This window comes from Bos javanicus, chromosome 2 (genome assembly GCF_032452875.1).
Source record: "Bos javanicus breed banteng chromosome 2, ARS-OSU_banteng_1.0, whole genome shotgun sequence".
Classification (NCBI taxonomy): domain Eukaryota; kingdom Metazoa; phylum Chordata; class Mammalia; order Artiodactyla; family Bovidae; genus Bos; species Bos javanicus.
In genome coordinates, this window is record NC_083869.1 from 25,579,354 (window position 1) to 25,651,442 (window position 72,089).

General features: G+C 41.4%; 2 protein-coding genes across 3 annotated transcripts; both read right to left on the reverse strand.

The window, feature by feature from the left end:
• Positions 1-12,067: 12,067 nt before the first annotated feature.
• On the reverse strand, positions 12,068-45,347 carry GORASP2 (golgi reassembly stacking protein 2). 2 transcript variants are annotated; one of them, XM_061435508.1, is made up of 10 exons: positions 45,073-45,347; positions 31,225-31,305; positions 29,568-29,771; positions 28,795-28,881; positions 27,787-27,917; positions 23,229-23,361; positions 21,441-21,564; positions 18,004-18,090; positions 14,784-14,894; positions 12,068-13,219 (listed from the first exon to the last, which is right to left on the reverse strand). In XM_061435508.1, the coding sequence occupies exons 1-10, from the start codon at positions 45,133-45,135 to the stop codon at positions 12,873-12,875; spliced, it is 1,368 nt and encodes a 455-aa protein (XP_061291492.1). In that variant the 5' UTR covers positions 45,136-45,347; the 3' UTR covers positions 12,068-12,872. The 2 variants fall into 2 exon arrangements, with proteins under 2 accessions (XP_061291492.1, XP_061291487.1); XM_061435503.1 differs by lacking the exon at positions 45,073-45,347 and adding an exon at positions 44,534-44,963.
• Positions 16,233-17,976, reverse strand: LOC133258799 (small integral membrane protein 10-like protein 1). Its single transcript, XM_061435520.1, has one exon. It carries the CDS (start codon positions 17,177-17,179, stop codon positions 16,973-16,975), a length of 207 nt encoding a protein of 68 aa, XP_061291504.1. The 5' UTR covers positions 17,180-17,976; the 3' UTR covers positions 16,233-16,972.
• Positions 45,348-72,089: the final 26,742 nt, after the last annotated feature.

Here is a 72,089-nt window from a genome sequence, read left to right on the forward strand (position 1 = left end):
GGAATTATGGTTAACAAACTATTAATTGGAGAAGGAAATGGCAACCCACTCCAGTGTTCTTGGCTGGCAAATCCCATGGACAGAGGAGCCTGGTAGGCTGCAGTCCACGGGGTCGCTAGGAGTTGGACACGACTGAGCGACTTCACTTTCACTTTTCACTTTCATGCATTGGAGAAGGAAATGGCAACCCACTCCAATGTTCTTGCCTGGAGAATCCCAGGGACAGGGGAGCCTGGTGGGCTGCCGTCTATGGAGTCACACAGAGTCGGACACGACTGAAGCAACTTAGCAGCAGCATCGGCAGAACTATTAATAAGGCAGACAGAGAAAGACAAACACTGTATGACTTCATTTATGTGCAGAATCTAAACCAATGAAGAAAAAACCATGCTCATAGATACTGAGAACTGGTGGTTGCCAAAGGTGTCTGGGTAAGGAGTGAATGAAGGTGTGAAGAGTGTCGAAAGGTATAAGTTTCAGTTTTTAAAAAAAATAAGGGGAGGTGACACCACAGCATGATGATTACAGCTGATACTATTGCATATCTGAAAGCTGCTAAGAGAGTACCTCTTGAAAGTTCTCATCAGAAGAAAAAAATTTCTAACTATGGTGTCAGATGTTAGCTAGACACTGGTGGTCACTCTGCAATATGTACAAATATGGAATCATTGTATTGTACATTTGTAACTAATATATCAACTGAATCTTACATATTACCTTGCCCCAATTTTCATCTTCATATAAAGTCAAAGTGTCATATATTCTTTTCTTTAAGGCAAAAATGTTGCTTGGAAAAATCAGACAAGTTAACATATCTAGTTGGTTTCAGTCATGAGTGAATTCAAGTAAGTCAAACAAGGATTTGCAGCTTGTATCATTTACAAGGTATTTTAAATAAGTTATTTTTCTCTTTTATTTGTTAAATTGTGGAAGTATGGTAACACATTTACAGGAGACTTGGAAAATACAGAACAAAGTTACATATAGTTCCACTACAATTATTTTAATAAAGTTTAGTTGGACTTTCATTATCCAACTCTCAAAAATTAATAGAATGATAGAAAAACAGGAAGATACAGTGGATACAGCAGAAGACCTAAAAGGCACAATGAACAAATTTAACACAATTAAGATTTATACAATCTTTACATAACAGCAGGATACAAATTCAAGTTCCCACAGACTTAAGCAAGGTGACACTGTAAACATAAAATAAAGTGAAACATTTAAAAAATATGTTTGATATTAATTTCTCATTTAAATGCTTTCTTCTCTGCAATTACCCTTTGTTTTTTCAGTCTTAACATTGGTGAGGCTTTCAATGGCTAAGCCAAAGATCTCTCTTGCTAAAAGTCACATTGCACTTGAAAATATGTGGGTTATTTTCAAATATCTTTTTATATTGATTAAGAACATAATTCCACAGTGATAAGAGAACAGACTCTGTATGATTTCAAAACCTTTAGACCATAAAAATTTTATACCATGAAAAGATATCTCTCAAATGATATAAACCACTACATGAGAATCCCATCCTTTACAAATGCTTTTTGAGTATTTAGAAAATAACACAGTTCAGTTCAGTTGATCAGTTGTGTCTGACTCTTTGTGACCTCATGAATCGCAGCATGCCAGGCCTCCCTGTCCATCATCAACTCCCGGAGTTTACTCAGACTCACGTCCATCGAGTCGGTGATGCCATCCAGGCATCTCATCCTCTGTCGTCCCCTTCTCCTCCTGCCCCCAATCCCTCCCAGCATCAGAGTCTTCTCCAGTGAGTCAACTCTTCGCATGAGGTGGCCAAAGTACTGGAGTTTCAGCTTTAGCATCATTCCTTCCAAAGAAATCCCAGGACTGATCTCCTTTAGGATGGACTGGTTGGATCTCCTTGCAGTCCAAGGGACTCTCAGGAGTCTTCTCCAACACCACAGTTCAGAAGCATCAGGGATGCTGCAAAATGGGTTCTTATCTAGCCTAGTCTAGAAATTCCTCAAAGACCTTTCTAATTCATTCAATAAGAATTTACAGAGCATACAGTGCATGTCAGACACTCTGGAGTCTGACAATACGGAAGAAAGCAAAGTGTCCTTCTGGAGCACAGAATCCAACAGAGGAAACACACTAGATCACACACACAAAAGTGCAACTCCATTGTGGTAAGATAATGTGATAAATGCTACTGAAAAAAATAAAAAGAAGTATGTAAAAAAGTCAAAGTCTATGCTACTCTAGTATAAAATAACTAAAATAACACTTTAAAAACTCTTCACTTTGGAGATGAAATACTGTGACAGAGTCATACCCCCCAAATTATCAAATGTACCAAAGCATACTTTGAGCTGAAAGCCGAGAATATTGACAATAATAGCTGGCAATACTCTGGGTGTTTAGGGAATTCTAATCTGAAGCAGCTCATAGATATAATGATATCCATTCTCCCTGACTCTTCACAAGAGAAACTTCTAAACAAATCTTAGTTGTGAAAAATTGGAAATCACTTAAGACAAAAATCTTTCCTGGTAATTCTCCAAAAAGGTACTCAAATAATTTGAGTCATTTTTATTACAAGTATGAACTTAAATCCCTCCATGATTATGTTATTGATACTTTTGCCAATATTCATCTGCTGCTGCTGCTGCTAAGTTGCTTCAGTCGTGTCTGACTCTGTGTGACCCCATAGATGGCAGCCCATCAGGCTCCACCATCCCTGGGATTCTCCAGGCAAGAACACTGGAGTGGGTTGCCATTTCCTTCTCCAGTGCATGAAAGTGAAAAGTGAAAGTGAAGTCGCTCAGTCACGTCCGACTCTTAGCGACCCCATGGACTGCAGCCTACCAGGCTCCTCCGTCCATGGGATTTTCCAGGCAAGAGTACTGGAGTGGGGTGCCATTGCCATCTAACGCATTTCTTTCCAGACACCACTCCATTCTCCTAAGCTAACAAAGAGCTACCAGTTTCTCACATGTACAGATACTTCAAGGTTTTTATTTTTCTCAGTGTTAAGACGTTTTATGAATTCTCCCAACCTGTTATAAGCAAAAGAATAAACCTATGCGTATCACCTTCTGAAAGTGAGAATCCCATCAGACTTTCTTTAGATTTAATTCCTTCCCATAACTTACTGTTTCCTCTTGAGCAAAGAGCGAAGTCCCCTATTTTTCAGACAAGAATACTGGAGTGGGTTGCCATTTCCTTCTCCAGGGGATCTTCCTGACCCAGGAATCAAACCTGCGTCTCCTGCAGCTCCTGCATGGGCAGGTGGACTCTTTACAACTGAGCCACCTGGGAAGCCCCAATCATAAATCAAAACCAACCCACTGTTTTGAACTCTGCACCCCGCCCCCCATTAGACAGGAAATGAGAGACCACAGAACCTGTGACCTGGGTGTCAGGGCAGTGGAGAGCAGCTTCGCCCTTCTGTCGCCCTCGGCCACTAGAATAGCACACCTCCACCAGACCCTCCGCTCGTCCCCACTGGCAGCTCTCCCCCCGGAAGCAGGGAGGACTGTGGTCTTCACTGTAACCCCCATTCTGTTATTCCTCCAGGAAGGCGTGCCCTCACCTCACATTCCTGTTGAGGGTACCGGCCTGGGGTGGGTGCCCTCTGCTGCTCGTCCTGCTCTAATGTTCACCGCATGGACTCGCTCTCATCTGGGACCCGCAGCCAGACTCCGAGCTACATGAGGACACATCTTGATGGTAGCTCATTCAGCAGAGGTCAGGTGCCTGCTGTGAGCCAGTGATGTGCTAGGTGTTCCAGAGGCGATTGAACCAGATAGGGCGATTAAACCCTGCCACCAGTGTGCGACAACAGGTGGTACAACCTCAGAGGCGGCCTCCCCGCCTCAAATGTCACACTGCTGCAGCACTTTCTCACAGGAATCATCCCCTCCACGTGCATTCACCCTCCAGTCTGCAGGGGTGGAAAGATGCCAGGACCCAGAGAGAGCAGCTGCCCAGGCATGTGGCTCCCCTCTAGTCCCAGAAGCTCCTCCAGGAGCCCGGGGTTAAATGGCCACCGATTGACTAGGCTGCTTCTAACTGGGTTCTTATCTCAACTAAGAGCCCTGATGACTACACTGTCTCATTGTTGACAAAATCACTGGCATTTTAAATTTGGATAAAAATGAGGGTACCGTTAGCTCTGGTGTGAGCTAAGAGCATCCCCTCTGTGCCAGCAGGGACCTTGAGTTTGCCCCCTCTACCCCAGCTCCCCTGCTGCCTCAAAAGGCTGGGAGCTGCCCCACCCACTCCATCCCCTCACCGCATAGATTGTGGCCCAGCTGGAAGAACAAATGAAAGATTCCTATTTTTGAGGCAGGAGGTAGATGCCCCCTGCCCCGACTCCAGAATAAGCAACTGGAGTTCATCTGTGGACAAACTCCAAAATATCAGTAGCATGACAATCAAGAGAGGATGTTGGGCCTTGCCCAGATAAGAAACCACATATTTTTCATTCTTGAAGTCCAGGAAACCTTCCCAACTAGAAAGCTCCTTGGAGGTCAGAAGGGGAATGGTGCGAAGTCTACCCGTAGGCCTTGAGATGCACACCCAGGCACCCATGGGAGGATCCTGAGATACACCAAATACCGGCTCAGAACCAGGCAAATCCGGATGACTGGCCAAAGGAAACCCAGAAGAAATGCCCCACAAAAGTGAATCAAACCACCAGAGGGAGCAGCTCTGAGTCCACCTGTGCATCTATCCACACATACTGTACTCTTTTTCCTTTTAATAAATACTGTCTTTGTAGGAATTGTTTTCTGCAAAGCGAAGGGGCTAGGACCTTATCACTGACCAGCGGTCTAGCGGTTAGGAGTCGGCTCTCACTGCCACGACTCAACCTCAGTCTCTGGCACGGAACTGAAGCCTTGCCTTTAGCCACTACAGGCCAAGACAACACAAGATTATTTCTACCTGGGTACCAGGCCCAGCTTTCTACCATCTCTACAACTGTGAGCCTGAGGGAGAGTCATTAACCTCTCCGGATTTCAGGCTTTATCTGTAACATGAGGAACTGAGGAAGACGATCTCTGAGCCTCCCTGCCCAGGCTCTGGGCCATAGGCATACTGGTATTTTGTTTTTTAGGCACGCAGGGCTGAAAAGCACTGGTGGGGAACTGCTTTTCTGTGCCCAGGTGTAGAGGGTTGCCTTGCCTGGAGAGGGACTACAGAAGATGAAGATGCCTCACCCCGCTGGGCTTTCACCAGACCTCCACAAACCAGGAGACAGTGAGGGGACGCCCCAGCCGCTGGAGAGCAGGCGCTGGGGGTGGGAATGGGGTGGACTGGGAGGCAGGAGGCCCGGGCAGCACAGCACTTCTCTGGGCTTGAGTCTCTCTGTGGATAAGACGAAGTCTTAGTTTCCCCCTAGGCGGTGCAGCTCTGGGGGAGTTGGGGACCCTTTCCTCAGAGATGCCACCCACACCTTTCTCTCCTGCTCAGAGGGCAGCAACCAGCAGTTCCATCCCAATTTTTCGTTTTTAACTCTATGTTCCGCATATTTCATTTTTAAAAAGCTTGCTAAAAGGTAAGATTTTTAAACCTCTGATCCTTGTTAAGGGGCAAACTGTTTACTTCCTTGCAAAAACAAAACAGCTTTTATCGACTCCCCAGTAATGTAGCCTGAACTCCTGGGTTCCCCAGGCCCTTTCTGCAGCCCCACCCGCACCTGCCGCCACTCCAGACATCGCCCTTCCCATTCCAGCCACCCGGCGCGACGTGCGGTTCCAGAACACCCTGAGTGCCACCTACCTTCACGTCACTGCGGGTGCTGCTGCCTCTGACGAAGCAGGCTTCCACTTGGCCCGGAGCTTCTCTCCTTCCTCCAAGGCGCAGAAGCACCTCCCCAGAAGCCAGCTCAGGCCTCGGTCTGCGGAGCTCCCGCCTGTGCGTGCTCCTTGTGCCTTATACACGCATCTCATTGCTCGTTGTCAGCAGCGTGGGGAGGGGGAGGCCTTTGAATTCAGACCACCTGGGCCCAACCTGGCTGCTCCACGAGGTGTGCCCGGGGCCTGTGAGGCAGGAACGTGTGCCTTCACAGAGTTCTGGGACGGATGAGCGGAGGCTTGTTGGACAAGGGGTTCACTCACTACCAGAGAGCCAGGCTCTAACCTCAGGGCGGGGAGCCTGGGGTTGGGGGTCGAGGGTAAGGGAGGATGTGTCTGGGAATGATGGAAGCAAGACCCGCCCCACCCCCTAATCAGGATCTCGACTTTATGATGTTTTTGGAAGTATGAGGGGTTCACAGTCACCTGTAGGGCTTTTCATTTCTATCTTAACAAGCCTCAGGCTGATGTATTTACTTTAAAATTGTGTTGCAAAGGGACTCCTTTTGGTGAATGCACCCAGGCTTTTCTGCATCCCTACCTAGCTACCTGTGCGGTGGAAGGGAAGTAAGGGACTAAGTCCCAGCTAGCCCTTTTCCAAAGGAAAAAAAACACGTCCCCACCCTCGCGGCCGCTCCTGCGACGTCCCAGCCCCGCCCAAGGGCCCTGCGAGGTTGGCCCGGAGACCCCGCGGTCTCCGACGGGGCGCGGCTTTCCCAGGCTCGCTGCGCCACCTGGTGGCCGCGGCGCGCGCTGCCGGCCGGGCTCCGGCTCCACGTGGCCTTGGAGACGACAGAAGTTGCTGGACGAAAGTCAGTTTTGGGTTCTACGGCTCCTAATCGGTGTGTGGTAACAGAACTGAGACGTGGGAGGAGACAGACCTACAGCAGTCAGCTCCTATCCTAAAGCTTCCACTGTGTGAACTGGAAGTTACTTATTTGGTAAATGGAGATATCAGTACCACCTACTGGGAGGCCAGGGAAGATTGAAGAAAAAATTGCCCTGCTTGACACCTGCTGTCAACTCAGTACTTCTCTTTAAGTTGATTCCTTTTTGTCAATAAAGTTGATAAAGGAAGCTACTTTAGCCTCATCCTACAAAGCAGATCTATTTTTTCAACACATGTTAAAATATAGGTAATAAAATTAGAAAACAAAAATGTCTTCCATGTACATTTGGCAACACCAGTCCATGGGATCAAGCCCAGAACCTGTGCTGCCCAGGGCCCCTCTTCTCTCTCTCTTCTGCCTCCTCCATGTCTACTGTCACCCCTCATCTGTCCTCTCCAGAAGACCCCCAGCTGGTGGGGTTTTCACCTCAGGTGACCCCATTTGCCTAGTAGAGATCTGAATTTGGAAAAATATATTTCACTATCTCTGAGGCTACATGCCCTTTTTATTTCTGGTCATTCCAGGAAAAGAAAAACAAAAACTTTGCAGAGACCAAGTTTGGCTTTGTTTATTAAAATCAGACTGAGCTCCGAGCCCCTCAATTTAGGCAATAGGAACCTGTTTCTCATTTTTATTCAGCTCCGCAACTAAAGACAGATGGAATTTGCTCTCACATTTATGTTCTCCACCACCCCAAAGCACACAGGTTGTTCAGTTGCTGATCTCAAATTAAACAATGTTAGAACTGCGAATAGTTCATGTACCTGACCGCTAACGTGATTTCCGGAGATCTAAATGCCAGAAGGGAGCCCTAGAGACGATGTGAACTCTTGCCATCGTGTCTGTGCTCAGTAGAGCTGTCTGAACCACAAAGGGACATTTCTGGCCAAACTGATTTACAAACACAAAATAATGTTGCAGATCATCAAAGTACAGGTCTACTAAAGCAAACATCACTAATAATTCTCACCTAGGGCCAGTGTTAGGGATTTCTTAGCAGGGAGCTTTTAAATGCCACTGGACAAGGCCAGCACCTTCCCCTCCCCCAGGCTAGGCAGTCCTGGCTCTTTTAAGTCCCATTTGTCCTTTACATGAAAAATAACCGTTGTTTTTGTTGACTGAAAAGTAATTCAAATACATTTTTAAAAATTATGCTGATATAAAAGTGCATAAGAAATGAGAAGTCCCCTCACCCGAGCCACTCTAATGCAGGCGTTCCCTGAAGATGCTTCCCCCACACACCCAACCTCAGGTGAACATTACTTGTTCCAGTCTCACACCGGGCCAGAGTGGCCAGAGCTGGACTCTAAGCGGCTTCCCTCTCACTGGGATTCGAGGCCACGGCATGGAGGGCAAGGAAGCCACTTGGGAATTCAGGCAGGGCCTCTCTTTACATACTCCTTGGTCCCTAAAAAAAGAGAACTGATGACATAATTCAATAGATTTGGTTGTCAAGGTAAATTCAACTAATGGGTTTTTGTCCCAGACTTGGCTTCCGGGAGAGGCTGGGGAAACCCAAATCCCTGTCATCATCTTGGTCACGGTCCAGAGACCTATTTCTCCCCAAGGTTTAGAGTTTAAGTGACTGCTTCAAATTCTGTCAACCTTAGCAACCATTTCACCATGATTCATGGGTCGAAAATAATGAAGTCCATGAAAATTCTTGTTTTCTGATCCTGGGTTCCCTACGTTCTGGACCCTCCAGCTTTTTGAAGCCCATGCTTCCCACCCATCTCCACCAGGACAATACTTGATACATTGTGACTTCAGATGCCTGTGGACCAGGCAAGTGGCAGAAACCAGCAGGCCAGGTGGCAACCTGGTGGTGACGGCTCAAGGGGGCTTGCTTCCTTGTGGGGCTGAGGACCTAGTGTTGCCAGATAATGGGCAAGAGAAACCAGACATCTGGACTTCTGTGAAATTTTCTGGTTTGGGAATGTTGGCAATTAATTCACATTTAAAAAGGTACAGGGTGGCTCAAGGGTGTCTGCGGGAACTCAGTTTGCTACCTCTTGTTCCCTGGGTAGACTACCCTACAGAGGGCTTGGGACAGGGCTGGCTCAGCTCCCCGTTACAGTATTCACCCCACACGCCGGGGCCTGTTCCCATCCAGGAGTGCCAGGAAACATGGTGCAACCTTAACTCTGATAACACGAAGTCCCCGGGCCCACACGACGGCATGTGCTCTTGTTGTTTGCGCTGGCAAAGACGGCTGGCCAGAGGGCACTGTGCTTGTGTAACTCCCCGACCAGGCAGCTTTTCCTACACTGGTCAGTCCTGAACTGCTCTTTAATGGACAAGAACTCTGTCCCCAGCCCCATCCCTGAGAACATCTCTCTGTCCCTCTCCAGCTCCCAGAGCGCTGCAAGCCAGGAAGCAGTTTCACCTACCATTCCGCTGGCCTGTGGCTTTGGTGTTATTTCCCCATTCTTGTAGTTATTGGCTCATATGCAAGGAGCTTATAGAGGAACACACCTGGTTAGCAAGACCAGAAACTGTTCTTCCAAGATCCACTGCAAATGGTATCATTGATAAAAGACCCCTTTTCCAACGTGTGCACTTTGCTAGGTGGTGAAAATGTCTCAGTAGACAACGGACTTTCTATTGCCTTATTTCCCTTGGACTGCGAGGAAATCCAACCAGTCCATCTTAAAGGAGATTGGTCCTGTGTGTTCACTGGAAGGACTAATGCTGAAGCTGAAACTCCAATACTTTGGCCACCTGATGCGAAGAGCTGACTCATTTGAAAAAACCCTGATGCTGGGAAACATTGAAGGCAGAAGGGAACGACAGAGGGTGAGATGGTTGGATGGCATCACCAACTTGATGGACATGGGTTTGGGTGGACTCCGGGAGTTGGTAATGGACAGGGAGGCCTGGTGTGCTGTGGTTCATGGGGTCGCAGAATCTGACACAACTGAGCGACTAAACTGAACTGATTGCCTTATTACTTCAGGTTACAGACCAGCCTGTCTCAATGATCACCTAGGATATGCTTCAGGGCCTGCTGCTAACTGGAGCTGGGCAGGGGCAGGTACAGTGAAGGAGACAAATGTCAGTGTGTAGTGATTCTCATCCCCTGGAAAGCTTTTCAGAACTCAGGGGCCCAGGAATCCATACTCTGAGAGGTGGTTCTAATTTGACCCCCTTGCTGGGTGGTCAGATAATTAAACAGGAGGCCTTTACCCTCAGGCCCAGGCAGAGCCATTTTACTTCAGCCTCACAAATGGGGAAGGTCTTTTTCAGTTTTTAGGAAATGATCTAAAGCTGACTGTTCTAAAGCAAGCAAATTTAGTAAGGGACTAAGCATAAAACAGGAACACAAGAAAGATACAGTCATCATCACAGCCTTACTGCCAGCTACCAACACGGCCTTCAGATGACACTGCCTCCTCAGTCTCCTCTGTCCGCTCATTTCAGGGCTGGCTGCCCCTCCATCCTCCACTACTAGAGAGGCTTCCTCAAATGCAGATGAGCTTGTCCTCAAGGAAATCCCCCAGTGACTCCTGTTTTTAAGACAAAGCCCCAACCCCCTAGGCTGGCACTCAGGACCCAGCCCCCGTGTGCTCCACTCCTCACCGTTCTTCTAGCCTCAAATGCTCTCTGCCCCTCCTTTGCCTGCACGGTTCTTCAAGTCACGTCCTCTCTCAGAAATCTCCCAGCTCCTGCCCAGCACCCTGGCAGAGTGCCTCCATCGAATCTTCAGCAAACGGTGGCACTGTGTGGGGGATGCGCATGGGGCCTCACTAGTCACTGCTTCCTCCTCAGTTCCTGCAGCACAGCCTTCACGCTTCAGCCTTTCAGCCATGTTACTCCACAATAGCCTGAAGAATGTAAGCCAAGGTGCTGCGTGAAATCTCTGAACTGTCCCCCAAAGAAGGGGGCTGGCCCTTTTCTTCTGGCTAGAAGGAGGAGGGGATGGCAGGGGTTCTGGCTGCCATCTGGGCCCATGTGATGACCGTGGAAATGAAAACCACGCTAAGCAGCACTACAGGACTGGAGCTGCAGTCTCTGACGTTACCAAAGGTCGGTCCTGCCTCAGCCTGACCATCTCCAACTCTGAACGAGAGCAATGGTCCTGGTGGTCCAGTGGTTAAGAATCTGCCTTCCAATGCAGGGGACATGGATTTGATCCCTGGTTGGGGAATTAAAATCCCACAGGGCAGCTAAGTCTCTGTGCCTCAACAGGAGACGCTTCCATGCTGCAACTGGAGAGAAGCACCCCGCTCACCCCCCTGCAACTAGAGAAAGACCATGCACCCTAACAAAGAACAACAAAAAAAACACCAACAAAACCAACCATGGAAGAGAAGACAGACTGTGCTTAAGCCACTGTATTTTGAGAGTTGTTCTGATAACCGAGCCTATTCGAACCAGCATTCTCTGTTCTCCCCATTTCTGCCTCATGCCTCACACCCTGAGTGACCCAGGGGTTCAAAGATGATTCGACTGTCATCCTCACTGAGGGCTCATCTCAAGTGCCCGAGGACTGACCGAGACACCATCCCCTCTAAAAGGTCACGGTGAGTGGTCTCATGGTAGCGACTCTCTTTCACATCTGTGTTTCTGGCCCCTGAAATAGAATACGCGGTGTAAAAAAAACACCCACAGCTGAAGGAAGAAGAGAATATCTAAAATAAGTGTTTTCCATCTCAGGAAGGCCCGATGAGCCTGTCTGGGCCAAGTCTGTGCCCATCTTCCAGGTGAACACTGAGAGTCCCCCTCTCCCCAAAGCTCAGTGTGCTTCCTGTGCTTAGAGACCCTGTCCTGGGAAGATGGTCCAGGGCTGCTGCCATCCTCAGACGACCTCACCCGAGTTCAGAATCGCTGCTCTGGAAAAACTACAGTTAAAAAATTTGTCTTTAAAGCTCAAAAATTACTTACTTGCTTCCCATTAAGGTAGCTCCTTAACATTTTTAAAACACAGGAATATCTTTTAAAAATAACAACTTGCTCAACTTTACCTGAGCTGGAGCCTTCTTTTGTCATTTACTGGAAATATAAACCTGGCCCTGGAGATGGATCTATCCTAAAAACTGGTGGTCACTGATAACTCTAGTTTCCAGGTGGGTTTTAGCAGCCCTGTTCTACTCGCTGCTCCTTGGCAACATTCATGCCAGTGCCAGGTCAATAACTGACGAATCGCTTTCATCTTATTTAAGAAGCAGAGACATAATATGCATTTAATTTCATTCAATAAATCAATGCCACATAACTTAACCATCTCTTAGAAAATTTAGGAGAAAGCAAAGGTCAGACATGGAATTACATGAATGCATTGTGATGCACTGGAGATTAATGACTGCGCCATGGCAATCAGGAGTTGTAATTTAAATGTACCACAAGAAGAAAAGCAAAAGTACTGTAATTTATTGCTGTGTCTATGCTTCCCAGTACAGCTGTAATATTGTAAGCAGCTACAAAGTGCCACCTTCTGGTTTAAAACTGTGTAACATCTCCTTTATTTCTTTTTAAATGCCATTTTTTAGTGGATGTATAAAGCAACAGCAGCAGTTATAAAATGTTGTCTGAGTACTTCTGAGAGCTCAAAACAAAGATCTGTGTATAGGCTGAATAAAAAGATGTTCAATTAATAGTGCACATTGTGTTAACTTTAATTAACATCTTCTGTTGGAATTTTCGTGTAAACCTTAATAGAGATGTGACTCACAGAGACCAAAAGTAAAATATCTTTTCGTTTCACGGCTTAGTGAGGTGGTCTGCATTCTTGCAAATGATTTACAAAATACAAGAAATGTTGCGAGTGGGTATTAGGCATAAAATATTACATTTCCTTACAGAAGGAGCAGCAGGAAGACAGGGAGCCTAGAGAACACCCTGTCACCACCTTTCCCAAAGAGCTACACCCCCAAGAATGGCAGTGGAAACCTGGCAGCAAGCCACCCTTACAATTCTTTTTGGTTGTTTTAAAATACAAGCACTTCCTGACGTTTCCCTCCCCGGCCCGTGAGCCGCACTCCCACTTGGCAGAATACAAGCCCACATCCTCTTGCTGAGTTTTCCCTTAGAATTATTTACAGGATGCCTACAGAAACGGTACAAACTAGTAAGAAATTAAAGAGAGTTTGCATTTCCAGACACGCTCCTGTGGTGAAACAAGCACACCACGCCAATTCTGAAGACCGGTCCAAAGCTAAGGTGACTCAGAAGCAGATGCATCTGTAACCGTAACCGCTGAGATGGGCTTCTCGCTGGCTGTGGTGGAGTCGCCGACTCTGTCCTCCACCGTGGCCGGGGCCTTGGGAGGGGGGGGTGTCACGTCCACAGTGAGTGCGGAGGCGGTGTCTGCCCGTGCAGTGGTCGGGACGGGGTCGGAGGGTGGGCTGCTGGCGGGTGGGACGGAGGACAGCAGGTCTGCGGAGCCTGCTGCGGGAGAGACCTCTGGAACCAGAGGGAATGACGGGAGGAACTCGGACGGCATGGGGAGAGGTGCAAGGCCTGGTAAATTTCGGGGAGGCAGGGAAGGAAGAGGTGGCAAACCTAGGACAAAAAGGCAGAGATCACACATCCTCCCGGCACAGAAGGGCAACAGCCACAGTCACACAATCATCTGCATTTGCCTTTCACTAAGGAAATGGAAGCTGAGGAGCAACAACACAAATCACCACCTCTGATTATCCTTGGCTGGAGGCTCGGACAGAGTTAAATATTCACCACAGGACCAGCTGGCCAGAGGAAAGGTTCCTTCATGTGACTCAGCCCAGCTCAGGGAAGAAATGATTCTCCCAGGCAGGATGGACAGGAACCCATCTGCCTGCAAGGCAACACATGGAGTGCTGAGCAGAACTCTGCTCTTCAAGCAAACTGTAGGTTGACTCTCAGCTGCACTCTGGACAGACAAGAGGAACAGGAGACACCGGGGCCAGGCCTGAAGCCTGAAGTACTCGGCCTTTTTTCAAGCCCTCTGATTGATAACTATTTATAGTATACTTGGTAGATTTAAGAATTTTAAAATGCAGAATGAAGGGAGACTATTATATCTTCAAGAAACAAAAGGAAGGCAGGTTGTAAAACAGGTTTTGGGCAACCTGTGGCCCAGTCTGTCAACCTGGGGAAAGGGCAAAGCCGAAAGTCTAAGAATACAGGGCTACCCCCCCAAAAAGACAAAGGGAATGCTAAGACAGTAACATTAGCCTGAATTTACTGACTTCATTTGTTTTTTAACCCATTGTGCCAAAAAGCAAAAAACAGGTTAATGAGGACAAGTAATGAATAAATACAGATGATAAGTGTTACAACAGGGGCTGTTATGATCTAAACAGAAACATGACAATGTATACCATGATGTAATAAGATCATTCACTGACATCACTGATGGGCCCAATTCTTGAGAACAGCAATGAAAAGTCAACCCTGATGTGTGGCCATCTCAAAGCTAAAACTACTCTGGGTAATCATTAACCAGAAAAGCAGACTCGTGGGGACACTCTGCCGCTTCAGTTTCATCAGTGCATAAAATCTGACTGTAAATACTTTGAATATCTGTGAACTTAACTACTTGTAGCTAAAACCTTGCAGTTTTTATTATAAAAACATTAATAATGAATATTTCTATAAAGCAATTATCCTTCAATTTAAAAAATGAAGAATATTTATCAAGTAGCAAGCGCAGCAAGCCCAGCCAGCCTGAGCCACGCAAAACACAGGAACCACCAGTCCCTGGATGGCAGCTGCCCAAAATACAGGGAGAATCACAGGGAGTTCATTCACTGCCACCCGGCGAACTGCACACCTCCCATCCCACTCAGCTCAGCGAGGCCATACCGCTGCTCTTTATTTCTACAACTGGCCTTTACAGAGCCTGAGCTGTCAGGGGCAGGAGGGAGAGGGAGGGAGGGACAGGCAGCCAGGCAGAGGAGCATCACAAAGACATTTCTCCTCTTCTTTTTCAACCCTTTTAAATAAAAAAGATTAATTTATACCTGAAGCAGCTGAAGTTTGTTAAAGAATCTGCCCTTGCAAGAAAAAGACTGAAATAGAGGACTGCCTTTCCTGGATAAAACTTTTTATTAGACAGAGTCCTATGGCAAGATGGGCAACATACCCGGGTTCACGAGTTCTGGTAAGCTGACGCCTGGCACGACAGGCGGGGTGGGTAGGTTGAGATTGGGGAGGACAGGCAGGCTCGGGAGACCGGCTGGTAAAGGCATCAGACCTGAAGAGAAGGCAGAGAACAAAAGATAAAGTGCCAATGATAAACCCTCGCATATTGAAAAAAATACCACCCACTTCCAAGTGAAAATACCAGAAGTCCACTTACCCTGTGGCAGTTTTGTACCATAACTACAGTAACAACAATAACAAAAACCTCTCCCCAGTGAAGCATCTTTCTGTACCTAAGTGATTACATGGCTAAGCGAGTAAGGGTTAAAACAAACCTCTGAACCCAAGGGCAAGAATGATGCCGGCCCAAGTGTCTTAGAGAAGAAGCTGATTTATCTCAGCAAATATGGGACTGATTTTCTTTGATGGTTGAGGTTTACACTCTCTCAGCCTTTTTTTTTTCCTTTTCCCTTTTTATTTTTTTATTTTTTTTAATCCATTGGGTATGTTTATTCTCATTTAATAGGTTTGAGAAAACAGGGATTTAGGCAGACTGTTGGGCTCATCTGGACCACAAAATTAGTTTGTATTTTAACAGAGGTGTGTCTGATATACACATACACACAGGGCTAAGAAAAAAACACTGTTACTGTTAGACCAGTAGTAAAACACAGCAATTCTCCACTTTTTCTCTGCCCATCCCTGATTTTCCTTCACCAGAGACTACCAATTTTAACCCTTCAGCTATTTGTTACTGTACTTCTCTCTAAGTGACAAGTCATACTGCTTTTTTTTAAAACCGACATTTCTGTATCAGATCTTGATGTATTCTCCATTACATATATACTCCTTTCCAATTCTGCTAGGGTTACCTAATAATTTGTTATTATTTGTATTCAGTGTTTACATAAATATGACTGACTTTATATGATGACTAACATTATTCACAGTTGACTTAATGCAGTGTAACTTCTGAAAACTTTTCTTTTTCCTGAGGCTCATAATTGCCTCAATTTTGCTTCCTTAATTAGAAAAAAAATATGCAGACCACTAATTCGTCTCCAGACTCTCTAACACCTAAAAACCTCTTGACCCTATATTTATAAATACATGACAATGTATCCATTTTCCTTTCTAAGACATTCCACCTGAACTATCATCTTTAGGCATTTCTTGTTGACCTCATGCTGTTCTCCCTTCTTCTCTGTTATATGGTTATATTTTAGAACTTTATCATCACTCTTTAAGTAAAATAAAATGACCTCTTCCCCCATCGACAACAGACTCTACCTGTCGACTTCCCACTTTAAAAGACACCATTACTTTTCCAGGCACCCGCCCTGCCATCCTACCTTGTAAATTGCACTTTTATGCCATCAAGGCTGATAATATTGACACTCAACTCTGTAACCGTAATTAAGCATTCTCTTAAAAAGATGAAAACCATAAACAGCATTTCCATTATGATTATTTAAATGTTATTCAATAAACCACCAAGCTTTGTGCTATGATTGGATTTCCTTTTTTTTGGCTCCAAGATTCTGAACCACAATGCGAATTAGAGCGACACTGAAATTGAGTCCACCTTCTTACACTCCAACCCTCGGTCAAAACCCTGCAGTATTTTACATTGTTTGGTTATCTGAAGGATGTGTTCCTCTTACAACGTTTTTTTTTTTTTTTTTTCACTTAAAGTTTCTGATCGTCATAGTTTTCTGTTGTGGAATGAAGAGATGTTTGCCTTCCACTGCATATCCTTAAGATCTTCAGCTTCTGACTGATCCTGTTTATAATCCAGTCTCATCTTCCCGAAATTTACTATTTATGAACACGGACCATGAGCTTGTACATTTCTGTCCTGAAAGTTTTGACAGCCTTCCCTTGTTATAATACATCCTGTTCGTCCCGTTTTTAAGGATGCACAGCTTCTTAAATATTGTAGTGGGTTTTAACTGAAGTTCTCGGTTCCCGGAATCGCGTATTTCCTCTTCCTACACTCAGGAGGTCTCGGTGCCAGTTCAGGGGATCGGAGGAGAGCAGACGGCGGAGAGGCGAGAGCGCAGCGGTGGAGGGAGACCAAGCACTCTCGCGAGACAGCGGGACTGCTCGCCCCAAGCTCCATGGTGCCGCGGCGCCTCCTGGGAGTCGGCCATAATGCAGGCCCGGAACGCGGGCGGCATCCCCAGGGCTCTAAAAATGTACCTGCAAGCGGATGTTGAGAACGACGGAGCCCGCAATGTAGAAATACGGGAAGTTCATGCGCAGCTGCCAGGCCAGCTCGAAGAAGGCGAGCAGGGTGCGGGAAAGCCCCTTGCAGAAGACCCCGTACGAGCTGGGGGTCACGGCCGGGCTCGAGGCCCTGAGGGCCAAAGATGACGGAGCCGCTGTGGTGGCCATGGACGCGATGTTGCCGCTAGCCCGGTGCGGTGCCTGGAACCGAGGGTGACCGCAGACCCCGCGGACCCCCAACTGATGGCGATGACCTGGAGGGGCCGGGGGCTTAGCGGCCTCCGGGCTAGCACTCCCGCCTCACGCAGACCCCTTTTCCCTTTTTAATTTCGGACTCACAGTTGCTAATAGAGAATCCCTATGTATGTTTGTCACTCAAATTTCTCAAATATTAACATTTTATCACACTTGCTTTATCATTCTGTGTGTGCTCACATTTGGTTAATGGCTTAGTATGTCTGTGTAACAGCATCTTTAGCCATACAATTAAAGGCTATCACAAGCCAACTATACTTGATTACTGAAATAATATCTGATCCCTACCTGAGAGATAAAAGGACTTGGTCTTCACTGGGAACAATAAGCGAAATAAACAAAAATCTCACCTAACATTAGAGTTACTGAGGACCCAAGCAAGGAGTGCTCGTCTCTAAGATACAATGTCGTATTCATTAAGCACTGACCAGAATGCCCTAAGTAAGGAAGTGCTGATGAATGGAACATCTACACACTCCTTATTCTGGCCTCAGGCTGCTTGGACGCAAAGAGGATGGTGGGCTAGGTTTAAGGAGCCCAGGGCTCAGCAGCTGACTAGCTGGTGACTGCAGCTCATTGCCAATTGTTCTCACTTATCATGAACTTACAGTAGAGATAAAATGAGAATGAAACAAGTAAAAAGTCACCACATAGGGATAAATTTTTTTCATTGTTTCTAAGATGTAAAATACCAGTAAAGCTATTATTATGTTACATGTATGTCTCCTGCGGCTTACCTGGTAATGTAGTAGTTGGGTTCATTGGCGGCATAGATGTGAGGGACTGGTTTACTTGTGGTGGCAATAATGGTACCGTTGGTACACCTAAAATAAAAGCACAGCCTTTGAAACATTTCAGTTGATAAAGAACGAGCAGACCATTGTGGACAGTCTTCAGTCCCTTCCCTCCCACCACGGTCAGGTCTTCCCTCAGTGAGACTTCATTCAATCAGCTGGTCTCTAGCTGTGTCACTCCACAGCTCATCCACCTGTTCTGCCCTCTGCTCTTTGCAAGGGCTGTTAGTAGAGCATGGGCCAAGGGGGCGGGGGGCTCTTTACAGAGCCCACCCCAGCTAAGTAACACCAGGTATGAGTTTCACCCCTGAGAAGGGCTGGATTGGAAAACTTTTTGAATTTTGGAAATGAGATACAAAGATTCCAGTCAATCTTTACTGGGCTCCTGACCTAAAAGGTCATGTAACCCTATATGCCCCGTGAAACAGTGAATGCTGGTCTGTGAGAGAGAATGATGTAGATAGCCTGAAAGAGACAAGAGCATGTGGAGCTCCAGAGATGGGGAGAATGACCTTCCTGAACCTCCGTTTCCTTCTGGCCTTGGTTCTGTGACATGCCTTTGAAGCCTAGTACATTTCCATTTCTACTGATGTTAGCTTGAGGAGTTTATGTTCTTTATATTCAAGTACCTCTTAGGATACCACCTAATAAAGGCTATCTATTAACGCTTACCAGCTACTCAAGTGCGAAGTTTCACTGATATCCAAACAACAGTAATACTGCACATGGATTTTGATTTTGTCTTACAGAGATCTGCTTAAAGCCAGAATGAACTGTGCCTACAAGTATGAAGCAACTATTTTCAGACAGTTTTATAAATTTAGTTAGTCACATATTTACTTTTCTGCGGAAACTGGAGGCATGAAAAATCCGAAGGGAGTTCTTTGTTTTATTTGATTCTCAAAGGTGTTGGATGGTTGGTTGGTATGTTTAAGTCTTTCAAGTTTGGGGGCAGGGTGGGCACCTGTTACATGTCAAGACATTGTTCTAGGCACCAAGGAACTTACAGAATAAAGAAAATAAAAAAATCACTACCCCCAGTAAATTTACATTCTGATGAAGTGCAGAAAAAGAAAGGGAGACAGGAAGTGTGAGGAGGTCATATCGATTAATGCCATTTCAAAATGATATATTCATTTTCTGAAAATCCAAATTTTTCAAATCCACAGTGAAGTTTTTTTTAAAAAACACATACTTTTATGTTTCTACAGTTACTGTTTGGGCTACTTTTCAGCAATATAATCAAAGCAAAGATTGAAAAATAAATACCTAACAAAAAGTGGTTTCTCATGTCACAATGCTAAATTTACTTACTCAAAGTGAAAATGCTGATTTCTTTCAATCTCCTTTAGGAATTTCTGATTTATTGATACCTCTTTTACTATTCAATAACCCATTTCTCTACAATGTAATAAGACCAGGAATCTCAGTACATGTGCTTATAAGACAACACAAGTGTAACTGTCATGTATGAGGGCAGATTTAAAATAGAAACTGCAACTTGAAGACACATCAGCTATCTCCTGAAGCCAGAAGTGCTCTCATACGCACTGGAACCTCACTGTAAAGCCAGGTGAGAGCCATCAGACACAGACTTGGTTGCCGCCTTGGGAAGTCTATTCAAGAATAAACTAAAGGACCATTTCTTATATCTGATGGGATATAAGTGAAAAAACTCAATCTCACAAAAAGGACTCAAACATTACTTGATGAAATAAACTTTAAAATCTCTTCCAGATATATCTATGACATGATACTGATGACATTAATATTTAATTTCATTTAGGAAATATTCTAAAACTAGACTGTGGTGATACCTGCACAACTCCATAAATTTACTAAAAATCATTGAGTTCTATACTTTCAGTAAGTAAATTTTATAGTACACAAATTATACCTTGATAAAGCTGGGAAAAAATTCAGCAAAGAGTAGGGGGTAGGGATGAATGTCATCATACTGATAATTGGTGAAGGTGGGTGGTGGGGGTCTGTTGTACTTCTCTTTACACAAATGAATATCTGTATTTATTAACATTCATCTATTTTTGAGTATGTTTCAACTTTTTAATTTTTTATAAAAAATAAAAATTTCAAACTTATCTTGGAAAACAAAGACTCTGAAAAGATTTGGGATTTCAACCGAGGGGACAAGCTCTAGGGACCATTGTTGACCTTAACTGCATCTTGATGGGTGGTTTTACGTCCATTCCAGAACAGAGTGGAATATGAGCAGATCTGGAGACAAATATTAAACAAAAGAGCTCAAGAATAAACAGATACTATAAAATAAAATGAAACCATGGCAGTGTTTTATCCACTTATTCAACACTGATTGAGTATACAATATACTCTTGGTATGATGAAGATATTTAAAAAAAGGAAAGGGAAAAATAAACTATGTCAACATACCAAGTTAAGAACTGTATCATGTGACCAAGCAATTCTAATTTCTGGGTATATAATCAAGAAAAATGAAAACATATGTCTATGCAAAAACTTGTACACAAATGTTCATAGCTGCATTATTCAATAATAGCCAAAAAGCAGAAACCACCCAAATGTCCATCAACAAAATGTGGCATACCCATGCAATGGAACATTATTTAAACATAAAAAGATAAAGTATTAACATATGCTGTGACATCAATGAACTTGGAAAACAGAACACTATTCAAGGTAAAAGAAGCCACAGAGAAAGGTCACAGACGACCACACAAATTTTATGAACTATTTAGACTAGAAGGAGAAAGTAGATTAGCAAGTGCCTAGGCCTTGGGGGACTGGGGGAAACGAGTGACTGCGTACAGGATTTCCTTTGGGGCAGTGAAATGTTCTAAGCTGAGGTGATGGTTGCAAAACTCTGCAAATATACTCAAAACCCCACTAAATTGTACAGTTGGAAATGGGTAAACTACATGCTATGTGAATTACATCTCAATAAAGTTGTTGAAAAAAACCTAAAACATGCAAAAATGGAGTATAGCAGGTAGAACAAGGAGTACAGAAAAAGAAGAGACAGGAACATGTCCCCTGAGCAAGACTGAGCCCCTAGGAAAGGAATGGTAAACTGCTCACTTTTGTATCCCCAGGGTATACTAGTTAGGGGATATGCAATCGTCTGCTGAGTAAATAGAGCAATTAAACAGAATTTAAAGGTAGAACACGGAGAAGTCCAAGGTCTAAAACTGGCTGAGAAGAGGTTTAAACGCATGTGATAATTTAGTACCCACCAGCTTTCAGACAGGGCCTGTCAATGCAGAGCACGGTTACAGTTCTCAAAGTACACTGGAATTAATTTTTAAAATTCTACAGCTTGAGGCAGAAAAGAATATCATGTAAAACAAAGCAGACTGAAAACAGAAATCTTATTTTCTGCATACCTGTACTGAGAACATTACTGACAGCTGGTGGAGTTGAACTAATAGAAAGTCCAGACAGACTCTGTTCAATTTCTGTAGTTCCTGGTGGTGACAAAGACGGGGGATTGACTGAGGACAGCTGGACCTTCCAAAAAATAGAAAGAAAAAAGGAAAATTACTCAAGTTTACTTAAAATATACATATTGGCTCTCACTGGTCCTACTGATACTTTTTTGATCATGTACAAACCGTCAAAAGGTTTCACCTGGCACTTTGGCTTTCAGATACTCCTTCATAATTTTGAAAGGCGCCGAGGATGTCACGCTGTAGACATCTCCCCATCCTGTCACTTCTGGTCTCTTAACACATGGCATCTAGCCTGTCACACACACTGTTTTAGCCACTTCAACACCAGGAGATTCTTTCTTCTCCTTCCTAGCCAAAATGATTACACTCAACCCTTAAAACACCACTTTTTTCTTCTTCTCTGATTTCTCAGCCAGATTTTTAATTTTCATTGTTCATGGAAGAAGTCAGCTGAAGTCTTAATACCATGAATGATTCCTTAGAAATTTCGTATGATGTCTAACGTCACGAGTCCCCCTTATCTTTTCTCATCAATGAATGAATGTGGGAACTAGATCTCTACCTTCGGGAGCATGGGGTAGGGGTATGAATGACCATATGGACTCTACAAACGGGTGGATGGGTGATTTTCAGATTTCACCCCTGAATCCTCCGTCTTCCTCCAGCTCCAGTGTCCTCCAGCACTTTTCAACACGACCTGTATTACAGTCCTTCTCCCCAGCTGCCATTTCACCATCTGGTTTCCTGACTGCCTGTGGAGCCTTACGGGGCAGAGAGCACTGACTGGGGCGGCATGTATGATGGTAGGAGTCTGAATATGTAACGACACTGGCTCTGGCCGTGAGCCAAGGGGTGGGGTGAGGAGAGGTTACACATTCCCACGGCTCCTTTTCACTTCCTCTAGAATTAGGGATGGCCCAACCATAAACCATAAAATGACAGCAGCCCTTTCTTTACAACCACAGCATCTTCTTTCTGATTGTTTGGTTTTTATTTAGTCATGCAGGCAAGAGTTAACTGTCCTGTAAGGCCTGCACAGGAAACATTTTAAAAGCCCCTAAGCCTGTACAAATACCTCTCGTACTCCTTAAATAGCCTCACGTTGATCATGTAATTGCTCCCATCCCCCTAGCTCTCCTTGCGTTCTCAATCAGGTCTCTTGACATCGTAAGCACCACCTGTCATCACTGTATCCCGCAACAGTCACCCTCTCTCACCAGCAGGTCGGCATCTGCATCCCTGCCCCAGCCCAGGACATGTTTGTTCACTCCTCCCCTCACCCGACTTCACAGTTCCTCACACAGCTGCCCGAGCCCGCTTTCCTGACGCTCTGCTTTCTCCCTTTGGGCGTCTCCTGACCATCCTTTGCTAAATCTCCTGTCTCTGCCTGTCCATTTAAATACTAGGAACGGTCAGGATTCCAGCCTTGTTCCTCTAACCCACCCAAGCCCAGTCCGTTGTTTGTTTTTTTTTTTTTGAATCAATGTCCATTGGGTAAATTACCCTCTCTATGTTGATGATTCCCAAATCTGTATCTCTAGCCCTGCCCTCTTTCCTGAAATCTAGAATCAGAGGATACCCATCTAGGTATCCTACAAGAACTTCAAATCCTACACGTCAGTATTTAACTCATCTGCCCAGTTTCAGTAAGTGCTATCACCACACACATCAACTCATCTCGGTGGAAAGTTATGACATAACCAGGCAGTAAAGTTACCTTACCTCTGTAAACCCATCTTTAAGAGGAGTAATCGGTGTACCGGTCATCTGTCCTGGAAGAGAAATTTTCTTTCCTTCTTCAAATGGGCGTGTAGGTATTCGATGCAAATAACCATATCCAATGCCACATCCTAGGCTGAGAAAATAATTTTTTCTTTGAAGTTATTGTTATCAATCACAGCTTATGTTTCTTTAAGGTTTTGAAACAAAAAAACACATCTCCATTCTTTTAAATACTATCTCTTATCAGAGGTCTCATCTGACCACCCTTTATGAAAAGCACGCTTCCCTCTACCACAGAAACTAACTTTACTCTCCTTTATTTCCCTGCAAGTATTTATCTCTATCCAGCACACTGTATATTTATTTTCTGTCTCCCCCAGTAAAATGTTAAAGGGGCAGAGACCTTGTTATGTTTACTGTCTTAACGGTTCCTGGAACATGGCAGACACTTACTGATTATTTGCTGAATGAATGACATAGTCTTTCTATTCAAGAGCTCCAAACACTCGTGCATGCTAATGACATTCACACATCCCATAGGTCTACTTTAGAACCAACACACATCAATCCAAATGAATCCAGATTTCTTCTAATTCAGCACCCTAAGGCTGCCAGTGACATTTTTCTAACTAGATACAATCACAGTGCTTCTTTCCAATCCACTGATGCCCCCAATTCTTGCTTCCCTTTTCCCTTTGGAGAACTCCTCCCCAGTCACTGTGCAATGCTGGTGGGACCGTCGTCAATCAGCGCCCGTCCTGCCCTAAATTAGGCGTGTCTCATGACCAGAGCCAGGCCAATCTACCCATCTTGCTCAGGACCACAAACCTTAGGAGTGACAGAAAAAACAAATGGCTATATCCCTTCACTAGAATACGGATGAAACTGCCAATTAGTTCTTCCTTTCTAAGGCCCTATTTAAGACTTTTCACAACTAGGTTTCAACTTATGTTTCCATCACAGTTGCTTATACTTTCCCAAGTACTTGTTCTGAGTAGGACATGTACAGATACCTCTGTGCCTATCCCATTAAGACATCTATTATTTCCATGGCTACTACCACCACCACCAAAAGCTGAGAGAGAAAGCAGTTTCTTATCTGACTCTGATTCCGTAACAGTGCTTCACATTACAAAACTACTTGTTTCCTCACTTTGTCTCCCTTATACCATCAAGCTGCAATTTTTACTCAACTGGATCTCAGACTGATTTCGAAGAAAGAAAGATGAAATATACCGATCAATAAAAGCCTTTCAGAGGTAGATGAATTTAAAAACATTTAAAATGCATTTAAAATTTACTTATCAATCAAAAGAACTAAGTGGTGGTAGAGAAGGCACTTGAGGCAAGAGGGAGGCCCTCCAAAAATTTAAAGACAGCCGAAGAATGAAGCTAAGAAAAATTCTGTGCTGTAGTGAATGCAACACGGTCAGCCTCTGAGGAAGGAATGAAAACCAGAGACACACATATACCAAATGGTGGCAGACTGAGGAAGGAGGTGTATATGGGCCTGTCCTAAAGCTGATCAACAGCACAAAACCATGTCAAAAGGAGAAATGTCTTCCACAGAAAAAGAGAAACTGCTAGTCTAGAAAAGAAGGGTGCCAAGAACAAGCATGTAGCAGTATTTAGTCAGCATAACTAAAAATAAACAAACTAGTAATGTTTTTTGTTGTTGAACTTCATCTAGAATCTCTTGCTTAGGACACGATTTCATGCACACCAAGCAAGGTGGAGGTAGTAATGGGATCTAAGAATTCTAACTGGAGAGGAGGCATTTTTCTATCATAAACTGAAAATCCACCATTTATAAATACAGAAGTTTATTTGCAAATTTAGTTTATATGATACAGTCCCTCTAGAATGAAATCAATTTGGAATACCTTGAGAAGATCACCTTTCTGACAAACCTGGACATTGGAACACCGTAACTTGATCAAGTATGGGCCCCAGACAGGCCAGATTCTCTGTTCCATTTTCTTAAATTGCAGTAAGTCAGCATTCTGGTGGCGGAATACATTCAGCTGGAGAATCTCAGGTTTGTGGGTTAGGGTACTGTGAGCAAATGGAGGCCTTCTCTGTCTGCATCAACTAAGGTCATCCTTTACCTGGCAAGTACTACAACTTTTACAAAACACTGGAAGAAGTTGCCAAATCCTAGCCTTTCTTATAAATCTAGCTTATGCTCAACAACTCCTCAAATTTAAAAAGGTTCTTAGAACTTTCGAAATAATGAAAAATTTGTACAATTTAAACAATAAAAGACCTACAGATATAATATTAAGTAGGAATGCTGTGCTTTGACTTTTTGAAATTAGGAAACTGACTTGAAGAAAAGTCCCAGAAAACTGATTTTATAAAATTTGCTTTTCTGTTTGGCTTGACCCTCTTCTAAACTGCTTTTTGCTGTTTCAATTTTGTCTACATTTTAGTGGAAATTGGTCTGTTCATTTCTGAAAGCCAACAGTTTCCTCCAAGTGCTAAGAAATTTTCCCAGCAGCTAGAGAAAGTTACACTGTATTGTCCCACTGCTGAGGAGAGACCTGGGAAAATAAAACTGAAAACTATTTTACTAAAATAACAAAATGAAAAAGTTGGTTTGTGCTTCAGTTCAGTTCAGTTGCTCAGTCGTGTCCGACTCTTTGCGACCCCATGAATTGCAGCACACCAGGCCTCCCTGTCCATCACCAACTCCTGGAGTTTACTTAAACTCATGTCCATCGAGTCGGTGATGCCATCCAGCCATCTCATCCTCTGTCGTCCCCTTCTCCTCCTGCCCCCAATCCCTCCCAGTCTTTTCCAATGAGTCAACTCTTCGCATGAGGTGGCCAAAGTACTGGAGTTTCAGCTTTAGCATCATTCCTTCCAAAGAACACCCAGGACTGATCTCCTTTAGGATGGACTGGTTGGATCGCCTTGCAGTCCAAGGGACTCTCAAGAGTCTTCTCTAACAACACAGTTCAAAAGCATCAATTCTTCGGTGCTCAGCTTTCTTCACAGTCCAACTCTCACATCCATACATGTCCACTGGGAAAACCATAGCCTTGACTAGATGGACCTTTGTTGGCAAAATAATGTCTCTGCTTTTGAAGATGCTATCTAGGTTGGTCATAACTTTCCTTTCAAGGAGTAAGCATCTTTTAATTTCATGGCTGCAATCACTATCTGCAGTGATTTTGGAGCCCAAAAAAATAAAATCTGACACTGTTTCCACCGTTTCCCCATCTATTTCCCATGAAATGATGGGATTAGATGCCATGATCTTCGTTTTCTGAATGTTGAGCTTTAAGCCAACTTTTTCACTCTCCGCTTTCGCTTTCATCAAGAGGCTCTTTAGTTCTTTGTCACTTTCTTCCATAAGGGTGGTGTCATCTGCATATCTGAGGTTATTGATATTTCTCCCGGCAATCTGGATTCCAGCTTGTGCTTCTTCCAGCCCAGCGTTTCTCATGATGTACTCTGCATATAAGGTAAACAAGGAGGGTGACAATACACAGCCTTGACGTACTCCTTTTCCTATTTGGAACCAGTCTGTTGTTCCATGTCCAGTTCTAACTGTTGCTTCCTGACCTGCATATAGGTTTCTCAAGAGGCAGGTCAGGTGGTCTGGTATTCCCATCTCTTTCAGAATTTTCCACAGTTTATTGTGATCCGCACAGTCAAAGGCTTTGGCATAGTCAATAAAGCAGAAATAGATCTTTTTCTGGAATTCTGTTGCTTTTTCCATGATCCAGTGGATGTTGGCAATTTGATCTGTGGTTCCTCTGCCTTTTCTAAAACCAGCTTGAGCATCTGGAAGTTCACGGTTCATGTACTGCTGAAGCCTGGCTTGGAGAATTTTGAGCATTACTTTACTAGTGTGTGAGATGAGTGCAATTGTACGGTAGTTTGAGCATTCTCTGGCATTGCCTTTCTTTGGGATTGGAGTGAACACTGACCTTTTCCAGTCCTGTGGCCACTGCTGAGTTTTCCAAATTTGCTCACATGCTGAGTGTAGTACTTTCACAGCATCATCTTTCAGGATTTGAAATAGCTCAACTGGATTCCATCACCTCCACTAGCTTTGTTCATAGTGATGCTTTCTAAGGCCCACTTGACTTCACATTCTAATATGTCTGGCTCTAGGTGAGTGATCACACCATCATGATTATCTGGGTTGTGAGATCTTTTTTGTACAGTTCTTCTGTGTATTATTGCCACCTCTTCTTAATATCTTCTTCTTCTGTTAGGTCCATACCATTTCTGTCCTTTATGGAGCCCATCTTTGCATGAAATGTCCCCTTGGCATCTCTAATTTTCTTGAAGAGATCTCTAGTCTTTCCTATTCTGTGCTTATGAGTTAAAAAAAAAAAAAGGACTAGAGTTTGTGTACCATGCTCACTAAATTGTGCTTTAAAAAAATGAATTATTGGATCCAACATTCTAGGTTGGCTCTTTCCTTTTCTCGAGAAGTTTTACTATAAACCAGTAACTTATTTCAAACTAAAAACAATGCTTACAACATATCTGACTGGTAAATTTAAGCAGTTGTAACTTAGTCTAAAAAAAGTGACCTTACCTGCCTTCTCCACCCCATGCAGAATTTGGTGTAATAATCACTTCTCGACAGTTATCAGTGTCTGTATTATACACATAAAGTTTCAATGGTTTTGCTTCATGTGTTTCAATAAGGCTGAACAGATCTTCAGACTGCAAAAGCATTACAGAAGAAAAATGTTTTTGTTCCTGAATTTTTGAATAAGTAGGTCTCAAATAGTAGATATCAAACCTAGTTAATATTTAAAACAAACAAACACACACTTAAAAGAACAACAACAAACTCAAACTCAAACTCAAACAACAGACTCAAACGTTCATCCCTGCAACGTGGGCTCAGAGGACACTCCACAAAGTCGGCAAATTAGAATTATCTGGGGAATTTTAAAACTGCTGACGCCCAGGCCATACCCCGGAACAGAACCTTGGGGTGGGACCCAGGGGATTCCACTGTGCACCCAAGAGTAAAAAAAAAAAAAAAAAAGAACAACAACAACAAAACACACACAAAAACCAGATCCTGGGCCCCGCCCCTAGGCATAAAAAGCATTTCTTAAATCAGTATTATTAATGCCTACCTATACAACACAAGGCCTCATGTTCAGTTCTGTAAGACCTAGTCAGTAATTGAGTAAAAGTTTTCCACACCCAAATTCAACATATTCTGCTTTCTTCCTATTATTAAGAGCTGGTTATCTGGGCACCTTTTTTTCCTGTCATTTGTAATTGAGTAATACATATTTCCATTAGCTAACAGACAAGGAAAAGGATCCAACTAATAGAGCTAAGCCAATTTTGCTACTTCAGAAAAAGAGAAAATGAAATCAATAATCAAAATGAGGATTTAATTTAATCTTGAGGTACAAGAGACATCTTCCATATTTCTGTTTAACACCCTGGAGCATAAGCTATCTTGATTAGCAAAGACCTAAATTTCAACTCTGAATGTAAAGTATGCAAATATACTTGAATTTATACATTAATGAGAAAATGTTAAATTATTTTTAGTATTAATAAACAAATTAATTACCTCATTCATGACTGTATCTGCTCCAATGATATAATCACTGTGAGGTCTAAGACCAGCCAGTGCTGCAGGAGAATTTGATTCCACTTCCTAGGATGAAGTGGAATAAAAACTGTTGTTATTGTTTAGTCACTAGGTCTTGTTCAACTCTTTTATGACCCCATGGACTGTAGCCGGACAGGCTCCTTTGTCCATGAGATTTGCTAGGCATGAATACTGGAGTGGGTTGCCATTTCCTCTTCCAGGGGATCTCCCTGACCCAGGGACCGAACCCATGTCCCCAGCATTGGCAGGAGGGTTCTTTATTGCTGAGCCACTAGCGAAACTTCCCCATTAAATTACTGTATATAAAATAATCTTCCAAACTGTATAGTTCAGTCCTTCATTAGAGTAATTTAAACTCTGTATTTGTCTTATTAGAGACAATGTCAGATCAGAAGCTATACGATACACCTATTTAAATCTCCCAAACATAAAAAAACCCAACAATATTTTTATAAATATTTAAAATATTTCTGCAGCTATTTGCTTTAATTTAACTTCTTCTAATGGATAAATCATTAGAAAAAAATTTTAGGCATTATATTTGCTTTTCTTTCTCAAGCTGTTTTTCTTTTTTATTAAGACATATTTTAAAAGCAATTTTGATTTTCAGAAACTAAAAGTAGCCTAATAATAATAATAGCCCTACAGTCTCCCAAATTGGAAACAACCACTATTAAAACACCTTTCTACACTGCTTCTTAAACTGCTAACAGCTCACAGTTGATACATACCAACACATGCCAAACGTTTTCATTTGCCCCATCAAAGCTGCAGAAACGAATGCTGACTCCCAACAAGCCCTGGCCACCCCACATGTTACTTGGTGTAACTGAGGTCTCTCGCAGCTCCAGTGTTTTACTACTGTAGATAAGCATCTTCACAGGTTTTTCAACATTTGCTTTCAGTAGATCTTTAAGAGTATCATTGTCTTTATTCTGTAAACACAGAAATTTTTCTTAATAAATAAAAATCTAATGCTAATTAGCTTAAGCATACAATGGCCCTATTGGAGAAATAATAACTAATGTAAATAAAATATTCAATAAGTAGAGGTTTCATTAACACTCAAATATTCCTCAAAGTAAAAGAATGTCAAGAAATTAGGAACTTATGTTAGTGTAACCGAGTAGGACTCTACAGGGCCTCTGGACAGGCCTTCCTCCATATCCTCTGCTGTAGCTCCTCTCTCAAGTACCCAGATTATAGGATCTCATGCATATTTCCTAAGTTTTTCAGATGCTAAAAACTACCACCAAAAGCAAGAAACAACGACTTGAAGATTATAAGCAGGTAGCCACAGACCTTCAACCACCAACCAATCAGGGAACTGTGCATGAGTTGACCACAACCCTGGGATACCCCTCCCTCACCTTGACTTCAAAAATGCTTTGCTGAAACCCTTCAGGGAGTCTGGGTTTTTCTGAGCAGGAACCACCAGTTTTCCTTGCTTGGTCCTGGAATAAACCTTTCTTTGCTGTACACTCTTAACATTTCGGTGTTGTTTGGCCTCACTGTGTGTCAGGCACACAAACTTGTGCTCAGTAACATTAGCAACAGCTTCTGACTTTTTTCTAATAGAATTATGGAATTTGCAGCCCAGCATTATTTGAAATGATCCAGGGCTTCAACGATAAAAAACTCTAAATACTCCACAAGAAGACATATTACTAACAGAGTTGGAGTGACTGATTTTAAAATCTAAAACATTGCTGGAGTTAAAGTTTAATTTTGGACTTTACTCCTCACATATACACTTAGTACAAACTGGTAGGAAATAGTATGTTAAATATTTCACTATGTAAATGAATAAAGGCCATTGTGTAAGGGATGTCAGTAAGTAATGAACAAAAACTTAGACTGTTGTGAAAAACCAACCAAACAGAATCTACTGTCATAAGAATCTACTGAAATTATAATACAGTTTCCTTCCTATTGGACTTTCCTACATGTAAACTAAAGCAACTTTTAAAACTGGTTTTAAGTCTTCACTTTTGGAACACATCTCTGTCTAGTTTTATAACACTATTTCTATATGAGGGGACTGAGTGACAAGAAAATTGGCAAGTTATTTGTCAATAACCTACAAAAGTCTGACATTTTTGAAAAAGCAACAAAATCACATCTTTCTGCTTAAAAAATAAATAAATAGAAGTCTCCAGTGTCTTTCTTCCTCCCCCTAAACTAATCACTGGAGTGTGAGGTGTAGTATTCTATCAATATATTTGACATTCTCACCTTTACTAACACATGGTTATTTTATTGATATCATACTCTATGTACTGTTTGTAACTAATGAATAAATAAATATTCATCTCAGATAATCTGAAAAACTCTATTTTCAAAAGATGACAAAATATCATAGGTCAAACTACAAAAAGCTGAACTTACTAATCTTGAACCATTAATAGAAACAATAAAATCAAAGAATGGCTCCAGTCCAGCTCTATGTCCTGGGGAATTTTCTTGTACCTGTGAAAACAAAAATGAAAAATGCAAAGCTTAATTATGAATTAAAAGCTAAAGTTTAATATCTATCACTTCAGTTAAAACAGATTAATCTCATTTAAGAGAAAATATAGGTACTCAGTAGTTTTCTCATTTCTCTTATCTTCCAGATAATGTCTCTGCAGCTCCCTAAATTCTACTCATTCTTTAAACTCATCTCATGTATGAGGTTTTCCCTCTGGTTCTATTTCACATACTTTCCACTTTTTAGGGGGTGGGAGGAGACAATGCTCCCAGCATTTAGCACACGACATAGCAGACAGTTAATCATCACAACCAAGTGGCAAATTCAAATTAATTTATTCTATTTATCGCATGACAACTACTAGCAAGGTACCATTTGGTTACAAAACTAATGTAGGAACACAGCTACTGTTAGGAAAACATTTATCTGCTGAGTAACAGGCAAGAAGAAGGGGAGACAGAGGACACACGGACCTCTAATAACTGTAATACGAAAGCCAACAGGTTGAGAGTCACACGCACAAAGTTCTAAGGGAGAGATTAAATCTGAGTGAAGAAGTTTCCTAGGGAAAAAAATGACATTTGAATTGTGCTTTAAAAGGAGGGTAGAACTAAGGAAGGATAAGGGGGATGAGAAAAAACACCTGAAAGCTGAAAGAACAATATAAGTAAAAATCCAAAAGAAGAATGAAAAATGAGGATACTGTAGCTAGCTGGAGACAACAAGGTGGGAGGGGACAGAAATGAACTATGTGCAACATTCTGTGCGAATCAGCAGTTTTCAGGCTTTCATCAGATTCTTAAAGGGTGTCTCCATGACCCAAATAAAGTGTTAAAACAATGGGTTTTTGCAATTCTTTTATTTTACAGGTGAAGAAATCATTTTAGGACTTGCCTATGGACGGAGGAGCCTGGTAGGTTGCAGTCCATGCGGTCGCAAAGAGTCGGACACGACTGAGCGACTTCACTTTCCCTTTTCACTTTCATGCATTGGAGAAGGAAATGGCAACCCACTCCAGTGTTCTTGCCTGGAGAATCCCAGGGACAGGGAAGCCTGGTGGGCTGCCGTCTATGGGGTCGCACAGGGTCGGACATGACTGAAGCAACTTAGCAGCAGCAGCAGCAGCAGCATGGTCTCAAAGTAGGGAAATGGTAGGGATGAAATTCAAAAGTTTATCTTATTAACCATTAGTCCAGTAAGAAGGATGGAAAGAAAGAATGGAGCTAGACTTACAGAGGATTTTACTTGGAAGATTAAGATTTACCTAGCTTCTCAACAACTCAAATGTTTAGCATCTCAAATTTGAAATGCATTAAAATAAACTATTAAACTTCCTAAATCCACAATAACACAAATATCAGGAGCTAGTAATGGCAGTGATATGACAAAAGAGCAAAAACTTAATAGAAACAATTTTGCATTTCCTCTAAAATATTTTCAAAATGTTTTAAGAATTTTTATTCTGCTTGATGTTACTAAATACTGTCAAAACTATCCCATGAAGAGAGTTTGCATTGATATTTGTAGGCTGATCCTCTGTAATAGCCCAGTTTTAATAATCAATTCTGAGGCTAATGCAAATAAAAGATTCACATCCATCCACACACAAATCTGCAGCTATTCACACAGTAACAAATCATATGAATACTTTCAAAACAGAACCCAAGTTGTTCCCAGAATATGTTCTTCTAATACCAGACTTCACAAATGAGACTTAATCTTGAACTGATGATACATTCATTATTTTTGAATTAATACTACCTTTTATTCATTTAAAGCCAAATTATACTATTATTGCCTCCAAAGAAGTAAAAACTAGATTTTCTTCATTTGTCATAGTAAGGAATAGTTATAAAAATGGCTCAATGTTTAACTTACTAAAACTGATCTTGCTTTAAGTAAAATTTCCTGCAAATGTGGGACTAAAACCATTTCTGTAAATTAAACAAGTTAAATATCAAATTATTTAAAGGTGTTGGTTCTAATAATCAGTACATACCTGCTTATTTTCTTTATACCCTTTTCTTAAATGGGGCTTATTTTATATTCCATATTTTATCAAGCAAAATGTCTAGAACCCAAAATGGCACACAGATTTCTCCTTAAATGGCAACTCAAAAAGGGAAAAGGTGGCTGCCTAGAGCTGCTATAAGAACCGAGAGGTTGAGTCACAGCTAGCTGGCAAAAGGTCACGATCCTCTAGGTGTAAAATGCCTGTCTGTTAGGTTCCTATCATTTAGGTGTGAAATGCCTGAGGTGTGAAAAGAAGATAGCTACTGTAGACCCTAGAAGCCCCCTCAGAGAGGAATTTCTCATGTAATAGGGTCCACATCTAATCAAATAATTCTCTGATTCAGAGTGTTTTCAAATTACCACTTTTTTTTTTTTTTAAAGAAACCAAATAGCCCGTTGATCAATTTCAGACTTCTCCGCTGAGGCTGCCAACAGTTTACCTTTACCAATACCTTTGTAATGTCATCAGCCTAGAAAGGTGATCCCACACACTGATTCTTATCATGCCACCCTCTAAGTATCAAGTTTTACCACTATCTGTTTGAAACAGAAAGTCTCCAATACCATTAGGATTATTCTTCCCCAGAATTCAAAAGATTCAATAGCTAAATTTGGATTCTAACATAAATAAACCAAGATAATCCTTTCTCTAGTTTTCATTTTCATCTACGACAAACATCAATCTGTTTCTAATGGACCTTGAAATTAATTTCTTTCCTAAATTTATTTACATTGTTAGTACAACTCTGGCAATGAGGTATTTTACTTAACTATGGCTAGGAAGCCAGCAGAGGGAGCCCTAGAAAATGCTCTCTTTGACCCTGTTTAAAACAGAACTTCCTACATTTTATAGCATGGAAAATAAACTCTACAACACCGCAAATTAAACATCCACACAGGCAAGTTTCTCTGGCAATATTATCCACTGATGAGACTCTTTCAGGCATCTAATCTCTCAAGCATTAGATTATCACTCCACTACCTTGTCCCCTGTGAGAGATCTCTTGACTGTTGATTCATCGCCAGCTTCCTGAACCATCTTAATTACAAAAGAAAAAAGAAAAGAAAAAATACATATACCTGGCTCCATGGGCTAAATATCATGGGCCAAATATCATGCAAGTTTAAGATGGATAAATTAAATCTGAAAGTTTAATAATTAAGATTTTACATGACTTTGAAAAAATGTACAGTGAAAAGATAAAAGAGTTTTAGAACAAAAACCCTCTTGATTTTGAGTCATGGTTTGCCTACTTAATAGCTTTTTGAGCTGGGAAAAGTTTACCATCCTGGGTCTCAATTTCCTCATTTGCAAGGAAGAGAGAACAACATCTACTTTGGAAGAATAATGTAGAGATTGAGTGAGTTTAACTTCATGAAATGCCTAGTGAAGTCTCTGACATATGATAAGAGTCATACAAATCTTAAGTTCGACTTCCTATCTCCACAAACTACCACCTGAGGGCAAATTTTTTTAAGCTATTAATTCCTGGACACTGCATTATTTTTCTGGCTATGTACTAATTCTCTCACTCCTTAAAAAAAAAAAATAAAAAGAGGAAAAGACACAGAACATTAGTTAGCTAAGAGGAGACAAATCATTTTCTTAATGTTGTCTCTCAAAACTCAAATCCGTATGGATAGCAGATCTAAACATAAAAGGTAAAACAAAGAAGCTTTTAGAGAAAAACAAGAGAACATCTTTTGGATCATCAAGTATGAAGACCTCTTAAACTGAACACAAAAAGCTAACCATAATTTTTTTTCAAACTTGACAAACTTTACTGAAACTATGAACTTCTGCTCATCAAAGACACAATTAAGAGAGTGAAAAGATATGCTACGTATTCAACAAAGGAATTGCATTTAGAACAAATCCCAAACTACTACAAATCAAAAAGGAAGAGTGAAACCACAATAAGACACCACATCACGTTCACAAAAACTGCTAAAGTAAAAAGACAGTAACAAGGATTGGTAAGGATGTAGAGAAACTAGAATCCTCACACACTGATGGTAGAAATGTAAAATGGTGCAGCCTCTGTGGAAAACAGTTTTGCAGATCCTCAAAATGTTAAATACAGACTTATTGCGTGACCTAGCATTTTCATTTCTACGTATATAACCAGGAGAAATAAACATGTCTGTGTAAAAACCTGCACACAAATTTCATATCTGTGCTATTCATAATAGCCAGAAAGTGACAATAAGCCAAATGTCCTTCAACTGATGAATGAATAAACTAAATGTGGTACTTATAGAACGGAATATGATTTGGCAATAAAAAGAAATTAAGTATTAACACATGCTAAGACATGAGTGAACCTTGAAAACACTGTGCTAAGTGAAAGAAGCTAGTCACAAAGATCATATAATATGTAATTCCATTTATAAGAAATGTCCAGAATAGGCAAATCCACAGAAAGGAGATTACTAGTGACCAGGGGATGGGAGCAGGGGGAACAGAGAGCAGCTGCTAATGGGTATGGAGTTTCTTTCTGGGGTGATAAAAAGGTCCTGAATGAAGATACTAATGATGGTTGCACAACTCTGTGAATATACTAAACAACCACTGTACTGTAAAGTTTAAAACATGATTTTAAAGGTATGTAAATTATAAGCTCAATAAATCTGTTTAAAAAAGAAGACAGACAACTTAAAGAAATGGAGAAAAGGTTTTAGCAGATACTAAACAAAAGAACAATGGACTGGTTCAAAATTGGGAAAGGAGTACATCAAGGCTGTATATTGTCACCCTGCTTATTTAACTTACATGCAAAGTACATCATGCAAAATGCCCGGCCAGATTAATCACAACCTGGAATCAAGACAGCCAGGAGAAATAACAACTTCAGATATGCAGATGATACCACTTTAATGGTAGAAAGTGAAGAGGGAACTCTCATCTCTTTGTGAAGGTGAAAGAGGAGAGTAAAAAAGCTGGCTTAAAACTCAACATTCAAAAAACGAAGATCACAGCATCTGGTCCTATCACTTCATGGCAAACAGGTGGGGAGAATGTGGAAACAGTGTCAGATTTCATTTTCTTGGGCTCAAAATCACTGCAGATGGTGACTGCAGCCATGAAATTAAAAGACGCTTGCTCCTTGGAAGAAAAGTTATGGCCAACCCAGACAGCATATTAAAAAGCAGAGACATTACTTTGTCAACAAAGGTCCAACGACTCAAGGCTATGGTTTTTCCAGTGGTCACGTATGGATGTGAGAGTTGGACTATAAGGAAAGCTGAGCGCCGAAGAATTGATGCTTTTGAACTGTGGTGTTGGAGAAGACTCTTGAGAGTCCCTTGGACTGCAAGGAGATCCAACCAGTCCATCCTAAAGGAAATCAGTCCTGAACATTCATTGGAAGGACTGATGTTGAAGCTGAAACTTCAATACTTTGGCCACCTAATGCAAAGAACTGACTAATTTGAAAAGACCCTGATGCTGGGAGGGATTGGGGGCAGGAGGAGAAGGGGACAACAGAGGATGAGATGGTTGGATGGCACCACCGACTCAATGGACGTGACTTTGAGTAAACTCCGGGAGTTGGTGATGGACAGGGAGGCCTGGCGTGCTGTAGTCCATGGGGTCGCAAAGAGCAACGACTGAGCAACTGAACTGAACTGAACTGAAGGGTGTGACCAGAAAGGGAAAGAATGCTGGTTACATGAGTGTGTTGTTTCTGAAAAATTCATCAAGCAGTAGTACACTTACGTATAAAAAGTCTTAAGATATGGTCCTTCTATCCAAAAAGTAGAAATGAAATCACAATCTTAAGCACATACACCTAACACCTCACCTACAAGGGACACAGTTTGAAAGCCAGCAATTAAGTCTAAAAGGACTGAGCCCAATGTAAAGGCCACAAAGTAACTTGCTCTAACACTCATTCTTTTTAACAACATAAAAAGAAACACTTCTCCATAAGCACTCTAGAAAAAACAGCTACAATAAGCAACATGGCATTTGCTACACATTTTATACTCTTCCAAGAAGCAAAACGTGAGTTTATGACAGAAACTGCATAGTGAAGGGGCAGCCATCTCTACTACATAAAAATAAATTAGCACCAGTGATTGGAAGCTGGATTCTGAATCACCAACTATACATAAATAATCCCTAATGTGGATTCACTCAATCACTACAGGCAGTTTCAGTGGATTCTGAGATCGATTTAGTGAATCATGACAGAACTGACAAATGTCAAAATAGAGAAGTACCCAAAACTCATGCCTTAGTAAGGGTCACCCCAGGAAGAGTCTGTACACATTAAACAGCCGCTCCTCATCGCCCCAGACCCTGGTAACCACTATCCTAGTTCTTGTTTCTATGGATTTGCCTATTCCGCACATCTCATATAAAATCATTCAACATGTGATCTTTGTGACTGACTTCTTTGTGTACAGACCTAATCGTTCCATACTGGGTTGATTTCCAGTGAGGTATTCATCTCTTTACTTTGCACTTCCATCTAAAGGATCAGAACTAACACCTTAAAGCAAGGAAAGGAAACCACACACTACTTTCTGAACCCAGGATATCACCAGACGAGCTGTTTTATAAGCTTATATGCAAAGATATCCAAGCTTCTGGCTGGTATACAGGAGATGTGGGTTCGATCCCTGCATCAGGAAGATCCCCTGGAAGAGGGCATGGCAACCCCCACTCCAGTATTCTTGCCTGGAGAATTCCACGGCCAAAGGAGCCTGGTGGGCTGCAGTCCATGGGGTTGCAAGGAGTCAGACGCGACTCAAGTGACTGAGCACCCATGCACGCACTCACAATTGTGTGGTAAATAATTTTGAAACAGACTAGAAGAGTTCAAGGCTCACCTGTTAAAATATTTCTTCTCACATGCTCTACCAAAATAACTCAAAAGATATTGCTCTCCTGATTCTGACCCTATAACTTGTAACATATAGAGCAATTGGAAATAAAATTCAGATAACTAAATGAAGTAAAAACCCATCACTATATAATAGCTTTCTAGAATAGATCTGTAGGTTAGAAAAATGATATTAAAAGAAATCAGTCTGCTCCAAAAGAAACTAAAACTCTGACAACATGCCACCTCCTTTTATACTCTTCAAATACCAACTCAGGTACTTGTCTCTTAGGGAAAGAAAACTTGCTTTGTGACCTCAGGCAATAATCTCTCCTGTTCCTTTTCTTTAGCTGTACAGTGAGGAGGCTGACTAGATAGTTTTTAAGATCTAATGACTCAGCAAGAAAGAAATCTCTTGCTAAGCTATCTACTGATTCTATAGTGTAGATCAAACTCAACAAGATCGTTTTAAATCATATAGACTTTTAGTCATTTTAGTTCACGTGTTCAGTAACAAAAATGGCAAAGCAATGAAAAGAACACTGGCACTCATCTGTCTTTTAACATACAGATATAAAATTTCCTCCAGAACGAGGGTCTTCAAAAATTAAGCACATTTATAAAAGAATGGGTCAGATCTGATCCAAAACTTAGAACAGCATTAAAGTACATGGTTAGGTACATGGACAAAAGTAGCTGCTGAGTGACTAAGTGGAAATACTATTTAAAATGTTTACAAGTTTAACAGTATTGTCACTACAGTAGTGGTTTTCAATGGGTGACAAAATACTGTAAATGCTCATAAAGGCACCAGCTAACATTTATTGAGTTTTAATCACATTCCAGACCCTATGTTAAGTGCTTTACATGGAATATGCCATTTAATCTTCAAATTAACCAATGAGGTGGTGGACGGCACAGTTTTAATAAACAATGTGCTCAATGTTTTTCCAAAGTATTTTCATATCCACTATTTGATGTGGTTTTTAGTTTTTTAAAAAAGGCATTACTACTGGAGGATGCATTCCTACTCTCCCCACTTTTCAGATAAAAAGAACAAAGCTCAAAGAAGTTCAACGATTTGTCCAAGGAAAAACAATGAATTGGTGGAATGACACTAGAATCTAGTGATTCGTGAGGGTGGTTTCCAATGGTCGGTTAGGATAGTTTCTCAATGTATCCATCCATGTCCACAAGGTTCCTTGTTGCCGAAAATGTGCTTAAATGCCTTCTCACTAGTGCTTAAAAAAAACAAACACAAGCAAAACCCAAAGAACCCCAGCACCATTCTCTTCATGCTGTAGTAAATTTATATGCAATGTCAAAAGGAAGTACAGTCTCCCAAAGTCAGTCCTTTAGCTTTGCATATATTGTGTAGAAAAAAATGATCTTACTTGATAATCTACAGCTCGCAAGGCAAGCTACAGTCAGATTCTAAAGCACATGTCAAATCTTTATGGATATTTTCTACTTAGATTGTTACCTGATATTTTACTAGTGTTATCAAGCAATATAATTAACCATTTTGGTAGAATATTAAAGCCAACAAAATGAATATACTGATGTTAGTGGTTTTTCTAAGTTCAATTCTTATGAAAACTTCACGGTAATTATTTAAAAGCCCTGTCAATATTTGACCCAGAAAGCCACTAAAGCCAGTTCTGTGTACTTTACTACTTAATGTCCAGAGCCAGAAACCATAATCACCCACCAAGAACAGGTCTCTCCAAACGAGGATCCTTAAGTCCATATGTAAGAATACTCTTCATCATAAAAAATATATAAGGGTATACAAACAACATGACGGTATTAATTTGTTTGAGGCTTTTTAATATTGGAAAAAGTTTATGTTCAATGATACTGACAACTCCTAAAAGTGTCCTAAGGTTCACCTACACTGTATTTCTTATAATGAACAAAACACTCCTGTGTGCCTGTGCTCAGTCACTCAGTTGTGTCTGACTCTCTGTGGCCCCATAAACTGCAGCCCGCCAGGCTCCTCTGGCCATGGAATTTCCCAGGCAGGAATACTGGAGTGGGCTGCCATTTCCTTCTTCAGAGGATCTTCCTGACCCAGGGATCGAACCAGCATCTCTTATGTCAGGTTCCTTACCACTAGCGTCACCAAAGCTTAAGTAAAACATTCAGGGAGGAGCCAAGATGGCAGAGGAGTAGGACGGGGAGAACACTTTCTCCCCCACAAATTCATCAAAAGAGCATTTAAACGTCGAGTAAATTCCACAAAACAACTCCTGAATGCCGGCAGAGGACATCAGGCACCCAGAAAAGCAACCCAACTCTTCGAAAGGAGATAGGAAAAAATATAAAAGTCAAGTAAAACATTCGTAATAAATGAAGTATTCTGATTCTACATTTGAAAGCAAAATATGTTTATGAAACAATTCATAGCCTTTTACTAGCAGAGGTCAATTTTGGGAGCAGGTTAAAATCTTTAAATGGTGCTTATAAAACTTTTTTCATTATAAGATCATATTTGGAAAATATCAAATAACCCACTGTTTTCTTTTTGCACCCATTGTTTTCAGAGTGAGTGAAAAGAGAAGGGGCTAATAGTGAGATTTTTATGTTTTTCAAATGGGGGTATGAGTTAAAAAAGTTAAATACCGTGTTAGAATAAAAAAAATTATGACTATGAAATAATGGGATTTCATTTTCTCAAAATAAGAATGAAGTTGAAATCTTGCAGGATGTAATGTAGATTACTTAGGTACCATTAAGAAAGAGCACATCTATATAACAGTAGATATGGTCTTGGTATTGTTTTCTATAGAAATAATTTCACTTACTGTCCCTTTATCCTCTAAGGAGAATACCTAATACTGCCCAGTATCCAGCAAATGGCTCAGAAGATAGAGGCCTGTTATTACACTGGAGCCGCAATTCATCTCAATGGCCTTTCCTTCAAAACTTCCATCATCTCAAAATCTCTCTTGGAGGAAATTATAAGGAATAGTGAACATGACATTTTCCATGTCCCCATACTGTTGTGAACATCGGCTCCAGAATGTCCTCAGATATCCCCCATTTCAAAGAGTATGAAGTGCAGAGTAGAATTAATTTGAATATTTTAATTTAGAAACATCTTACAAGGGGCACCCATAAGGCAACTCCAAAAATTCTGAAAATGGCCTTGACGGTTTCACTTGATAACAGAAAATCTAGGCAAGAATTCTCTATTAAATACAGTTACTTCAACTGTAGTAACTTCTAACAAGGCTGAGAAGTCCTGGCTAACATTTCTCCTGCTTTATGTTAGGATTAGAGAATGGGAATAAAAGTGGTATGCATGGTAAACACAGAATCAGACCCAATCCATATGGAAATCCAAAATATAATGTTATTTTTCTTTTCTTTTTCTTTTGGGCTTACCACGCGGCTTATGGAGTCTGCCAGGAAATTTCCTATAACGGTGTGTTTAAAAGGAAGCTTCTCACCAAATTTTAAAATCTTATACTGGTAGTCCACTTTAAAAAATAATTTTTATAACTATATTTTAAAAAAATATATAAATATTTCAGTCACTGTGAACATGTTGGGAAAATAAAAGAATAAAAATGTTGCCATCCACCAATTATCCTTTTAATATCCTGGCTTTTTAGCTTTCCATTTTCCTGGGCACTTGAATGTATATGCACACACATACATGAAGGCACATCTATGAACCCACAGTGTTTTGAAACATAGTTTTCACTGAATGCATAGCATTCCAATTTGCAGTTAGGCCCTAATTTATTTAACAGTTCCTCAGCTGTTGGATAAGTTGTAAAGCTAACATCCTATGATAACTTTTGGCCATACTGTAATATACTTAAATATGTTAAATTACTCAAAATCTTTGTGAAACATGGCTAAGGGGCAATGTTAGTCACAGGAAAAAAAAAAAGGATGGGAAAAAATTTTAACAGTAGTTACCTTTAGATGGTAAGATTACAGGTAATTGAGGTTCTTTGTTAAACTTTTTGAACTTATCCAAATGATTTCTAATAAACATGCTGATAATCAGAAAACAATGTAGCAATTTACTAAAATGGAGACCAATGTTTATATAACTAGACATTAGAATTCACTGATATGGGGAAATACAATTCAGTGAAGATAAAAGGTAGCATTTAAGGTTGTAGATAAATACCTGTAACAACAAAAGACTAGAAAAACTAAGTGTCTAACACCAGGGGGTGGTGCTTAACCAAACTATATTACAACAGATTCACTAAGGAGCTAAGAGAAAGTGAGAAGCCAATCTCTGTGTGCTGCTACAGAAAGACAGAGACGATGTTCTTCCACATTAAGAAGACCAGGATGTTTAACAGTATGTATCATGTGATTCTAACAGTTATAAAAGAAAACAGAGTTAAAAGTTGGGGATGGGGTGTTGATTGTTTTACATGCATAAAGCACTTTTGAAAGGATACATAAACTGTATCGGTCACTTCTAGGTTAAGTATGGAGAGCTGGGTATGTAATACGATCACAACATGAAAATGTGCATTAATACATAAAAGATAAAAAGTAAATTATTCATAGCAGAAAATCTGGAATCACTTCAAAGTTGTCTCCTAAGTACTTTTTTAAAGCAGAATCTAACAACAGATCTAGAAAAATAATGGAAAAAACAGAAAGTTCAACCTATGAATTGTAGGAATACAATTTAAAAATAACATAATAACTAGCAATGGATATGTGTGCACTATAAACTGGTATTTCAAAACACACTTACACAAGTTTTTATCACCAGCAAGGAAACAGACAAAGAATTACTAAAGAAAACTAGCTTTTAATTAAACCATTCTAGAACTTATTAAACATGGGTGATTTTATTCCATGATTATCCTGTCATATTTACTCTGGTTTACAAGCTCACTAATCCAGAGACAGAATATACAACCACAATTTAGGCAATAACAAATGGAAATAAGATTTTTATATGTTGAGATTTAACATAGTACTTTCCTCCTCTAAAAACAAAGATAAAGAAACCAATTACAGAATGGGGCAGAGTGGGTTAGGAACTCTGAAACATTTAAAAAAATTCTAAAGTAGATGATCATTACTATTTTTAAAGCTCCCTCTAATAAAACTCAAATGAAAGAAGAATTACTTCATCTTTTGCAACATTTATGCTCCAGATGTGGACTGGAAACTAAGGTTGTCCTTACTAATTCTAAAAACCATATTTATAGATTAATAATATCTGCAGTACTGAATACGAATGCTGATTTACTGAGGTGCACCTATGTAAAAAAAAAGAAGAAAAAAAAAATACTCCAACTTGTTTAACATCCCACAGTCATTAACAGAAGTCACCGAACAGGAATCCTTTTGATGTGTACAGCTTTCATACAGACTTTTAAGATTCATTAATACTGTGCTTTACCTAGAACACGTTATCATAAAAATATCATGAATCCCCAAAGATTCACGGCCACAATCAGCTCATAATACTGGATAACAAACCCCACAGCAGAGAGCTGGGAATCAAACCAGAGAATACAAAGAAAAATACTGCCACTAACTTTCACTTCACATCTGGGATCTGACAATTCTCCTTCCATTTCCCCCATCAGTGTGGCACCTGGGGATTGGCTTAGCTAAAGGGAACAGGAAGGTATTATGATTTATATATAGATTCCCCTTATTTTCTGGGAAAATTATCCTTTCCACACACCCAGAGTGTGGCTTCAAGAGGAATTTTTAGCAGAATGGAGGGACAACTAGCTGTGATAATCCTGAAGATCAGAGAGGTGACCGATCACAGCCCCATTAAGCAGATGTCTGGTAATTTAGTTTAAGAGATGTTCTCTCACCTGAAACATGGGACCCAAGGCAGAAGATGAGCGCAGCAATAGGAAGTGCACTTTCCCACTTTCAGTAAAAACGCTCTTGTGAGAAGCTGAGGAGCTAGTATCTATTTACACTCTATTATGTCCTGAAATAGCACCATGGATCGGGGCCACTTTGTTAACAGTCCATCATGTTATCACTCACGCAGGTGTCACAGCACACAACCAACACTGCCACTTCTTTGAGGAAAGGACTTCCAATTCCTTGAGGAAAGGATCAGCTCTGTACAACCCAGGCTGTTCATAGCTGGGCCTGAGCAAACGCCTTTCGAAATACTGTTTCTCTGCATCCTGGTGACTGCACTTGCTTTCCTTTACTTACCTGGATTTTTTTAAGTTCCTTTCCATTACCTTTTACATTGTGGATCTAAATCTTAAAATCCACTGAGCAGCCTTAGGAAAAAGGAGAACGGAAGTTGCCCCCGCCAGGAAATGTGGAAAAGGAGGGTTGGGAAGGTCAACAGCGGCACAGGAGACAGAGAAATCCAGTGAAATTCAAGTAGGTTTAAGTCCGTTAAACCTACTTCTAGGCAATTCGTTTCGTTGCCTAACTGGCTTTTCCGGACATCCAGGCAGCGCCGAAGTGAATTAACTCGAGCCGTCTCAGCCCCCGCCTCTAGTCTGCGGGTTCCAGGTTTCCTTTTCTTGGAAAATTCAAATGCTACCTTCACCATCACCTCTTTTGCAGACTTTGCTCCTCCCACCCCCTCCCCGAGCCTTCCCTAACTTTGAGAGCTAAAATAAAGGGGAGGGGGCTGAGAAGGCCGCGAAGAGAAAAAGGAGTCAGGGTTGCCCTCTCGCCTGGGCCACCCCCGGCCAAGTCGCCTGCTGCCTCCTCGGTTTCTAGCCCGTCCTCCCAAAGCAGCGGACCCCGGGCGCTCCAGGGAGGCAGGATACGAGCGGCCTCCCGAGCCGGCCTTGTCCAACGATGCGCCCTAGACCGCCGCTCCTTCGCGGGGTCGGGCCTGGCTGCCCCGGGAAGAAGTCCGTCGGGGCCTCCGCCTCCCCGCGGCCGGGCCCCGCCTCCCGCCCGCGGCCCCCGGGCCGCTGTCGAAGCCCTTACCCGCAGGACGTGGTAGCCTTCTGTGCCCCCGCCTGGGATCTCGACGCTCTGCGAGGAGCCCATGGCGGCGGGCGATCAGTGTGATCGGGCTGGGTTCCGCGCTGCTCCCCGCCCCCCGCGCGCCGTCCGCTCCGCTCCTCCGCGTAGCACTTGGGACGTGGCACTCACTGCCTCCGGAGAGCCGGGCCGCACTGCCCGCTGGGAGATGGTCACCGCGGCAGCCAGGGCCGCTGCGACGCCGCAGACAGCGCCACCTGCCGCGAGTCACCGGGAGGGGTCTGAGGCGCCACGCGGGCCAGGAAGGAGGGAAGCCTGGAGCGGAGGGCGGGGTGAGGCCTACTTATGCTCGCGAGAGAGCAGAAATACGGTTCATCCGGCCTTGGTACCTTGCTACGGGTCCCTTGGCTTGACAAGATTCATCTAGACGCGTTCCCGCTGTTCCTGAAGAACGGTTGCTCGACTGTAGCTCCCCCTGGTGGCCAGAGGCCGGAAAGGGGCTCCTGCTGAAAAGAATAGCTGCTGCTACTGCTAAGTCACTTCAGTCATGTCCGACTGTGTGTGACGCCATAGACAGCAGCCCACCAGGCTCCCCCGTCCCTGGGATTCTCCAGGCAAGAATGCTGGAGTGGGTTGCCATTTCCTTCTCCAATGCATGAAAGTGAAAAGTGAAAGTGAAGTCGCTCAGTCGTATCCGACTCTTAGCGACCCCATGGACTGCAGCCTACCAGGCTCCTACGTCCATGGGATTTTCCAGGCAAGAGTACTGGAATGGGTTGCTATTGCCTTCTCCGAAAAGAATAGGCCCGATGCAAACACAAGGAGCTCCCTATTCGCGGGGTTTCTAAACTTGTATGTAGGTCACGTCTCCGGGTTATTCAGAGGATCCTGGTAGTGGCTCTCCGTGAGTGGACTACCGCGTCCGCTCAGCTCAGCTCAGTTTTATAAAGGAGAATGTTCCCTTTATAAAACACCTGTCCTAGAGAGTCATGGAGGACCCGTCAAAGTTCTCTTTTTGTTTTTTGCCTTCCCTCATTGTGAAAATAAGATCAGTTGGTCACAACCTGAGCGATGCCAGTGTGGGAAATCCAGTTGGATGACCTTGGTGTTGCACTGCCGACTGAGTTCCCCATTCCACTTCCTTTAGGTTGTTGTAGTCACACTTTTCCTATTCTGTTCCTCCTTTTATCCCTTCCCCCCGCCCCAAATCCCCAGTTACTGCCCACGGGCCAATTTGACCATCAGCGACGAAAGATCAACCAAGTATCAGAACAAATGTATTCTAATATGAAGCAACGTTAAGTACCCATGAAGTATTCCAGCTCAAAAGGTTTACTTGCTCCTCTCACGCCTTTAGTTAGATCTTCCTGTTTCTGTTTACAGGAATATAAAGAATAGAAGAACAAGTAAAATGACTTCACAAGGAAGGAAGCACGCAAAAAAAAAGAAAGAAAGAAAAAAAGAAACTGGCTATTCTCTAGAACAGCTAGCCAGTTCTTTTCATCAAGTCAGAATAATAAGAAAGAGTTTAGACTTCCCCGAGGGTCCACTGGTTAAGAATCCACCTGCCAATGCAGAGGACATGGGTTCCATCCCTGGTCCAGGAAGATTCCACATGCCTTCGGGCAATTAAGCCCATGTGCCACAACTACCAAAGCCCCATGACCTACAGCCCATGCTCCGCAAGGAGAGAAGCCACTGTAATGATAAGCCTGTGCACTGCAGCTAGAGAGTAGCCCGTTTCCAGCAACTAGAGAAAGCCTTCACACAGCAATGAAGACCCAGCACAGCCAAAACAAATTAATAAATTTTTTTTTAAAAAAAGAAAGGGTTTATACTGGGTTAAGAGATATGAAGGAAATAACCAGGACATGCAGTGAAAGGTGCTGAGTTGGGGGCTGATTTGGAGAAATCTGCTGTAAAAGACATTTTGGGCTTAATTGGGAAAATGTGAATACTGTTTGAAGAAAAGCATTTACTGTCATGGAAAAGTGGAAATTATTGACTGAAAAAAAACAGGTTATAAGACAGAATATGCCTATAAACAATATGAAACATTTTTGTAAATAAAATACATGTTAATATATAATATCCATATAAAAATGTGGCATGATACCAACCAAGGGTAAGAGTGGTGATCTCTGGGCAGTGACAGAGATGTTTTCTTTTTTGTTTTGGCCAGTTCTACATTCTAAAATGCTCGTAGATTGCTTTTGTAACAAAAGTATTTCAAATAGAAAAACAAAATATTTCTTTCTTTGCTGTCAATAGACCAATACCAGGTTTTTAGGAAACCAGTACATACACAAAGAAATGAAATCTCCAGTTATTAGGCTCCTCAAGGACAGGAAAGCTAGTCAAGTCAGCTCTGTGTTCCTAATATTCAGCAGAGTGTTTGTCAGCTAATTCAGCAAATTAATGAAACTAATGCAAAGGAGTAAGTATAAGAACTATATTTGATGATTATTTTCTTGTTCTGCTTGGCAATTATAATCCTCTTCGTGGTGAGGTCGTAAGTTATTGCTATGTTCAACGGTCAAAATTTTTGTTTCCCAGATGTCCAGCATGAAGCCATGGTTCGTGGAGACCCAAGGTAGCCCATGAGCAAATTCCACCCTTCCTTAGAGCTGTAATATGTCTCAGCGCTACGAGTGACTACCTGCTATTTCCCATACAGACCATTTAGTGTTTTACCTTCTTGACTTTATTCAAGCTCATCCATACATCTGAGACGCTGTTTTCCACATTTTCTATTTCAAAAAATTCTAACTAATCCCTTAAGACCCATCTCAAATGTCACTTATTTACCCTTGAATTCAGTATGACTCTCTCCGTGCTCTGAGTTCCTGGAGTACTTACTCCCTTCATTTCTGGTAGCATCATCACACGACCCCCTATTTTCCACCATTTATAGTCTATTCACTCAGACTGAGGATCATATTTTTCCCTTTTAGATTCCCAGTTCTTGTTTGAGCATTGGGAACATGGTAGTAATGTTTGTTGATTTGAATGTGTGTGATGAAGAGTTTCCAAACCTTTCCTTTTCAGGATCAATTAATAAGTTACCTCTGCTCTTCCTGTTTGTGCCTCGTCAAACCCTGTGTTATTTCTTTAGTGGCAACTGGTAGACGGTGAAGTGCAAGGCTCACCCAATTTGGACCTGAGAATATGTGATAACCGTTGCTCCTATTTTCCTAGTGCCATTCATTTTCCTCTTTTACTTGGGGAAATATGTTCAGAGGGCAGAGAATAAAATCCCAAGGATGTTGCCAAAGCTAATATAAATTGATGTCATGATGGAAGGGAACACTTGGGAGATTATTGTCCAAATCAGTCTCAATTGAAGTAGGAATCTGCTGCAGGCAAGTTGGTATTTTGAAACATCACAGGCAACAGAAAAATAAAGCCCAACAAAAGCAAATATCTATAGACTAAAAGAAATCAAATAAGATGAAATCTATTTTTCTGGAAGAAAAAGCATCTGAGATGCAATTTGTATGTCTATTCTGGGTTTCATTAATTCTGAGTTTCCATAAATAAGCAGTTCATGATAGAAGGGTTATTTGTGACATATTGGCTAGTACAGCCTAATATTTTTGCCTCCAGACTATTCTGGGAAAGGTTGGCTCCTAGGGCATTTGGAGGGCAACCACTCTGCATAGTCAAATAGCAGGGCCTCCTTCATCTCTAACCCTTTCCTGACCTGGATTGTTTTGTTCAGGAGGGGTCATGTTATATGCCTTAGAACCCCAGTCATAGTTAACTGGAGTAGAGGGGACCCCCTGACTTATCAGCAACCAATACCTACACTAACCAATAACCTGTGGGGTGGCTATTAAGAAAAGCTCTGCCTCCACACACCCTACCCCAAAAAACAAACAACAGTTGATGGTGACTAGCTAGGTCAATAGATTTTCTCTTTGGGCACTGGGAGCTGAGAAATATAAGCAGAGACCTTCTCTCAATGTATGCTTATTTGCGTATTAGAATGTAAACTCCATGAGGTCTTTGCCTTTGACAGTTTCAAAGAACACTGGTCAGGGACCTCCCGGTGGTCCAGGGGCTGAGACTCCACACTCTCAATGCAGGAGGCCTAAGTTTGATCCCTGGTCAGGGAACCATATCCCATGTGCTGCAACTAATACTCCGAGTGCCACAACTAAAGATTCTGCATGCTGAAGTGAAGATGATAGTCCACTTGCCACAACTAAGACCCAGTGGAGCAAAAAAAAAAAGAGCATTAGTCAGGTACTTCGCAAAATATACATGCATTTGGGTGTCTCTAATGTTTTCTTGAGCAAACTCCAGGAGACAGTGGAAGACATGGAACCGGAAGTGCTATAGTCCATGGGGCCACAAAGAGGCTCACACAGCTTAGCGACTGAACAACAATAATGTTTTTTTCATGATTAGACTTGGTTTATGGAATTTGGGGAGCAAGGCCAAGAGGTGAAGTGCCCTTTTAATTACATCATATCATTACATCATTGCATCATTCACTATAGCATGACATTACTGGTGATGTTAACTTTGATCCCTTTGTTAAGATGCTATCTGCCTTAAGAGTGAAGTTACTGTTTTTCCCTTTCCCCTGGAAGCAAGTTACTAAGTCTAGCTTACCCTTCAGTTCCACCTCCTAGATGGGGGAATATACAGAAATAATTTGGAATTCTTCTGTAAGAAATTTTGCCTTTTCTCTCCTATTTATTTATTTAATCATTTTACTTATATAAAATGATTAGGCTCATGTACATTTATTATTTGACTATAATCCAGTACCACGTTATTCAATGCTGGTAGGAAAGCAAAGTGGTGTATTTTGTTGTTCAAATTGTTTCAGCTTTGCTAATTGGGACTGCTTTTGGGTTGGCCTCTGTATCCCTTTGACAGGCTTTTGTGTGTGTGTTAAAATACAAATACCCTAAAATTTACCATCTTCAGCATTTCTAGGTGTGAAGCTTAGTGGTATCAAGTACAGTCACATTGTTGTGCAGCCGTTCTTTTGTTATTGGAGCATTTCTGTACTTTATGGCTCAAAGTGCTTTATGGCTTTATGGCTACAAAATGCTCCAGGCTTATCTTGTATTGTTCCTGTTTCAGTCCTAGTCTCAGCCATTCCTCCAAGGAGCTCTGATGCCTTTAAGTGGAAAATGGTATTTAGAAACTAAGATGTTGGTGCTGGGTATGCTGTTTGCTATTGAGGTGTCACCACTCTGATCTCCTCAGCAGACAGACCCAGAAAACATGTCACTATATACTGATCTAAGTATATACACATATTTATAACATTTCTGTATTTATCTGTGCATATTAAACTAACTATGAGTTCACACTGTCTCCAACTCGAATTGAGCACTACAGGATTCATTCTGGCATCTGCCCTATGTTTATTTGTAACTTCTGTCCCTGACAGCGAGAAGCCTATCTCCTATTACCTATCATTTATTTACTCTTTACTCACTTTTTCAACTTGAGTACATACACAAGGTAGGTTCATAACTGTTAACATGGACTCCTGTGAGAAACTGTTTATCGACTACAGTATTGTATTTACATACAGTTTTTTATCTTTTGCTTTACAGTTTCCAGTCAGAACACCATTTCCCAAAGTAGGTCAGCTCCTCTGCCCCCTGACCCCCTTCAACAAAGTGAAGATATATGGTAATCAGTTAGATTCATTAGTCCCAGGCTGGGACCCTGGATCGATCAGGATTTTCTTTTCATTTGCACACAGGATAATTTGTTCTTTGTGATGTGTATTTCTATGGATTTTCACAAATGCGTATATCCAACACCCTAATACCATACAGAACACGTCTATCACTTTAAAACTTCCCTTACATGGCCCCTTTGTGATAAGCCATTCCCCCTTGGCAACCATTAATATGTTTTCCATCCTTATAGTTTTGCACTTCCCAGAATGGCATATGTATGGAATTACACAATATCTAGACTGTTGGGTCTATTTTCATTCATTTAGAAAAATGCATTTAAGGGGACTTCCCTGGTGGTCCACTGGCTAAGATTCCATGCTCCCAATGCAAGGGGTAAGCACTGGATCCCTAGTCAGGGAACTAGATCCCACATGCTTCCCAGCTGGGCTTCCCAGCTGGGCTTCCCAGCTGGGGCTAGTGGTAAAGAACCCACCTACCAATGCAGGAAACATAAGAGAAGTGGGTTCGATCCTTGGGTCAGGCAGATCACCTGGAGGAGGGCATGGCGACCCACTCTAGTATTCTTGCCTGGAGAATCCTTTGGACAGAGGAGCCTTGCAGGCTACAGTCTATAGTCTTGCAAAGAGGTGGACACAACTGAAGCAACTTAGCACATATGCATGCTGTAATTAAGAGTCTGCATGCCGTAACTGAGAGCTTGTATGATGCAACTAAAGATCCCACATGCCACAAATAAGAAAGACTTGGTGCAGCCAAATAAACACATAAAAAAATTTTTTTTAAAAAGAAAAACTCATTTAATATTCATGCACGTAGCCTACTCCTTTTAATGATAGTATTTCATTGTATGGATGTACCATCATTCATTTTTCCATTTACCTGTCAAGAAACATTTTGGTTGGTTTCAGATTTTGGTGAGTATCAAAAAGCTGTTATGAACATTCATACGTAGGTTTTCTGTGAATACAAAATTTTAATTCACTTGAGGAAACACCTAGGAATTGATTTACTGGGTTGCATGGTAAATTTTTGTTTAACTTTATAAAAAACTGCCATATTGTTTTCCAAAATGTCTGCATTCCCACCAGCAGTGAATGTGCATTCCTATTGCTCTGCATTCATACCAGCATTTGGTATTGTTCACTTTGGGATTTTAACCATTCTCTTAGGTATATCGTGGTATCTGATTGTGGTTTTCACTAGCATTTCTCTAATGACAAATGCAACTGAACATCTTTCCATATACTTATATGCCACCCATATCTCTTTCTTGTCAAAGTGTTCAGATATTTTATCCATTTTTACATTGGGTTATTTATTTTCTTATCATTGAGCTTGAAGTGTTCTTTTGTCTTTTGGATTTGAAACCTTACAAAATATGTGACTTACACCCAGATTTGACTTGTCTTTTCATTCTCTTAACAGTTGTCTGTAAAAAAAAAAAGGCAAACATTTTTAATTTTACAAAGTCCAGTTTATCCTTTTTTTCCACAGAGTTTGCTTTCAACATGGAAATGCAAGGTCACACAGACTTTCTCCTGTTTTCTTCTTGAAGTTTTATAGTTTTCCACCTTATAGTTAGGTTGATGATGCATTGTAAGTTGATTTTTGTATAAGGTGTGTGTTGAGGCTTATTTCTTTTGCTTAGGAATGTTCAATTGTCCCAGAACCATGTGTTAAAAAGAGAATCCTTTCTCCATCGAATTGTCTTTGCACCTTTGTCAAAGAAGAAACTTTAGAGCTGGATCTGATCTTCCCAGCAAACAATTTCAATAATAAGGCCCCAAATGAACTAAAGCTCTTGTATTTCTTTCACATTTCATCATCTTTTTATCACCACAAGTATTTTAAACTAATACCTCTATTACTTGAGATAACCTGCATATGTATGTGTGTGTGTATGTTTTAACAGATAAAAGAACTCGCTTAAAGCTTTCCCAGGTTACTTCTTTCAACTGTCTCCTCCATCTGAGTCCTTCTAGTAATTTTATGGGTGTCTAATTTTAGGGAATGAGTCCTTTGGTTAATTATTACTTGTGGGCTCTTTGAAGATGAAAGGTTCTGGTAGGGCCAGTAATTAGTTCAATAAGAACAATATTGACCTCCTGATATCTGCCTTTCTTGCCAACATATACATGAAAAGGTACTCAACATCATTAATCATTAGAGAAATAGAAATCAAACTACAATGGGGTATAACCTCACACCAGTCAGAACGGTCATCATTAAAAAGTCTACAAACAATAAACACTAGAGAGGGGATGGAGAAAAGGGGACACTCCTACACCGTTTGTGGGAATGTAAATTGGTACAGCTACTATGGAGAACAGTAGGGAGATTCCTCAAAAAAATTAAAATAAAGTTGCCATATGATCCAGAAATTCCACTCCTGGAGGAAACTCTAATTCAAAAAGATATATGCATCCCTGTGTCTACAGCATCCCTCTTCACAATAGCTAAGACATGGAAGCAACCTAAACGGCCATCAATAGAAGAATGGATGAAGAAACATGCAAAGACTACTACTTAACTATATAAAGGCATGAAATAATGCCACCTGCAGCAGCATGGATGGACCTGGATATTACTACACTGAGTGAAGTGAGTCAGAGAAAGACAAACATCGTATGTTATTGCTTATATGTGAAATCTAAAAATGATATAAGTGAACTTATTTATGAAATAGTAAGACTCATGGACATAGAAATTTGAAATAGATAAACAAGAACCTACTGTATAGCAAACTATATTCAATATCTTGTAATAAACTATAATGGAAAATAATCTGAAAAAGAATATATGTGTGTGTGTGTATATAGAAGATATATATATATATATATATATATATATATATAGGATAGAGTCACTTTACTGTACACTTGACCTAACACAATGTTGTAAATTAACCATACTTCAATAAAAAACTATTAAAAAAACCAACAAACTTGCTGTACCATTTAACACTTCCAAAAAAGAAGTGATTACTAGCGGTATCTTACTCCTGGTTTAAATAGAAATGTATTTAATAATTTATTACTTAACATGATGTTTGCTTTCAGTTTTTGCTAACTAATCTTTCTAATGTTAAGATGGAATCTTCATAAGCCCGCTTTACTTCAAGGTTTTGTTAGGAAAAACTGCTGAATGTCAGCTTATATCAAATGCCTTTGGACATAATTCCACTTAATCCACGTTTTTTCTCATTTAACTTGTTATGGTTATAGGTTTTTTTTTTTAAATGTTGAAACATTTTACATTTCTGAAATAAGTAGTTTTTGGATATTGTATTATTTTTCACCATGCTACTGTATTCCATTTGTATTTTATTTATTTAGAAATTTAAAATCTATTCCTATAACTGAAATTGCTCTGTAGTTTTTTCTCTATTTATCAAGCCCTGTGCCTCTATAGCACACGAGTCATAATTCTATCATAGAGCTTATTACCCTGATGCAAATTGTTTATCTAATTGTGTATGTGTCAACAAGTAGAGAGCAGGGACCAGGTCATATTCGATTTTCTGTTCTTTGTGTCAAGCATGATGCCTGGGACATGGTAGAGTCGCAATGAATCTGTGTTGAATGAAGGACGCAACGGCTTTTGGAAATATTTTCCTTTCATCTAATTGGTTCAGACAGTAAAAAATCTGCCTGCAATGCAGGAGCTGCAGGAGATGTAAATTCAATCCCTGGGTTGGAAAGATGCCCTGGAGGAGGGCATGGCAACCCACTCCAGTATTCTTGCCTGGAGAACTCCATGGACAGAGGAGCCTGGTGGGCTACAGTCCACGGGGTCACAAAGAGTGGGACGTGACTGAAGCGACTTAGCACATGATGGTTGTTAGCCATATATTATCTTTATATCTCTTTTTATCAATGCTATGTTTCTATCTTCAATTATTTGCTTACAGAAATACCATTAGGGAATGTAATACTGCAGTTAAAATGAATAAACCAGAGCCATGCGTATGGATATAGATGCACCTCAAAAGTATCAAGTTAAACAGAAAAGCAAGGATATGTACAGCGGGTCACTATCTACAGAAAGTTTTTAAGATTGAAACAATATTGTGCGCTTATGCTATTGAGTCTCAACCCCATCCCAGTTCTTCTATGCATCCTTATGTATTGCAAAGGGCTAGAAACCTGTGAACTATTAATACATGTCGCAGGTTCCCTTATCTACTGGCTCCTAGTTAGGTTGTGCAGGAGATTAGAAAACTGAAGGGAAACACAGTTTTCCTTTCCATTCCTGGCAGTGCTTCCAGCCCTGGTGGCAGTAGCAGTAATAAGAGGTGACTGAAAATAAGCATTTCAGTCACATCAGCGGCTGTACTAGCAGCAGTAGTGCCAACTTGTAGCATCCCTACAGGGAAAGCCAAGTAAGCAAATACACTGAGGTTATTTTCCTCTTCTGCCCTACTTCCTGCCAGCACTTTCCACCTGCCAAAACCAACCGGAAATCAGAGGTGAAAAGAATCCAGTGAGGCAGTCTGTACAGTTCAGCTTTCTGAGCTCAAAGAAAGGTACAGAATTGACTTGGAAGGGCGAATGGACGAAACTGGTCATAGCCTCCTCATCCTGTTTACATCTTCAGCCCTTCCTGAACCAATTCGCAGTATTAAATCTCCCTTGTGTCTAATACATAGAGTGGTTTCTGTTTTCCTGACTGCACAATGACTGATTGAGTATAGTTTATGGATATACAGATATGTAGCAAAGGAACAATAACTTGCACGGGAATGATAAACTCCTTGTTCAAGATAATGGCTCCCTCTAGATGGAAGAGAACAGAATGGAACAGGGGACAAGTACATAGGCATCATTTTCCTTATCTGAAATATTTAACTTCTTAAGCTGGAAAGTGAATATATGGATATTTTGTTCTCTATGTTTGTTATATGATTCTCTATTTTTTCATATGCCAGACTATTTTAGTCATCCTCACAATTATACATATGTTTATATATATATATATATATATATATATATATATATATATATATGTTCTTATATGGGCTTCTTTGACAGCTCAGTTGGTAAAGAATCTGCCTGCAATGCAGGGGACCCTGGTTTGATTCCTGGGTTGGGAAGATCCCCTGGAGAAGGGATAGGCTACCCACTCCAGTATTCTTGGGCTTCCCTTGTGGCTCAGCTGGTAAAGTGTTTATATATATTTATATATACATATTTTTATACATGTGTTTATATATATATCCAAACACATATGTATGTATGAACAAATGAATGAATGAAAACGAATGAGACCTGACTCTGAATTCTGTCAGTTATATGAACTAAGTTAAGCTTCTTAAGTTCTCTCGGACTTTGCATCCTCACCCCTAGAATAAAGAATAAAGATAATAGTGTTTACCTTTCAAGACTATTGTGATGATTAAGTGGCATAATATGCAAAATGTCCCAGCATAGTGCCAAGAACATGGCCATAGTTTCCTTCCTCCTGGAACTTCAGGAAGAATAAGGACTTGACTTTGTGATAAACTTTAACTTCCAACAGTTGTGCTCAAGGAGGTGACTTGCTTTCTTTTATTTCTTTTTAAAACCCTTTAATGTTTCTTCTCTGAAGAAACAGAGTGATAGCTGTTCAGTGTAGAAAGTTTGAAAAATATAGAAACATACAGAGATGAAAATTAAAATACCATGGTAGTTCTTTCCCTCCTAAGTGCTTAAAAATTAGAACAACACTGTATAGGTCTCTGACAGTTCTTTAACTTCACAACACAAGGGAAACATTTTCCAGTCTCATATATTCTATGGTATCACTTCTGCTGGCTGTATAATATTCAGGTGGCTGGGATGGCTGGGTTTTTCTAATACTTCACAACTACAATTACCACTGTAATAAACTTCTTTGTTGATAAGTCTTTGCCCACATTTCTTATTATTTCCTTGGACAAAATATTTGTGGGAATCTTGAAAGTTATGACCAACCTAGATAGCATATTGAAAAGCAGAGACATTACTTTGCCAACAAAGGTTTGTCTAGTCAAGGCTATGGTTTTTCCAGTGGTCATGTATGGATGCGAGAGTTGGAGTGTGATGAAAGCTGAGCGCTGAAGAATTGATGCTTTTGAACTGTGGTGTTGAAGACTCTTGAGAGTCCCTTGGACTGCAAGGAGATCCAACCAGTCCATTCTAAAGGAGATCAGTCCTGCGTGTTCCTTGGAAGGAATGATGCTAAAGCTGAAACTCCAGTACATCGGCCACCTCATGTGAAGAGTTAACTCATTGGAAAAGACTCTGATGCTGGGAGGGATTGGGGGCAGGAGGAGAAGGGGACGACCCAGGATGAGATGGCTGGATGCATCACTGACTCGATGGACATGAGTTTGAGTGAACTCTGGGAGTTGGTGATGGACAGGGAGGCCTGGCGTGCTGCAATTCATGGGGTCGCAAAGAGTCGGACACGACCGAGCGACTGAACTGAACTGAACTGAACTGGTCATACTGCATGTACATTTGATGGCATCTTATGCCTTTGGCTATCTCGCTTTCAAGAAAGATGGTACAAAAGAAAGAAAGTCTGTGCCAACTGATACGGCTTTTAGTAGTGTTGGAGTGTGCCACTTTACCACATCGGGAAGTTACTTTAAGAGAGAAATTAGACCAGGCATAGATTTAATAGAGGAATCTTCTACAATTGATTCTAACTAGTTTGCTGTTTAAAAAATAACAGCAAAGAGCCACATCTTCACAGAGCAGAGAACTTCCATAGGCCACTGAAATCCGGCACTAACAGGCTGCTGTGCAGAGGGATTCCAGTGATGCTTTTAAGGGTTAACTTCTATTTGGAAACAACTAAACATTGACATAAGCTAAAGGTGGTTTGGGATCCCACTGACCTGCGGGTCCACTAAATGTGACTGATAGTGATATACTACTTGAAAAACAAGCCAAGTACTCCATTCCTAGGTGAGGGCTGACACTTGGGTTTCCTGGGTCTTGAACATTCAGTTTCTAACTTTTCTCTCTGTCCGGATTGAAGGTCTTAGACCCACTCTAAACTGGTTAAATGGGGGAAAAAAAGGAAATTAGCAAAAAAAATTACAGCTAATAAGAGCTTTCATTCTTTGTTAATTAATTTCTGCTACTCTAACCCTCTGGCACCTGCCAGCCTCGGTGTATTGGAGCCAGTGATTTTCAAAAATAATTAGTTAACGAGCTGCTCTCTGTGACAGGATGCTGAAAACTTCACAGCCTCCCAGCCATAATTAGTAGCACACACAAAGTGGGAAAGTGTCACTTGCTGATAAACAGAATATCCTCATCTTGTTGACACAAGAATCCTGCCCATATGTGAAAGTGATGCTCTATTGAGTCAAAGAAGATGTATGACTAGGTTTACAAAATGGAAGTAAATTGAAGAACAAGTACCAATCTTGGAAATGATGTCCCTAGGCTAAAATCAGACCTCTGCTCAAAAGTCCCAAAATCATTGTGTTAAAACGTTGGTAAGGATTCATGGCAAAGTGTCAGGCAACCTTAGAGAGTCAGTCATTACAGCCAAAGTAGGGCATTGACTTTCCATCCTTTGATAATAATAATAAAAAGGAATTATGGGGAGTTAAACACTAAATTGGCAGCCGCTCTCTCTGAGTTCAGATTGGGCAGGATTTTTCAGCATGGATTTCTTAAAGGAGATACAAATGAAGTCTGGAAATGGCTTAGTGGCTGTGAGGAAGTAACGAATCTGAGCAGGTAAAATCACATATAAATGTGGGGTTTCCCTCAAGGGACCTTCATTCTATTTTAAGATGAATTTAAGTGATAAAAAGTCAAATGTGTTTTTTTCATTTTAATGTTTATAAACTTATTGTAAGTCATATTTAACCATTTGACTAGCAATCAAAACCTTCATTTTATATTTATAACAATAGCATATGTTTTATTTCAAAATAATGCTTTTAGGTTTAAAAAAATGAGACTGAGTGTGAAAATTAATGAAATAGGAATTTAGGTGGAATGTGGTTCTGCCTCAAATTGAAAATTTGGAACGTTGGGGAAATTTTCAACATAACTATCTTCAGTTCAGTTCAGTTCAGTCGCTCAGTTGAGTCCGACTCTTTGCGACCCCATCAATCTCAGCACTCCAGGCCTCCCTGTCCATCACCAACTCCCGGAGTTCACTCAGACTCACGTCCATCGAGTCGGTTATGCCATCCAGCCATCTCATCCTCTGTCGTCCCCTTCTCCTCCTGCAATCCCTCCCAGCATCAGGGTCTTTTCAAATGAGTCAGTTCTTTGCATAAGGTGGCAAAAGTATTGGAGTTTCCGCTTCAGCATAAGTCCTTCCAATGAATATTCAGGATTGATTTCCTTTAGGATGGACTGGTTGGATCTCCTTGCAGTCCAAGGGACTCTCAAGAGTCTTCTCCAACACCACAATTCAAAAGCATCAATTCTTCAGCGCTCAGCTTTCTTTATAGTCCAACTCTCGCATCCATACATGACTACTGGAAAAACCATAGCTTTGACGAGATGGACTTTTGTTGGCAAAGTAATGTCTCTGTTTTTAAATATGCTGTCTAGGTTGGTCATAGCTTTTCTTCCAAGGAGCAAGCATCTTTTTATTTCATGGCTGCAGTCACTATCTGCAGTCATTTTGAAACCCCCAAAAATAAAGTATGTCACTGTTTCAATTGTTTCCCCATCTATTTGCCATGAAGTGATGAGACTGGATGCCATGATGTTAGTTTTTTGAATGTTGAATTTTAAGCCAACTTTTTCACTCTCCTCTTTCAATTTCATCAAGAGGCTCTTTAGTTCTTCGCTTTCTGCCATAAGGGTGGTGTCATCTGCATATCTGAAGTTATTGATAATTCTTCCGGCAATCCTGATTCCAGCTTGTGCTTCTTCCAGCCCAGCGTTTCTCATGATGTACTCTGCATATAAGGTAAATAAGCAGGGTGACAATACACAGCCTTGACGTACTCCTTTTCCTATTTGGAACCAGTCTGTTGTTCCATGTCCAGTTCTAACTGTTGCTTCCTGACCTGCATATAGGTTTCTCAAGAGGCAGGTCAGGTGGTCTGGTATTCCCATCTCTTTCAGAATTTTCCACAGTTTATTGGGATCCACACAGTCAAAGGCTTTGGCATAGTCAATAAAGCAGAAATAGATGTTTTTCTGGAACTCTCTTGCTTTTTCAATGATCCAACGGATGTTGGCAATTTGATCTTTGGTTCCTCTGCCTTTTCTAAATCCAGCTTGAATATCTGGAAGTTCTCAGTTCACATACTGTTGAAGGCTGGCTTGGAGAATTTTGAGCATTACTTTGCTAGCGTGTGAGATGAGTGCAATTGTGCGGTAGTTTGAGCATTCTTTGGCATTGCCTTTCTTTGGGATTGGAATGAAAACTGACCCTTTCCAGTTCTGTGGCCACTGCTGAGTTTTCCAAATTTGCTGGCATATTGAGTGCAGCACTTTCACAGCATCATCTTTCAGGATTTGAAATAGCTCAACTGGATTCTATCACCTCCACTAACTTTGTTCCTAGTGATGCTTCCTAAGGCCCGCTTGACTTCGCTTTCCAGGATATCTGGCTCTAGGTGAGTGATCACACCATCATGATTATCTGGGTCATGAAGATCTTTTTTGTATAGTTCTTCTGTGTATCCTTACCACCTCTTCTTAATATCTTCTGCTTCAGTTAGGTCCATACCATTTATGTCCTTTATTGAGCCCATCTTTGCGGGAAATGCTCCCTTGGTATCTCTAATTTTCTTGAAGAGATCTCTAGTTTTTCCCATTCTATTGTTTTCCTCTATTTCTTTGCATTGATCACTGAGGAAGGCTTTCTTATCTCTCCTTGCTACTCTTTGGAACTCTGTATTGAAATGGGTATATCTTTCCTTTTCTCCTTTGCCTTTCACTTCTCTTCTTTTCTCAGCTATTTGTAAGGCCTTCTCAGATAACCATTTGCCTTTTTGCATTTCTTTTTCTTGGGGATGGTCTTGATCATTGCCTCCTGTACAATGTCATGAACATCCGTCCATAGTTCTTCAGGCATTCTATCAGATCTAATCCCTTGAATCTATTTATCACTTTCACTGTATAATCGTAAAGGATTTGATTTAGGTAATAACTGAATGGTCTAGTGGTTTTCCCTACTTTCTTCAATTTAAGTCTGAATTTGGCAATAAGGAATTCATGGTCTGTGCCACAGTTAGCTCCCGGTCTTGGTATTGCTGACTATATAGAGTTTCTCCATGTTTGGCTGCAAAGAATATAATCAATCTGATTTTGGTATTGACCAGTCTTCTCTTGTGTTGTGGAAAGAAGGTGTTTGCTATGACCAGTGTGTTCTCTTTGCAAAACTGTGTTAGCCTTTGACCTGCTTCGTTTTGTACTCTAAGGCCAAACAGAGAATGTTGCTAACTAAACTATGGCCCTTGCTTTCCTAGCACTTAGAATTTGTTTTGTATTCAGTGAAAGCTCTCTTTTATTCTCCCTAGGTGCAATTTTAAAAATCATATATTACAGTACTCTGTTTCTGTGCCTTTTCATTTATACAGTAACTTTTAATCTAAATCATACTGTAATCTATTTGAAGGCATTTGAACAACGATAAATTTCATGTCTTATGGTACTGACAATGTACGTAAGTCAATTAAAGTGACAGCTGAGCTCTTCTGACCACGTTTGCTCACAAAAAGGCAATGGCAAAGCTTTCTAGCTGCATCGACGACTTCAGAAGCACAAAAAGGTTAAAAAAATAATGCTCACCTTAGAATCTGTGACATACAATAACACCTTTTAAAGGTCAGTAGGAATTGTTTCTTTTCTTGTGCCCCAGGCCTTTTTTTTTCCCCCAAGAGCAGATATCACCAACAAAGGTGAGGTAATTTAGAAAGTCTTAAAGGAAATAGCAAGTTGGCTATCAGAGCCCTGTGACCCTTCACAGATGCACCAGGTCCTGACTGGCCCCAGCCTAGCTGGCGCAGCAGCGGGATTTCACACAGCGACGCATCACACAATTCTGATGTACGTGCAAAATCCCCAGCCACCTCGAGGGCAGAGTTTACGTAAGATTCACCTCTGTGGCTTCATCACTCACATCATACCTTGCACAAAACAAGTAATAGATGAATCATAGTTGACAGGACAATTAGTTGTAGACAATTTACAATCTCCTTTCTCAATGAAATACTGATCTTTCGGTAGTGATAGTCTTTAATAAATGCTCACTATGAGGAGTACTACGAAGGTATACTATAAGCCAGGGCACTATTCTAACTGCTTTACGTTTGTCAGCTAAGTTACGAACAACCCCAAGGTAGATCCTGTCATTATTCCTATTTTATATATGGGGAAACTGAGGCACAGAGCAGTCAATTAACTTTCCCAGGATCACACACCTGTGAGATGTCAGAGCTATATTTGAACCCAGGCAATTTGATGTAGCATTCATACACCAAGCCATTATAGTTTATTACCTCTACCATATAACACAGAAGAGCTATAATAAAAGAATAAAAATGCATATGATTGTCTAAATCCACAGCTACTCAGTAAATGTACAAAGCAAACCATGCTCCCTGGATTCTCAATAAACATTTGTTTATTGGTATTCAAAGAGTGAGGCAAGAAGAAGTACCCCACAGTGTGTTAAAATGAACAACAACAAAACCCACGCTGGCAGCAAATGTGTTGGAGAGGGAAGGAAGACTGATCCTAAAGCTTTGACCATGAAATTGAGGCAAAATGTCAAACCAAAACAAAAAGTTTCAGGCTCTCCAAAATTCACTGACAAGGGAGTGCTTACATGAGCTCACCAAGGGTTAAGTCCAAGCCTGATCCTGACCCCACAGCCCTGAGACAATGTTTAGAGAACTACAGCCGTGATTTACCTTGAACTGAAATCAAGTATTATGAAATCTCAAGTTAGGCATCTGGATTCTGGCAGGCGGTGGTGAATACTATGTTAGGGAAGTTAATTAAACTGAGGAATTGACTTTTTCTTTTTTTAAGAAATGGCCATTGGGTGTTAATCTGCTGTAAAGAAGAAAGCAGGAAGCCAAGGGAATCCATAAAAGAGCTTTGCCCTGTAAGCACAGTTGCCTCACCTCTGACCTCCATAACTGAGAACGATTTTGGCTCCTGCAATACTCTCTGTGAAGTTAGCAGCTTGAATCACTGTCACCAGCAAATGAGTTTTCTCTACCGAGAATGAATTCTCCTGAACTGCTGAAACAAAGGTCTATGTTCCTGAAAGGCAATTATTTATTTGGAAGATGGCTAGAGATACTGCAAAATCTGTTCCCCACCCCCACCTCCTGGCCTGGAAGGTGCTTGCTGTGGCATTCAGCCTCTGGCCCTGGTGGCTCAATGGTAAAAAAATCCACCTGCTAATGCAGGCGATGTGGGTTCAATCCCTGGGACTGGAAGATCCCCATGGAGGAGCAAATGGCAACCAACTTAAAAAACTCCATGGGTAGAAGAGCCTGGCGGGTTACAGTCCACAGAGTCACAGTCAGAAACAACCGACAACACACACACCCCTATATAGAATAAAACACACAGAAAGGAAGAACTGGCCTGGCAAGTGACAAGCCCAGGGTGAAAGGTGAAACCTGCCTTATAAACACAGGGACACATGAAATGTGGGACTTATTTATTGTACTGCTGCTGCTGCTAAGTCGCTTCAGTCGTGGCCGACTCTGTGCGACCCCACAGACGGTAGCCCACCAGGCTCCCCGTCCCTGGCATTCTCCAGGCAAGAACACTGGAGTGGGTTGCCACTTCCTTCTCCACTACTCCATACCTTTGAGATACTCCATGTAACTGAATTATTGTTTTGTTTTTTTTTTTGCACCAGGTATTTGGGGGCAGGCAAGAAAGAGGGACTGAACTGTACTGATTTTGAAATCTGAGTCCACCATAGTGAATTACTGAACAGCTGCCACAAGGAGTATCCACAAGTTTCCATCTCTCTCATGTCAGTAGTCTGGAGATTTCACATTAAAAAGTTATAATGCACATCACTGTAAAAACCAATAGATGTTCCACAACCACTGCTAATACTATTTCTATCACCAGTCAGCACAAACTCTTGGTAAGTTTGCCTTTTGCGAAAACATATTCCCCTCTGGCAAGTTGGCTGGGAATGGCAACCCACTCCAGTAATTCTTGCCTGGAGGATGCCATGGACAGAGAAGCCTGGCGAGCTACCTTCCATGGGGTCGCAAAGAGTCAGACACGACTGAGCAACCAACACTATACTAAGGGTAATATCACTTCCTCTGGCTCCAAGGAAACCATTGAAAGCATTGTTGCAAATCCTCCTGGCATCTCCAGGTCCTGTCTAATCACCTGGTTTTATACAAACAACATACCCTTTGCAAAAGGGGTCCCTCTCCATCCATTTCAGACCCTATTTCATTTACTGTTCTGATTATGGGTCCTATTTCAAACGAAATACTCCTAGTTTGCTGAATGCTGAAAATGGAATGCTTTTGAAGAAACAAAGACCAAACAGTTACATAAGTAATGATAGTTCTGTTGGACACTTATCTATTTTGGCAAGGGCAGTCCCTGGCTCAAAGGAAATGCTCAACAAACATTTATCAGATGACAAAAGCAGAAATGTATGGTGGATCTCAGTGATGCAGCTGGATACTTTGGAGACACCCAACCCCACGCCATCACTCACTGTTTCTTCTGATGACTTTTTCGCAAAGATGGCTCCTGAACTGCTCTGGGTCTTCTAGTGCCCTGACCCTGCTGTGACAGCCCAGGTTCCATTAGACACCTGGAAAACTGCTTCAGTTTCCCCCACATTTTTAGGGGCATTATTTGTGTATGCCCTCTGTGTGTTCTGGTGCGGGCTACCCAGGGGGTAAGAGCACAGGATGAGGTTTTGGGGAGCACAGGGGCCTATCCATTAGCTCCAAACCTCCCATGGTGACTCCCTCCTCTTCACCCCTTCACCTGTCATGTCTTATCCATCTGTCATGTTAAGGGGGCAGCAGTTATGCCTACACATAAGAGAGTCCAGAGACAGTCTCAAGGGAAAAATGGACAAAGGACACAGAAAGGTTTCTAGGGAAAACACACAAATGTCCAAGAAAAATACACAAAAAGAACAGATCCTATTGTTTATCAAAGAATGCTAAATTACCAGTAATAGGATGTACCTATGAAAGACAAGGGCTTCCCAGGTGGCGTTAGCAGTAAAGAACCCGCCTGCCTACATAGGAGACATAAGTGGTGTGGGTTCGATCCCTGGGTGGGGAAGATCCCCTGGAGAAGGGAATGGCAACCCACTCCAGTATTCTTTCCTGGAGAATCCCATGGACAGAGGAGACAGGTGGGCTATAGTCCATAGGATTGCAAAGAGTTGGAACGACTAAAGCAACTTAAGCACAGCACAGCACAGCATGAAAGACAAAAAGTAAACAGAATGAGGGAAAGTGAATTCTTACTGTTTGAGGTATGTAAATTTATACAATTTATTAGAGGATAATTTTATGTATAAAATGTATAATGTATTTTATGTATAAAAATCCCTAAAAAGAAGTTTACTCTTAAACTCAGGGGTTTCACTCCTAGGAAACTTCCTAAGGAAAAAGAAATGAGACAAAGTGTATATCCATGGATGTTCAACACAACAATATTTACAGTAGCAAAAAATGGGAATTTGGTTAAAATTTGCTACTTTTTTAGAATACTATGTGATCATTACCATATAAATATATATGTGTATATATTTGAGAAGTAAAGATGTTTTAAATATTGTCTTCAGTGAAAAAGTAGACCACTGATCAGATGTGATCTATCTGATCTAGACCACAGATCAGATTTTGCAAAAATATTTCTAACATATTTATGCTTAGATAAAAGTCTATTAGCATATATACAAAATATTAAGAGTGGTGAGAATATGGAAGATTTACAGTTTAATCTTTCTGCTAATGTGTATGTGTTCTTTCTGGCAAAATATATACATTAATTAGTATTTAAATACTATTTAATTAAGAAACAGTGCTATTTAAGTAAGAAAAAATAATTGGTCATGTGCAGTGAAAAAAAATAGATGTTTTCATTTATAAAATAAATGAACATAAATAAAAATAAAATCTACTATAAAATACTACAAAATTAGTTTTTTAAATTAATTTTTTATTGAAGGATAATTGCTTCACAGAATTTTGCTATTTTCTGTCAAACCTTGACATAAATCAGCCATGAGTATACATATATCCCCTCCCTTTTAAAGCTTGCTCCCATCTCCCTCCCCACCCAAGCCCCTCTAGGTTGATACAGAGCCCCTGTTTGAATTTCCTGAGCCATACAGAAAATTCCCGTTGGCTATCTATTTTACATATGGTAATATAAATTTCCGTGTTCCTCTTTCCATGCATCTCACCCTCTCCTCCCCTCTCCCCGTGTCCATAGTCTATTCTCTATGTCTGTTTCTCCACTGCTGCCCTGTAAGTAACAGCATTTTAAAGCTGAAAGCTTTCTTAAATTTTCTTTTCTTATTTTACAAGTAAGTGGACTGAGGCCCTGCGATGTTAACTGACTTGCTCGAAAGTGAGGGGCAAGTCAGAGTGAGGGGCTGAAAAGGAAAAACCTACCCAATTTTCTGTCTCAGGAAAAACCCAGTTCTCCCCTACTCTTGTGTCTTTCTTTACTCTCCTGCCAATTTTCCCTGGTGGCTCAGGTGGTAAAGCGTCTAGCTATAATGCAGGTAGACCCAGGTTCAATCCCTGGGTCAGGAATATCCCCTGGAGAAGGAAATGATAACCCACTCCAGTACTCTTGCCTGGAAAAATCCCATGGATGGACGAGCCTGGCAGGCTACAGTCCATGGGGTTGCAATGAGTTGGACACGACTGAGCGACTTCACTTTCTTTCTTTTTTTTCTTACTCTTACACAGAACACTTCACTTCTGGTCCCCAAATTTGCGGAAGTTTTCCCCCACACCAAGCAATTCTCTGCAATATGAGCCAGGAGTCCAGCAACTTAACCAAATTCTGAAACTATCCGCTGGAAACAGCATCAGTTCCCACCGGTTTTTAAGGGTGTGGTCCTGCGAGCCTGCTGCCACCCCACCTATCAACTGCAAGTAGTAGGTCCCCGGTTATTCACAACTTCTGTCCAGTTTGCCTACAAGTAAGTGGTTCCCATAACCCTCTCCTCAGCTTTGGTTAATTTGCTAGAGGCCCTCACAGAACTCAGGGAAACATGTTTACCATTTTCTTAAAGGAGATGATAAAGGATACAGTAGAACAGCCGGATGAAGAGATACATAAGTGTGGGGACTGGGGGGTTCCCACACACAGGAGTCTGTGTCCCCATGGAGCTGCAGTGCATCAACTCTTTATGCGGATATGTTCACCAACCTGGAAACTCTATGAACTCGGTAGCATCATCACATAGGCATCCCTTTTGCTTCTCAAGAGAATGGGAGTGGGGGCTGATAATTCCAGGCTTCTAATCATGGCTTGGTCTGTCTAATAACCAGCATTCATCCAGGAGCCTATCCAGAGCTGCCTCACTGGAACAAAAGACACTCCTATTACCCAGGAAATTATAACGGTTTCAGGAGTACTGTGTCAGGAACCAGGGGCAGAGACCAACATAAATATTTCTTACTATACATCACAATATCACAGGGGCAGAGTCGGTCAGAATTTGAACCCGGGGCGGCAGCTTACTGCTCTTTTTAAAGCGACACGGGACCTCTGAAGGGGGCCCACGGCCACAGGAGGGCTGTGTGGCTTATGCAGCCGGGTCTGTGGGCACAGCCATTCACTGGCGCTCAGTAGATCTTGAAAATGACCCAGACCACAGCCTACTGAACAGCTGAAAGAAAACTCTCAGAGCATGAAAAAATGCTCCACCAGTCTGCCTGACAAGCTGTATTTTCCCATGTGGCAGATGAAATTCTCTCCAGAAAAATGCTGTACTATAAAGGACTCCTTTCTCTGAGGTGTCAGTGACATCTTTCATAGAGAATGCTCAAAGGTGATGAACTAGACAGCAAGAATAATTAAGCAAGCTCCTCAGCCACGAGGAGACTAAATGGACCAGTCTCCATTCAATGCAGGTTGGAACCAATGAATAGATCAGCCAAGATCAATAAAAGAAAAAAAGTAATTAGAGATTCTCAATGAGGTGTGTTGCCCTTGCCATGAGGTTAGTTCTCGAGGTGACATCGAGAGGCCTCACTAATTCAACTTTGGGATCGGGGTGACACTTTGAATTGATCCCTACATCTTTACATCTTTATATCTATATAGGGGGTAATTAGCCTACATGTGGCAGAGCTCTTAGGTGGTGCAGCCTCCCCTTGTCCCTCCACCCAGCCTCTTTCTATTACTCCCAGCCTCCCTTAAGCTTCCTCCAGGGACTTGGACCAGAATCCAGTCAGATTTAAAATCATCTTCTTCTGGTCAGGCAAAGGGCCATCTTAACATCTTTGCACTGGCTAGAGGAATATTTCAGCTCAATAACAATAAAATCTACTGAGTTGATCTGGCAGCTATATATTTTTCCTGAACTGGTCTTCTGTGCTTTTTCCTTGAATTGATCATTTTTCCTTGCTAGCCAAGGGACCTTGGGCTAGGAGGGCTCAAGGATGCCTGGGGAATTTATCCACATGGTGAACCCTACTTGCATTAGTTTGGATTAGATTAGGCTGCATATACAGAAGAATATGCATAGTATCTGGCTTAAATTGAGAACAGTTTCTCATCAGTGGTTCTCTATCCTGGCTCTACCTGACTGTTATCTGGGGGGCTTAAAACTACTGATGCTTGAACTTCAGCCACAGAGATTCTGATTCTGCAGGCCCTGGGTGTTAGATTTTTTTAAAAAAACAACCCACTATATTCAATTGCTTTTAACCTTGGTGACACATTAGAATTACCTGGGGGTGCTTAAAAAAGAAATGCCCTGCTGAGCTGATTCAATTGGCCTGTGGAGGGGCTCAAGCATGGGTAGTTTTAAAGCTATCTTGGGTGACCCTTATGTGCAGCCAGGGTTGAACTCCACTGACCTAGACACTCTAAATGAGCCTGAATGACCTGACCCGGAGGAGTGCAAGAGTATTGAAAACACAAATGAAATCACTGAACCCCTCTGACCATCTTTAAGGAACTGTGAAGAATGTTTTGGAGGAATATTAGGGATGGTTTTGGAAAGGTCTGAGATGAGCAAATATGATTCCATTTTTCAAAAAGTCAAAAAAAAAAAAAAGATGCTCTAATCTGTAGTCCTGGCATTTTGGCATTAAGCCTCAACAATATTTCTTTCTATTAAAATTATGGTTTATTGGAAGGTTCCAATATGTTCTTACACAGGTTCAGCAAGAAAATGATGCACCAAACTAATTCCTTATTGCAAAAGGGCTGCCTGATTTTCAGACAAAGGGTGTGTGTGTATGAGTTCATTAAATTTTAAAAGGCATATGGCAAAAGTGTGTGTGTGTGTTAAGGTAAGGATCCTCAGGTATGGAAGATCCATGTTTCTCAAGCTTTGTTGTGCAGTGAACTCCCTGAGGATCTTGCTAAAACACAGATTCTGAAGGTCTGGAATGGCCTGAGAATCTGCATTTTCACGGGCTCCACTGTGGTGTCCAAGTCCTGACTCTACTTCTTAGGCAGCAAGGGTGCAGACTGCGAAATAGTATACTTTGTGGGTTAGTAAGCAATTAAATAACTGTCTCAAAAGAAGATTGGCCAATGGGTCATTGTCATTATGGGGGGAGTTTTCTGTGGTTAGGATCTTGTTTTGTTTAAGAATATTAACAGTGGCTTAGACTTGGCTCAGACGGTAAAGCGTCTGCCTACAATGCAGGAGACCTGGGTTTGATCCCTGGGTCGGGAAGATCCCCTGAAGAAGGAAATGGCAACCCACTCCAGTATTCTTGTTTGGAAAATCCCATGGATGGAGGAGCCTGGTAGGGTACAGTCCATGGGGTCACAAAGAGTCGGACACAACTGAGCAACTTCACTTTTAGACATTTATAGGATGCTTATCAAATTTTCTAATGATATGAAATGAGAGAGCTAATGACTAAAGCCAAATAGCTTTAAACAGGGTCTTTTTCTCTGACCCAGCAAGGAGAGATAGCTCATGTCACATTCTTTTAGAACCTACTTTCTTTTTTTTTTTTTTAGAACCTACTTTCTGACTGGCCATATAACTAACTAGATAAGTGATCGTAGGCAAATCATTTACTCTCTTGGCTCCCAGTCTCCTCTGTAAAATGAATGTGATTATTAGTTTGAATTCTGTAAGTTGCATGTGACAGGAAATTCAGCTCAAACTACAGTAGTCTCTCATCTCTGAGGGATATTAACACATTCCAAGAACCCCAGTGCATGACTGAAACCACAGATAGTACCCAATCCTATATACAATACTATGTATTTCCCTATGTACACACACCAGTGATAAAGTTTAATTTATAAATTAGGTAGAGAGATTAATAACTAAATAAAAATAGAGCAATTACAATGATATACTGTAATAAAAGCTATGCAAATATGGTCTCTCTCTAAATATCTTACTGTATTAATTTAATGCCTTTCCCATTTTAACTGAACATTTATCATGCATGATGGCCATAACTTTTGCAATCTGAGGTATAACAGCAAAACCGCCTACATTTTTTCTCCCTTGTCATGATTTCATGGAGAAAAGGTTGGTTTTTACGTAGATCTTAGCAGCCTTAGCATATAATAATTTTTCTTCTTTCCTTATGAAATGGAGAATTTTCACCTTTTCACTTGAAGCACTTTGCAGGCTTTTCTTTGGCAGATCCAAACTGCTAGTATTACTACTCTTGTGCTTGGGAACTTATAAGTAAAATAAGAGTGACTTGAACATAGACACAGTGAAAACAGAGATGGCTAAGTGGCTACTGAGCAGGATACGCTGGAGAAAGGGAGAATTCCCACCCCAGGCGGATGGAGCAAGACAGCATGACTTCATCATACTACTCAGAAAGGCACACAACTTAAACCTTATGAATTGTTTATTTCTTGACTTTTCCATTTAATATTTTCAGACTGAGGTTGAACATGGGTAACTGAAACTGCAGACAGAGAAACTGTGGATAATGGGGTGGAGGTATGGTAGTTTGAGGGGAAAAAAGGAAAAAAGGCTTCTTTGGGCATAGTTAGATCCAGTAGGTCAAACTGTATTATTAAGGTTCTCCCTCCTTGTCTCCTTCTTCTTCCATCTCTGTGCTCTACAGCAGCTGTCCCCAACCTTTTTGGCACCAGGGATCAGTTTCATGGAAGACAATTTTTCCATGGATGGGGAGGGGGATGGTTTTGGAATGGTTCAAGTGCATTACATTCATTGCACACTTTATTATTATTATTGCATCAGCTCCACCTTAGATTATGACATTAGATCCCAGATGTTGGGGACCCCTGTTCTACAGGACCACCCTTGTCTTCAGCCCTGCAGTCTTTCTCATGCCATGGGGAAGAGGGCATCTGGCAGCCTCAGGGTTTGTTAGTTTAACAGGACATATCTATCAGAGAAAGGACTCTGAGTGGTCCTGCGGGGGTCGCTTATCCACCTCTGCACCAATCACTGAGGACAGGCTAGAATAGATTCAGTCACAACTGTATATTCACCTCTGAGGATGAAGGGACAGGTCACCAGAAGGGACACCCCAGTCCTGCACTGACTAGAAAAGGGTAGGTTTCCCCAAAGAAATGATGCTGAGTGACTCAACACATCCAGGTAGATAGCCAGCACATCCTCACAACTAAACCTCACAGAATGATGAGGGCACAGTTCTTCATAATACAGTGCTGTCAAGCTGACATGAGATGAGTGAGGTTAGATATCCCTGGCCTCCAAAGTCCCATTTTGCTAGACACTAAACTGTGCTTGTGTAACACATCCTCCAGTATCAGGATTTTTTTTCTGGAGAAAATTCCCTGAATTCCAAAGATTGATGGGGTAGATGGGGTAGGCTGTTGGGTGACCCTCAAATCACACTTTTCCTCTTGAGAGGCAGGTCTTGGTGGAGAAATGACATTGAAGAAGGCCTGCCCACCCCTCACCCTTCTGGAAGAACACTTGCCCACAGCCTGCGGAGGACCCTGCCCCCAGCCCCTGATGGCCCCAGATGCCTCCGTGTGGAGATGATCCACTGCTCCCTGATTGGCATAACTTGGCTTGAAAATATGATCTGAATTCTCACACAAACTGTCTGGAAAACTAGAGCTGAAATGTCAGTGAGCTGTGGGTGCTGTGGTATTTGCTCCTGTAGAAATGAGGTACAGGCTGAGCCTTGTAGAACTTAGGGAAACAGAGGAAGTTGGCTGAGAATGAAAAAGAGAGACAGAGGGA

Coding starts and splice junctions, on each gene's coding strand:
- LOC133258799 (XM_061435520.1), bottom strand. CDS start 17,179: ATGGCCACCACAGCGGCTCCGTCATCTTTGGCCCTCAGGGCCTCGAGC.
- GORASP2 (XM_061435503.1), bottom strand. CDS start 44,683: ATGGTGAAGGTAGCATTTGAATTTTCCAAGAAAAGGAAACCTGGAACC. Junction 23,362..27,786: donor GCATGGGGTGGAGAAGGCAG/GTAAGGTCACTT, acceptor TTATTTTCTCAG/CCTAGGATGTGGCATTGGAT. Junction 18,091..21,440: donor CAGTAATGTTCTCAGTACAG/GTATGCAGAAAA, acceptor CTTTTATTTTAG/GTGTACCAACGGTACCATTA.